The sequence below is a fragment of the Ranitomeya variabilis genome, chromosome 1 (genome assembly GCF_051348905.1).
Source record: "Ranitomeya variabilis isolate aRanVar5 chromosome 1, aRanVar5.hap1, whole genome shotgun sequence".
Taxonomy (NCBI): Eukaryota; Metazoa; Chordata; class Amphibia; order Anura; family Dendrobatidae; genus Ranitomeya; species Ranitomeya variabilis.
In genome coordinates, this window is record NC_135232.1 from 498818170 (window position 1) to 498890258 (window position 72089).

Here is a 72089-nt window from a genome sequence, read left to right on the forward strand (position 1 = left end):
ACCACTCATGATGTACATGGCATTCTTAACCAGGTCCAACCTAAACATATTTCAATGGCCAGACACCTCCGTCTCCAATGTTCCCTACTACTGCCGCCCAACATTTCCTTTGCCAGGGTTCAGACTCTTAATCTCGCGTCTTTGCTCCCTTTAGAGTCTGAGGGGGGTACCATACCTGAGGAAACTGCACTCTCCAACTCCTTTGACCCATCAGAGTCAATGCATGATTGTGTACAATTAATGGAACAAGAGACTCAGGGCTTACGTAATGTACGTGACAAGCCACTCTGTAATGCTACATTTGAACTTTTCATAGATGGCAGTAGATATGCAGATATGAATGGACAATTTCATACAGGTTATGCGGTAGTAACTCAGCATGAAGTGCTGAAAGCAGAACCTCTCCCTGCTAATCAGTCTGCACAAGAAGCAGAACTTACGGCATTAGTTGAAGCTCTAAAAATAGCCAAAGATCAGACAGCAAACATATACACTGATTCTAGATATGCACATGGCATTATTTTCGATTTTGGCGTAATATGGAGAGCCAGAGGTTATATGACTGCTTCAGGCCAACCTGTTAAACATGCCTCCCTCATTAGACAGATTCTGGAGGCAGCACAAGAAACTAAAGAAATAGCGGTGATAAAGGTAGCTGCACATGTGAGACTCGACACCGAGGAAGCCAGGGGTAACGATAAAGCCGACAAAGCAGCAAAACAGGCAGCACGTGAACCCTTACATCATGCCCACACACTAGATAGCTCTGAAGATGATGAGGAGAGATTGAAGGAAGCCCAGAAACAGGTAGACGACGAAGAACGAGGGCAGTGGCAGAAAAAAGGGGCAGAAGATCAGCAAGGATTATGGAAAAAAGGAACTTTGTTGTGTTTACCCAGAGCCTGGTACCCCGCAGTGGCGAGTGACCTCCACCTACCTACGCATGTATCGGCAAACGGTATGACGCTCAAGGTAAAAGAAAGGTGGTTGGCTCCAGGCTTTGGTAATTTCGCTCGGAACATGTGTGCTGCATGCGCTATATGCCTGGCACACAATCCAGGTCAGACCATTAAAACCCCAACCAAGCATCATGTAAGACCACTGTATCCCTTTCAAAGACTCCAGATCGACTACATCCAGCTTCCTAGGTACAATGGATACGAATATGTGCTTGTGTGTGTGGACATGTTCTCAGGGTGGCCAGAGGCTTATCCAGTTCGTAAAGCCTCAGCAAAAACTACTGCCATTAAAATAGCACATGAACTGATACCCCGTTACGGCATGCCTGAGGTGATCGAGTCAGATAGGGGTACCCATTTTACTGGAGAAATATTCCAGAATGTTATGAAAATGTTGGGAGTAGAAAACCAGTTTCACACTCCGTATCACCCACAGAGTTCAGGTAAAGTGGAAAGATTAAATGGAACAATAAAATTAAAAATCCAGAAGGCCATGGCAGAAACAGGAAAGCCTTGGACCGAGTGTCTACCACTTGCCCTGTATTCCATCCGAAACGCCCCAAGGGGGAAGGCTAAGCTGTCACCACATGAGATTCTTTTTGGTAGAGCAGCAAATTTGGGTTGTTATTTTCCACAACAACTGATGTTGAATACTGAGACTTTAACTGCTTATGTACAAGAATTACAAAAACGTTTAACTAAAGTGCATTCGCAAGTTTTTGCTTCCCTTCCAGATCCAGAAAATCTCGAAGGAGGCCACAAGTTGGAACCTGGTGATCAAATCTACGTGAAAAGACACACCAGAAAGACTCTGGAACCGAGATTTGACGGACCTTTCCAAGTCCTGTTAACAACTCCAACAGCAGTCAAGCTTGAAGGAAAGGCATCATGGATACATGCAAGCCATTGCAAAAAAGCAGTATAAGACTCATGATATTGATGTTAATAATGTTAACCTCAACGGAGGCATGGGAAAGATTGAATTCTCTAGCCCCTTTGAACAATAGATTCGTACAACATCATAGAAAATTAGTGCATGATTTGTTAAATAATACGCAACCCCTGGCAGATTGTTGGATCTGTACCCATTCACCAGTATCAGCCACAAGTATACCTTTTCTAGCAGTTCCCGTGTCAGCTGAAGAAATATTCGCTTGGCCTAATTGTACAGACAACCTGGCCAACAACCAACCTGGCAATACTAGACTATGGAATACTACAATCGCCATACCAGTTGTGGGATGGGTAGAATTTCCTTGGTGGCAGGTGTCATGATCTCAATGGCAAGAGAACATAGCATCAGCATATATAGAAACTAGCTCTTGGAAGATGGGAACTGAGCTGACCATGAACTAAACCTAACACACAACTAGCAGTGGCCGGGTAGCATGCCTACGTTGATTCTAGATGCCCAGCACCAGCCGGAGGACTAAATAATGCTAGCAGAGGAAAATATTAGTCCTAGCTCACCTCTAGAGAAATACCCCGAAAGGAGACAGAGGCCCCCCACATGTATTGGCGGTGAATTAAGATGAAATAACAAAACGTAGTATGAAAATAGGTTTAGCAAATTTGAGGTCCACTTACTACATAGCAGAAGACAGAAAGAACACTTTCATGGTCAGCTGAAAACCCTATCAAAATACCATCCAGAAATTACTTTAAAACTCTGGCATTAACTCATAACACCAGAGTGGCAATTCCTGTTCACAAGAGCTTTCCAGACACAGTAACGAAACTACAGCTGTGAACTGGAACAAAAATGCAAAAACAAACATGGACAAGAGTCCAACTTATCTAGTAGTTGTCTAGGAGCAGGAACAAGCACAGAGAGGCTTCTGATAACATTGTTGACCGGCAAGCAACTAACAAAGCAGCAAGGTTATATAGCGACTCCCACATCTTGATGGGAACAGGTGAACAGAGAAGATGAAGACACCAGTTCAATTCCACCAGTAGCCACCGGGGGAGCCCAGAATCCAAATTCACAACAGTACCCCCCCCTCAAGGAGGGGGCACCGAACCCTCACCAGAACCACCAGGGCGATCAGGATGGGCCCTATGAAAGGCACGAACCAGATCAGAGGCATGAACATCAGATGCATTCACCCAAGAATTATCCTCCTGGCCGTATCCCTTCCACTTGACCAGATACTGGAGTCTCCGTCTGGAAACACGAGAGTCTAAGATTTTCTCCACAACGTACTCCAACTCACCCTCAACCAACACCGGAGCAGGAGGCTCAACGGAAGGCACAACCGGTACCTCATACCTGCGCAATAATGACCGATGAAAAACGTTATGAATAGAAAAGGATGCAGGGAGGTCCAAACGGAAGGAAACAGGGTTAAGAATCTCCAATATCTTATACGGGCCGATGAACCGAGGCTTAAACTTAGGAGAAGAGACCCTCATAGGGACAAAACGAGAAGACAACCACACCAAATCCCCAACACAAAGCCGAGGACCAACACGACGGTGGCGGTTGGCAAAAAGCTGAGTCTTCTCCTGGGACAACCTCAAATTGTCCACCACCTGCCCCCAGATCTGATGCAATCTCTCCACCACAGCATCCACTCCAGGACAATCCGAAGATTCCACCTGACCAGAGGAAAATCGAGGATGAAACCCCGAATTACAGAAAAACGGGGACACCAAAGTGGCAGAGCTGGCCCGATTATTGAGAGCGAACTCCGCCAATGGCAAAAAAGCAACCCAATCATCCTGGTCAGCAGACACAAAACACCTCAGATATGTCTCCAGGGTCTGATTAATCCGCTCGGTCTGGCCATTCGTCTGAGGATGGAAAGCGGACGAAAAAGATAAATCTATGCCCATCCTAGCACAGAATGCCCGCCAAAATCTAGACACGAATTGAGTCCCTCTGTCAGAAACGATATTCTCAGGAATACCATGCAAACGAACAACATTTTGAAAAAACAGAGGAACCAACTCGGAAGAAGAAGGCAACTTGGGCAGAGGAACCAAATGGACCATCTTAGAGAAACGGTCACACACCACCCAGATGACAGACATCTTCTGAGAAACAGGCAGATCTGAAATAAAATCCATCGAGATGTGCGTCCAAGGCCTCTTAGGAATAGGCAAGGGCAACAATAATCCACTAGCCCGAGAACAACAAGGCTTGGCCCGAGCACAAACGTCACAAGACTGCACAAAGCCTCGCACATCTCGTGACAGGGAAGGCCACCAGAAGGACCTTGCCACCAAATCCCTGGTACCAAAAATGCCAGGATGACCTGCCAACGCAGAAGAATGAACCTCAGAGATTACTCTACTGGTCCAATCATCAGGAACAAACAGTTTATCAGGTGGGCAACGATCAGGTCTATCCGCCTGAAACTCCTGCAAGGCCCGCCGCAGGTCTGGAGAAACGGCTGACAATACCACTCCATCCTTAAGGATACCTGTGGGCTCAGAGTTACCAGGCGAGTCAGGCTCAAAACTCCTAGAAAGGGCATCCGCCTTAACATTCTTAGAACCCGGTAGGTATGACACCACAAAATTAAACCGAGAGAAAAATAATGACCAGCGCGCCTGTCTAGGATTCAGGCGCCTGGCGGTCTCAAGATAAATCAAATTTTTGTGGTCCGTCAATACCACCACCTGATGTCTGGCCCCCTCAAGCCAATGGCGCCACTCCTCAAAAGCCCACTTCATGGCCAAAAGCTCCCGATTCCCAACATCATAATTCCGCTCAGCGGGCGAAAATTTACGGGAAAAGAAGGCACAAGGCCTCATCACGGAGCAGTCAGAACTTTTCTGCGACAACACTGCCCCAGCTCCGATCTCAGAAGCGTCGACCTCAACCTGAAAAGGTAGAGCAACATCAGGCTGACGCAACACAGGGGCAGAGGAAAAACGGCGCTTAAGCTCCCGAAAGGCCTCCACAGCATCAGGGGACCAATCAGCAACATCAGCACCCTTCTTAGTCAAATCGGTCAATGGCTTAGCAATATCCGAAAAACCAGCAATAAATCGACGATAAAAGTTAGCAAAGCCCAAAAATTTCTGAAGACTCTTAAGAGAAGAGGGCTGCGTCCAATCACAAATAGCTTGAACCTTGACAGGATCCATTTCAATGGAAGAGGGGGAAAAAATATATCCCAAAAAGGAAATCCTCTGTACCCCAAAAACACACTTAGAACCCTTCACACACAAAGAATTAGACCGCAAAACCTGAAAAACCCTCCTGACTTGCTGGACATGAGAGTCCCAGTCATCCGAAAAAATCAGAATATCATCCAGATACACAATCATAAATTTATCCAAATAATCACGAAAAATATCATGCATAAAGGACTGGAAAACTGACGGAGCATTTGAAAGACCAAAAGGCATCACTAAATACTCAAAGTGGCCCTCGGGCGTATTAAATGCGGTTTTCCACTCATCCCCCTGCCTGATTCGCACCAAATTATACGCCCCACGAAGGTCAATCTTAGAGAACCACTTGGCCCCCTTTATGCGAGCAAACAAATCAGTCAGCAACGGCAATGGGTATTGATATTTAACAGTGATTTTATTCAAAAGCCGATAATCAATACATGGTCTCAAAGAGCCGTCTTTTTTTGACACAAAGAAAAAACCGGCTCCTAAGGGAGATGACGATGGACGAATATGTCCCTTTTCCAAGGACTCCTTTATATATTCTCGCATAGCAGCATGTTCAGGCACAGACAGATTAAATAAACGACCCTTTGGGTATTTACTACCCGGGATTAAATCTATGGCACAATCGCACTCTCGGTGCGGAGGTAACGAACCAAGCTTGGATTCTTCAAAGACATCACGATAGTCAGACAGGAACTCAGGAATTTCAGAGGGAATAGATGATGAAATGGAAACCACAGGTACATCCCCATGAGCCCCCTTACATCCCCAGCTCAACACAGACATAGCTCTCCAGTCGAGGACTGGGTTGTGAGATTGCAGCCAAGGCAATCCTAGCACCAAATCATCATGTAGATTATACAGCACCAGAAAGCGAATAATCTCCTGGTGATCCGGATTAATACGCATAGTTACTTGTGTCCAGTATTGTGGTTTATTATTAGCCAATGGGGTGGAGTCAATCCCCTTCAGAGGAATAGGAGTCTCCAAAGGCTCTAAATCATACCCACAGCGTTTGGCAAAGGACCAATCCATAAGACTCAAAGCGGCGCCAGAGTCGACATAGGCGTCCGTAGTAATAGATGACAAAGAGCAAATCAGGGTCACAGATAGAATAAACTTAGACGGTGAGGTGCAAATGGAAACAGATTTACCAAGCTTTTTAGTGCGTTTAGAGCATGCTGATATAACATGAGTAGAATCACCACAATAGAAACACAACCCATTTTTCCGTCTAAAATTCTGCCGCTCGCTTCGGGACAGAATTCTATCACACTGCATACTCTCTGGCGACTTCTCAGTGGACACCGCCAGATGGTGCACTGGTTTGCGCTCCCGCAAACGCCTATCGATCTGAATAGCCATTGTCATGGACTCATTCAGACCCGCAGGCACAGGGAACCCCACCATAACATCCTTAATGGCATCAGAGAGACCCTCTCTGAAAGTCGCCGCCAGGGCGCACTCATTCCACTGAGTAAGCACAGACCATTTACGGAATCTTTGGCAGTAAATTTCCGCTTCATCTTGCCCCTGAGATAGGGACATCAAAGTTTTTTCTGCCTGAAGCTCCAAATGAGGTTCGTCATAAAGCAACCCCAAGGCCAGAAAAAACGCATCCACATTGAGCAACGCAGGATCCCCTGGTGTCAATGAAAAAGACCAGTCTTGAGGGTCGCCCCGGAGCAAGGAAATCACAATCCTGACCTGCTGTGCAGGGTCTCCGGCAGAGCGAGATTTCAGGGACAAAAATAATTTGCAATTATTTCGAAAATTCTGAAACCCAGATCTATTCCCCGAGAAAAATTCCGGCAAAGGAATTCTCGGCTCAGATACAGGTGCATGACAAACAAAATCTTGCAAATTTTGTACCTTCGTGGCGAGATTATTCAAACCTGCAGTTACACTCTGAAGATCCATTACAAACAGGTGGACACAGAGCCATTCAAGGGTTAAGAGGAGGTAAGAAGCAGCTAGACAGCAATTAAGGGCTAGGCAGCAAAACTCTGAAGGGAAAAAAAAAAAAAATTTCCCTTAAACACTTCTCTATCTCCTGCTTCAGCCCAAACAATTAACACTTTGTGGTCCGGTCAAACTGTCATGATCTCAATGGCAAGAGAACATAGCATCAGCATATATAGAAACTAGCTCTTGGAAGATGGGAACTGAGCTGACCATGAACTAAACCTAACACACAACTAGCAGTGGCCGGGTAGCATGCCTACGTTGATTCTAGATGCCCAGCACCAGCCGGAGGACTAAATAATGCTAGCAGAGGAAAATATTAGTCCTAGCTCACCTCTAGAGAAATACCCCGAAAGGAGACAGAGGCCCCCCACATGTATTGGCGGTGAATTAAGATGAAATAACAAAACGTAGTATGAAAATAGGTTTAGCAAATTTGAGGTCCACTTACTACATAGCAGAAGACAGAAAGAACACTTTCATGGTCAGCTGAAAACCCTATCAAAATACCATCCAGAAATTACTTTAAAACTCTGGCATTAACTCATAACACCAGAGTGGCAATTCCTGTTCACAAGAGCTTTCCAGACACAGTAACGAAACTACAGCTGTGAACTGGAACAAAAATGCAAAAACAAACATGGACAAGAGTCCAACTTATCTAGTAGTTGTCTAGGAGCAGGAACAAGCACAGAGAGGCTTCTGATAACATTGTTGACCGGCAAGCAACTAACAAAGCAGCAAGGTTATATAGCGACTCCCACATCTTGATGGGAACAGGTGAACAGAGAAGATGAAGACACCAGTTCAATTCCACCAGTAGCCACCGGGGGAGCCCAGAATCCAAATTCACAACAGGCAGGGCAATCTTACAGGAAAAATAGGCAACTTACAATATTTAGCACTCAGAGGAGGAGCATGGGTACCTAAGAATAAGACTGGATTAACTGATTTAGGACAGGTCCCCACTGAAAATCTACAGCTCAGTTTCAGTACAACCACCCCTTCCTCTGATGCTTTCAAACCTACAGTATTGGAAAGGTACATACATAATAGAAAATGGGAACATTCCGAGTTGTTCCCCCAAGGTGATGCAAACAGTTGTACAAGTAAGCCGGGGAACCTGGTTTGTAATGAATCCGATGAGTATGTCAACGGAATGCATGTATGTGGGAATCCCGCAGCCGGGTACTGTAGCCCCTTGGGACAAAAACCCTCTTGGTGTATGCTTCAGAATGTATCTAGTTTTGTGGATTTGGCTCACAGATTGGTATTGCAGCACTCAGCTTTGTGGGATCTGCCTGAGGGTACATTTTTGATATGCGGAGAAGGAGCATATAAATGGCTTCCCGTAGGTATAAAGGGTACTTGTACATTAGGACGCCTAACCCCGGCTACTTTCATAATTTCGAACAAACAAGTGAATATGCAAGCCGTGCCCAAGCACACACTGTATAAAAGAGCTGCAGATAACTCACCACGTCCCTCGGGGAGGCCACATATAGTACAAATGGGAATTCCCAACAAAATTGCTAGTACCATTTTTATTTATCCTATGTTAACACAGATGTGGGATAAATTAGTTAGAGCCACGGATTATCTAGATGACCAGATTTGGGATATATTGGACATATTAAATACTAGTATAGCTGTACAGAATCAGCTTATAATAGTCACTAACCAACATACCCTGGTATTGGATTACCTAACTGCCTCACAAGGGGGTATGTGTCAAATCATCGGACCCACCTGCTGTCATTATATAGACCCGAATAGTACTATGAGTATGAGATTTAAATTAGAAGACGTACAACGACTCAGGGATCAGTATGACAAAGACAATGACCAAAATAAGGATAGCTGGTGGTCAGATACCTTTTCTTTTCTTAACCCGGCCAATTGGTTCAGGGGGATCGGTGGGTGGGTTACCGGGATTATGCAAAGCCTAATACATACAGTTATAGTTATTGTAATTATATATGTATTATTCAAGGTTGTACTCAAGGGTATCTCGGTATGCACAAATAAATTTTGTGTAATAGATGCGAGAATATAAAGGTTTTTTTTTGTAATATCACAAAAAGAATGACTAAAATAATCGTCTATATGACAAGGTTTTGAATGGAATATGTCAAAGGGGGGATTGTGAAGAGCGGAACAAAAATGGTTACCTCAATGAACCAAAAAGAATTTGTGATCAATATTGACCTGTCCATTCAAGGACATTTTAGCTATAGTGTGAAATCCTATTTTTTGTTTGTGAAACTGCCACTTAGGCGAAACTGTACTGTTTTGTTTGTTGTGAAACTATCACATAGCCGAAACTGTTTTTTTTTGTCTTCTCTTTTCTCTCTTTGTTTAAACAAGCAAAACTTGAATAACCACTGAAACTACCTGTACAACTATATAAAGAGGGGATAGCACCTTGAAGGCAGGCGTGCTTCAGAGGCTTCCCAGGGATATACTATACGAGACGTGTCTTGTGTATTATTTCTGGTGATTCCCCACTTCCAAAGGCTGCTCCGACTGAGTGTGGTCCCGACAGTGTAGCACCAGACCCTGACAAAGTCACCATGATCAGGGACTGGCCAAAACCCAGCACCATTCATGAAGTACGGCAGTTCCTCGAGTTGGTAGGATGCTACCGAAGATTCATCAAGGACTTCACCAAGATAGTCGCACCCCTGCAAGACCTGTTAGTGCACCAATCCAAGAAGGCCAAGAATAAGAGTCCTCCGTTCGAGTGAAACAACAGGGTAGAAGAATCCTTCACTCGGTTGAAGTTGGCTCTCATGGGAGATGAAGCACTGGCCTATCCTGACTTTGACAAACCATTTGTACTCTACACAGATGTCAGCAACATGGGATTGGGAGCAGTGCTGTCCCTGGTGCAGAAAGGCAGAGAAAGAGCGATTGCTTACGCCAGCAGGAAGCTTCGTCCCCCCGAAAGGAACCCCGAAAACTACAGTTCCTTTAAGCTGGAGTTCCTCGACATAGTCTGGACGGTAACAAAGCGATTCAAGCACTACCTGTTATGACCTGGTGGGTACGGAGCGGTGCTGAGATGACCTGGTGGGCAAAACCAATCATGGACTCACTACGGAGGAGCACTGAAATGACCTGGTGGGTAAAACAAAAATGGGACTAGCTCTGAGGAGGTGGTAACTTTACTGACCGCAATCCCTACTCCTAACACCAACACTAGAAATAGCCGTGGAGCGTACCTAACTCTGCCTAGACGCCTCTGCACAGCCTAAGAACTAGCTACCCCTAAAGATGGAAACGGAAAGCTATCTCGCCTCAGAGAAACCCCCAAAGGAAGATAGCCCCCCACAAATATTGACTGTGAGTGGAGAGGAAAATGACAAACTCAGAAATGAAACTAGATTTTTTTAGCAAAGGAGGCCACTACTATCTAAATAGACAGAGATAGGATAGGTTGCTGTGCGGTCAGTATAAAAACTAAAAGTCCACGCAGAGTTTACAAAAATAACCACCACACCGACTCATGGTGTGGAGGAGCAAATCTGCGACCCCAGAGCTTCCAACTAGCCAGAATATTTCATAATGACGAGCTGGACAAAAGAGACATAAATTGAACTGAACAGAAGGTCATAAGCAGGAAACACCCAAAAAGTAGCAGACTTATCTTAAGCTGAAAATGGACTGGCCAACAGAGAACTTCCAGGAAAGGACTGAATCCACAGGAAATACATTGACAGCTGGCATCCACTAAAGCCAAAAGCCCAGTTAAATAACAAGGCCAGGAAACCGATTAGTGAACGCAGCTGCTAAGTTCCACTTGAAACCACCAGAGGGAGCCCAAGAGCAGAACTCCCAAAAATATGATTCGCAACCACAGGATGGAGCCCAAGAACGGAATTCACAACAACTACCTGGCTTCCGCAAAGTTCACAGTTTTCACGGACATCAATCTGCTGACTCACCTGGAAACAGCACAGCTAGGTGCGTTGGAACAGCGATGGATGGCCCGGTTGTCCAGCTACGAGTTTACCATAAAGTACCGTGCGGGGCACAAGAACGTAAATGCCGATGTGCTGTCCAGGATGCCCAGTTTATCAGAAGAGGGAGAAGATTCTTAAGCACTTGAAGATATCGAGTTACCAGCCTTCCACCGCCCCGCGGTGACCCAGTACTCCCATTATGTGAAGAACAAGCGCAATGACAGGCAAGAAGCCATGCAGAACCCATTGCCCCACCATGGATGGGCAGGAACACAGGATAGTGATCCAGCGCTCCGTCTGGTAAAAGAGCTGCTGACACAGGCTGATTCTTACCCTGGTCCAGATGCTCAACCCAACAGTAGTGGAAGGAGAAAGGCAAACTTTGTCTACGAGGGTAAGCTGTGTCAGAGGAATATTGACCCATGCACTCACGAGCAGGTTTGGCAGGTGGTAGTCCTGAAGCGGGATGCACCAATGGTCTTGGAAGCGTACCACGATGGAGCAGGACATTTCGGATGGCAGAAATTAGAAGTTCTACTTCGTGAAAGACTGTACTGGTTTGGCATGAGAAAAGCCATTGAGACGTGGTGCCGAGAATGTGGCCCCTGCAACCTGCACCATAACAGCCAGAGAGCTCCCCTACAGCCCATAATCACCAAACAGCCACTTGAACTGGTAGCTCTGGATCATGTGAATGTAACACCAAACCGTTCAGTCTATGTCTACGCCCTGACCATAGTGGACCATTACTCAATGTTCCTGGTAGTCATGTGTTATGATCCGGTGACCTTGGAGCCGCGTGAGACTTTCTCAGGAGTAGGTGGAACCTGTACTGACCGCAAACCCTAAACTGTCACCGCAACTAGAAGTAGCCGTGGGGTGTACTGTTGTGAATTCTGCTCTTGGGCTTCCTCCGGTGGTTGTAAGTGGTAGTGCTGCTGTCTCTGAGTCACAGTATTTATCAGGTGTGTTCACTTTTTGCATTTCTGACTGGGCTATTTAGTCTTGCTTCACCCTTTAGTCAGTGCCAGTTGTCCATTGTTCCTGGAGGATTCACATCTCTGCCTGGTCTCTCCTGCTTTGCAGTTCATTTCAACAAAGATAAGTTCTGGCCTTGATTTTTTGCTGTCCACATGCTGTGGCCTTATTGTTCAGTTCTTTTCCATGTTGTTGTCTTGTCCAGCTTGGTCTGTATAAGGATTTGTTTAGCCAAGCTGGTATCTCTGGAGATGCAGATATACCCTCCATATCTTTAGTTAGCTGTGGAGATTTTGTATTTTCTGTGGTGGATATTTTCTAGTGTTTTAATACTGACCGCATAGTACTCTGTCCTATCCTTTCTATTTAGCTAGAAGTGGCCTCCTTTGCTAAATTCTGATTTCAGTCTGTGTATGTTTTTTCCCTCTCCTCTCACAGTCAATATTTGTGGGGGGGCTGTCTATCCTTTGGGGATTTTCTCTGAGGCAAGATAGTTTTCCCTTTTCTATCTCTAGGGGTAATTAGTCCTCCGGCTGTGTCGAGATGTCTAGGGAGCGCTAGGTACATTCCACGGCTACTTCTAGTTGCGGTGTTAAGTTCAGGGTCTGCGGTCAGTACAGGTACCACCTTCTCCAGAGTACGTCTCATGCTGCTCTTAGGCCACCAGATCATAACAGTACAACTGGCCCACAATGAGTTAACCGCATCTCAGAATAAGGGAAGGAAAGTGCTGAGCCATTTTTTTTTCTGTAGTCTGTTGTGTTTTTTTTTTCTTCCCTCTTTATCTCTGGGTGGCTCAGGAGTTCGGCGCTGGTATGGATGTTCAGGGATTGGCTTCTCGTGTGGATCAACTTGCTGCTAGAGTACAGGGTATTTCCGATTATATCGTTCAGACTCCAGTTTTAGAGCCTAGAATTCCAACTCCTGATTTGTTTTTTGGGGATAGGTCCAAATTTCTGAGCTTTAAAAATAACTGTAAACTGTTTTTTTGCTCTGAAACCCGTTCCTCTGGTGATCCCATCCAGCAGGTTAAAATTGTTATATCTCTGCTGCGTGGTGACCCCCCGGATTGGGCATTTGCCCTGAAACCTGGGAATCCGGCGTTGCTTAATGTAGACACCTTTTTTCAGGCGCTTGGGTTATTGTATGACGAACCTAATTCAGTGGATCATGCTGAGAAGACCTTGTTGGCCCTGTCTCAGGGTCAAGAAGCGGCAGAATCATATTGCCAGAAGTTTAGAAAATGGTCTATACTGACTAAATGGAATGAGGATGCCTTGGCGGCAATCTTCAGAAAGGGTCTTTCTGAATCCGTTAAAGATGTTATGGTGGGGTTCCCCACGCCTGCTGGTCTGAGTGATTCTATGTCTCTGGCCATTCAGATTGATCGGCGCTTGCGCGAGCGCAGAGTTGTGCACACTATGGCATTGTCTTCCGAGCGGAGTCCTGAGCCTATGCAGTGTGATAGGATTGTGTCTAGAGCTGAACGACAAGGATTCAGACGTCAGAATAGGTTGTGTTTTTACTGCGGCGATTCTGCTCATGTTATTTCTGATTGCCCTAAGCGTACCAAGAGAATCGCTAGTTCTGTTACCATCAGTACTGTACAACCTAAATTTCTGTTATCTGTGACCCTGATCTGCTCATTATCATCATTTTCTGTCATGGCATTTGTGGATCCAGGCGCCGCTCTAAACTTAATGGACTTAGAATTTGCCAGACGTTGTGGTTTCCCCTTGCAGCCTTTGCAGAGTCCTATTCCTTTGAGGGGCATTGATGCTACACCGTTGGCTAAAAATAAACCTCAGTTTTGGACACAGCTGACCATGTGCATGGCGCCAGCCCATCAGGAAGATTGTCGTTTTCTGGTGTTGCATAATTTGCATGATGCTATTGTGCTGGGTTTCCCATGGTTACAGGTGCATAATCCGGTATTAGATTGGAAATCTATGTCTGTGACTAGTTGGGGTTGTCAGAGGGTTCATGGTGACGTTCCTTTGATGTCAATTGCCTCCTCCCCCTCTTCTGAAATTCCTGAGTTTTTGTCAGATTTCCAGGATGTATTCAATGAGCCCAAGTCCAGTTCCCTTCCACCACATAGGGACTGTGATTGTGCTATTGACTTGATTCCAGGCTGTAAGTTCCCTAAGGGCCGACTTTTCAACCTGTCTGTGCCAGAACATACCGCCATGCGGAGCTATGTTAAGGAGTCCTTGGAGAAGGGGCATATTCGGCCATCTTCTTCACCATTGGGAGCAGGTTTTTTTTTTGTTGCCAAAAAAGATGGCTCCTTGAGACCCTGTATTGATTACCGCCTCTTGAATAAGATCACGGTCAAATTCCAATACCCTTTGCCTTTGCTTTCTGATCTGTTTGCTAGGATTAAGGGGGCTAGTTGGTTTACTAAGATTGACCTTCGAGGGGCATATAATCTTGTTTGTATTAAGCAGGGTGACGAATGGAAAACTGTGTTTAATATGCCCGAAGGCCATTTTGAATACCTTGTGATGCCATTCGGACTCTCTAATGCTCCATCTGTGTTTCAGTCCTTCATGCATGATATATTTCGGAATTATCTTGATAAATTCATGATTGTATATTTGGATGATATTTTGATTTTTTCAGATGATTGGGAGTCTCATGTGAAACAAGTCAGGATGGTATTTCAGATCCTTCGTGATAATGCCTTGTTTGTGAAGGGGTCTAAGTGCCTCTTTAGAGTACAAAAGATTTCTTTTTTGGGCTTCATTTTTTCTCCCTCATCTATAGAAATGGATACGGTTAAGGTTCAGGCCATTTATGATTGGATCCAGCCCACATCCGTGAAGAGCCTTCAGAAATTTTTGGGCTTTGCTAATTTTTATCGCCGTTTCATTGCCAACTTCTCCAGTGTGGTTAAACTCCTGACCGATTTGACGAAGAAAGGCGCTGATGTGACGAATTGGTCCTCTGCGGCTGTTTCTGCCTTTCAGGAGCTTAAACGCCGATTTACTTCTGCCCCTGTGTTGCGTCAGCCGGATGTTTCTCTTCCGTTTCAGGTTGAGGTTGACGCTTCTGAGATTGGGGCAGGGGCCGTTTTGTCTCAGATGAATTCCGATGGTTCCTTGATGAAACCGTGTGCCTTCTTTTCTCAAAAGTTTTCGCCTGTGGAACGCAATTATGATGTCGGCAATTGTGAGTTGTTGGCTATGAAGTGGGCATTTGAGAAGTGGCGACATTGGTTTGAGGGGGCCAAGCACCTTATTGTGGTCTTGACCGATCATAAGAATCTGATTTATCTCGAGTCTGCCAAACGGCTGAATCCTAGACAGGCCCGATGGTCCCTGTTTTCTCCCGTTTTGATTTTGTGGTCTCGTATCTTCCGGGTTCTAAGAATGTTAAGGCTGATGCCCTCTCTAGGAGCTTTTTTTCTGATTCTCCTGGGGTCCTTGAGCCGGTCGGTATTCTGAAGGAAGGGGTGATTCTTTCTGCCATCTCCCCTGATTTACGACGGATTCTTCAGGAATTTCAGGCTGATAAACCTGACCGCTGTCCAGTGGGAAAATTGTTTGTTCCTGACAGATGGACTAGTAAAGTGATTTCGGAGGTTCATTGTTCTGTGTTAGCTGGTCATCCTGGGATTTTTGGTACCAGAGATTTGGTTGGTAGGTCCTTTTGGTGGCCTTCTTTGTCACGGGATGTGCGTTCTTTTGTGCAGTCCTGTGGGACTTGTGCGCGGGCCAAGCCTTGCTGTTCCCACGCTAGTGGGTTGCTTTTGCCTTTGCAGGTCCCTGAGAGGCCTTGGACGCATATTTCTATGGATTTTATTTCGGATCTTCCGGTTTCCCAGAGGATGTCAGTTATCTGGGTGGTTTGTGACCGGTTTTCAAAGATGGTTCATTTGGTACCTTTGCCTAAGTTGCCTTCCTCTTCTGATTTGGTTCCGTTGTTTTTTCAGCATGTGGTTCGTTTGCATGGCATTCCGGAGAATGTTGTGTCCAATAGTGGTTCCCAGTTTGTTTCTAGGTTTTGGCGGGCCTTTTGTGCTAGCCTGGGCATGGATTTGTCTTTTTCTTCCGCATTTCATCCTCAGACAAATGGCCAAACCGAGCGAACTAATCAGACTTTGGAAACTTATTTGAGATGCTTTGTATCTGCTGATCAGGATGATTGGGTGGCTTTCTTGCTATTGGCCGAGTTTGCCCTTAATAATCGGGCTAGTTCTGCTACCTTGGTTTCACCCTTCTTTTGTAACTCTGGTTTTCATCCTCGTTTTTCTTCGGGGCAGGTTGAGCCTTCTGATTGTCCTGGGGTGGACTCTGTGGTTGACAGGTTGCAGCAAATTTGGGCTCATGTTGTTGACAATTTGGTGTTGTCTCAGGAGGGGGCTCAGCGTTTTGCTAACCGTCATCGGTGTGTTGGTTCCCGGCTTCGGGTTGGGGATTTGGTCTGGTTGTCTTCCCGTCATGTCCCTATGAAGGTTTCTTCCCCTAAGTTTAAGCCTCGGTTTATTGGCCCTTATAGGATTTCTGAGATTATCAATCCAGTGTCTTTTCGTTTGGCCCTTCCAGCCTCTTTTTCCATCCATAATGTTTTTCATAGATCTTTGTTGCGGAAATATGTGGTGCCCGTTGTTCCCTCTGTTGATCCTCCTGCCCCGGTGTTGATTGATGGGGAGTTGGAGTATGTGGTTGAGAAGATTTTGGATTCTCATTTTTCGAGGCGGAAGCTTCAGTATCTTGTCAAATGGAAGGGTTATGGCCAGGAGGATAATTCTTGGGTTGTTGCCTCCGATGTTCATGCTGATGATTTGGTTCGTGCCTTTCATTTGGCTCATCCGGATCAGCCTGGGGGCTCTGGTGAGGGTTCGGTGACCCCTCCTCAAGGGGGGGTACTGTTGTGAATTCTGCTCTTGGGCTCCCTCCGGTGGTTGTAAGTGGTAGCGCTGCTGTCTCTGAGTCGCAGTATTTATCAGGTGTGTTCACTTTTTGCAATTCTGACTGGGCTATTTAGTCTTGCTTCACCCTTTAGTCAGTGCCAGTTGTCCATTATTCCTGGAGGATTCACATCTCTGCCTGGTCTCTCCTGCTTTGCAGTTCATTTCAACAAAGATAAGTTCTGGCCTTGATTTTTTGCTGTCCACATGCTGTGGCCTTATTGTTCAGTTCTTTTCCATGTTTTTGTCTTGTCCAGCTTGGTCTGTATAAGGATTTGTTTAGCCAAGCTGGTATCTCTGGAGATGCAGATATACCCTCCATATCTTTAGTTAGCTGTGGAGATTTTGTATTTTCTGTGGTGGATATTTTCTAGTGTTTTAATACTGACCGCATAGTACTCTGTCCTATCCTTTCTATTTAGCTAGAAGTGGCCTCCTTTGCTAAATTCTGATCTCAGTCTGTGTATGTTTTTTCCCTCTTTTCTCACAGTCAATAATTGTGGGGGGGCTGTCTATCCTTTGAGGATTTTCTCTGAGGCAAGATAGTTTTCCCTTTTCTATCTCTAGGGGTAATTAATCCTCCGGCTGTGTCGAGATGTCTAGGGAGCGCTAGGTACATTCCACGGCTACTTCTAGTTGCGGTGTTAAGTTCAGGGTCTGCGGTCAGTACAGGTACCACCTTCTCCAGAGTACGTCTCATGCTGCTCTTAGGCCACCAGATCATAACAGTGTACCTAACACATCCTAGACACCTCGACACAGCCGGAGGACTAAATACCCCTATAGATGGAAATGGGAATTCTATCTTGCCTCAGAGCAGAACCCCAAAGGATAGGCAGCCCCCCACAAATATTGACTGTGAGTATTAGAGGAAAGACACACGCAGGCAGAAATCAGGATTTAGCAAAAGAGGCCACGCTAGCTAAGTAGAAAAGGACAGGACAGAATACTAAGCGGTCAGTATTAAAACCCTAAAAATATCCACAGCAGATAATACAAAAATTCCACCATCTAACTAAAGACATGGAATGTATATCTGCATCTCCTGAGAATCCAACTTGACTGAAATATCCAAACACAGTCTAAGCTGGACAAGAAAAAACATTGAATAGTACTGAATTGTAAAACACACAGCATGCGTGCTGCAGAAACAAAACCAGACACTTATCTTTGCTGATTTGGCAGCAGGGCAGGAGGAACCAGACAGAGATGCAAAACCTCCAAGAACAATGGACAACTGGCAAGGACTAAAGAATCCTGCACACCTAAATATCCCAGTCAGAGCTGCAATCAGCAGGGACACCTGCCCAGGATTGCAACCCAGGGACAACTGCATTACTACCAACAACCACCGGAGGGAACCCAAGAGCAGAATTCACAACAGGGGTACTGCCTTATACACTACAGGATCTGCCTATGGGGGTGCTGCCTTATACTACAGGATCTGCCTATGGGGGTTGCTATCTTATACTGCAAGATCTGCCTATGGGTGGTGCTGCCTTATACTACACGATCTGCCTATGGGGGTGCTGCCTTATACTACAGGATCTGCCTATGGGGGGTGCTGCCTTATACTACAGGATCTGCCTACAGGGGATGCTGCCTTATACTACAGAGTCTGCCTATGGGGGTGCTGCCTTATACTACAGAGTCTGCCTATAGGGGTACTGCCTTATACTACAGGGTATGCCTATAGGGGTACTGTCTTGTACTATATTGAGGACTATCTGGCATATTATACTATATGGAGGTTATCTATGGGGCCATCATACAGTGTGGGAATTACAGTGAAGGGGCCATCATACAGTGTTGGAGCCATCAAACAGTTTGGAGTCTACTAAGAGGTCAGTATACTGTGTGGGTGGTACTATACAGTGAGGGGGCATCATACTGTGTATAGAGGAGCTGTACAGGGGGAGACTCGGGACATTATTTAATGTAAAGTGGGCACTTATTGTTATAGGGGAACTCGGGTTACTGTAACTATCAAAGGGGCACACAAGGCAATATTACTTTCTAGGGGGCAAAATATGGGCACTGTTTTCTAGAGCACTTGCACCCGGCATTACTATGTTATAGAGGGGTGCTTTAGAATTTACACAGCAGGTGCAGTAATAGGGTCACTTACTGCAACAGAGGCTCAGTATCGGGATATCAGGTGCAGTAATAGGGACACATATGGCAGCAGAGGCTCAGTATTGGGGTATCAGGTGCAGTAATAGGGTCACATACGGCAGCAGAGGCTCAGTATCGGGGTATCAGCAGGATGAGGAGCTTGTGAAGGTTGGAAATAGATAGTGATGGGGCTGGAATGTGAGAAGTGAAGCCTGTCTTTGTTGTATTCTCTGCAGACGAGTCCTGTGTGGAAGAAGTTGTCATGTCGGTCTGGGCCAGATGGAAAAGACAGGAAAAGTGAATGATTCCATCAGAAAGAACGTCAGCAGTAAGACATTATCTGTAACTGTGCTGTGATCTCTTATATGTTCTGTAGGACTGGTATCTACCACTGACCATATGGCGGTAATCTCCATGTTGGTCGTTATATAGAGATTATCTTCATTAATAGCACGGTAATCTGCTGAGGTTCTCCTCCACTATTAGGGCGCGTCCCGAATTGTAATCAAGGTTACCTGGTTAGGGGCCCACTCAGAAGCTTCGCCCCACCGGACCAAAACCCTAGCTGTGCCTCTGGTACCAGAGTTACCTTAGGCGTTATCTTGCAGTACCCACACAGCAGCATCAGAACTTATAATAACACTTAGCATTAATAACAGTGCACGCTATACATTTTACTTTATAAAATAAAACCACAAGTGAATATTCACACTACAACTGTTGTCTTCAGGAGCTGGTTTTTGACATTCTCCGTCACAAACTTACATGTCCTCAAGGAGTGAACTTAAGTGCTGGGCAGCCTGCCTAATCTAATAATATGCGCTACACTAATAAGCTGGAAGCCAGAAGCTGTGCACTACCTGTGTGTGACCAGTGCACTAAACAAGCCTTTTTTGTGTGCAGGTTTAATATTAACACCTTTCCGACATCGGGCGTAATAGTACGCCGATGTCGGAATTCCCCTGTTTGGTGCGGGCTCTGGTGCTGAGCTCACTCCTTTCCGGGCACATGTCAGCTGATATATACAGCTGACATGTGCTCGCAACGCGGTCTACCCATGGCTGTCAACTAGTTAACTGCAGCTGTCAATCTCTGACAGCGGCATTTAACTTGCGCTTCAGGGAAGCTTGCCAGAAATCCCACCCATCTGTGACCCCCGTCACATGATCACAGGTCACCGATGGTTGTCATGACAACCAGAGGTCTCCATCAGGCCTCTATGGTTGTCATAGCCGGATTGCTAAGATAGCAAGTGAGCATTTCTGCTACATAAAGGTGATCTGATCATCGCCTGTATGTAGCAGAGCCGATCAAAGTACTGCAGCTTCTGGTCTCCCATGGAGACTACTGAAGCATGCAAAAAGTGAAAATAAAGTTTTAAAAAATATTGAAAATAAAAAAATATGAAAGTTCAAATCATACCCCTTTCGCCCCATTCAAAATAAAACAATAAAAAAAATGAAAAACGTCAGATAAGCACACAAAAAAAGCCCTCACACATCCCCAGATCGTGAAAAATAGAGACTCTACAGGGATCGGAAAATGGCGCAATGTTTTTGGATTTTTTTTTACCACTTAAATAAAAAAGAACCTAGACATGCTTGGTGTCTATGAACTCGTAATGACCTTGAGAATCATAATGGCCAGTCAGTTTTAGCATTTAGTGAACATGGTCAAAAACAAAAAACAATTGTGGGATTGCACTTTTTTTTCAATTTCACTGTACTTGGATTTTTTTCCAGCTTCCCTGTACATGATATATTCAAACCAATGGTGTAGTTCAAAAGTACAAGTCGTCCCGCAAAAAAACAAGCCCTCCTGTGGCCATTTTGATGAAAAAATAAAAAAGTTATGGCTCTGGGAATAAGGGGGCAAAAAACAAAAATGCAAAAAAAAAACCTCTCGTCAATAAGGGGTTAAGCAATTGCCCACTCCATGAATTGGTAGGTTGTAAGTGGTTGTCTTATCAGTATTTTGCACGTGTGTTGCAGCCATTTTTATTATATGGGTTTGCTGCATCTTGCTAGTGCATTAGTTCTGTAACCTGGCAAGTAAATACTATTGCCCTTTTTTGCTGTGTTAATTGTTGAATTTTGGGGGGGATTTTAACCCCTTTACCCCCAAGGGTGGTTTGCATGTTAATAATCAGGCCATTTTTTACAATTCTGACCACTGTCCATTTATGAGGTAATAACTCTGGAACGCTACAACGGATACCGGTGATTCTGAAACTGTTTTCTCGTGACATATTTTACTTCATGATATTGGTAAAATTTACTTGTGTTTATTTGTGAAAAAAACGGAAATTTGGCAAAAATCTAGAAAATTTAGCAATTTTCCAAATTTGAATTTTCATGCCCTTAAATCACACAGATATGTCACACAAAATACTTAATAAGTAACATTTCCCACATGTCTACTTTACATCAGCACAATTTTGGAACCCAAATTTGTTTTTTTGTTAGGAGTTTATAAGGGTTAAAATTTGACAAGCGATTTCTCATTTTTACAACACCATTTTTTTTAGGGACCACATCACATTTGAAGTCACTTTGAGGGGTCTATATGATAGAAAACACTCAAGTGTGACACCATTCTAAAAACTGAACCCTCCAAGGTGCTCAAAACCATTTTGAAGAAGTTTATTAACCCTTCAGGTGCTTCACAGGAAGTTTTGGAATGTTTTAAAAAAATGAACATTTAACTTTTTTTCACAGAAAATTTAATTCAGATCCAATTTGTTTTATTTTACCAAGGGTAACAGGAGAAATTTGCCCCCAAAAGTTGTTTCATAATTTGTCCTGAGTATGCCCATACCCCACATGTAGGGGTAAACCACTGTTTGGGCGCATGGCAGAGCTCGGAAGGGAAGGAGTGCCGTTTTACTTTTCAATGCAAAATTGGCTGGAATTGAGATCGGACACCATGTCGCGTTTGGAGAGCCCCTGATGTGCAATAACAGTGAAAACCCCCCACAAGTGACACCATCTTGGAAAGTAGACCCCTAAGGAACTTTTCTAGATGGGTAGTGAGCACTTTGAACCTCCAAGTGCTTCACAGAAGTTTATAATGTAGAGCCGTGAAAGTAAAAAATCATATTTTTTTCACAAAAATTATTTTTTGCCCCCAATTTTTTATTTTCCCAAGGGTAACAGGAAATATTGGACCAGAAAATTTTGTCCTGAGTACGCTGATACCCAATATATGGGGGTAAACCACTGTTTGAGTGCATGGCAGAGCTCGGAAGGGATGGAGCGCCGTTTGACTTTTGAATGCAAAATTGGCTGGAATTGAGATCGGACACCATGTCACGTTTGGAGAGCCCCTGATGTGCCTAAACAGTGGAAACCAACCCACAAGTGACACCATTTTGGAAAATGGACCCCCTAAGGAACTTATCTAGATTTGTGGTAAGCACTTTGAATCTCTAATTGTTTCACTAAAATTTATAATTTAGAAACGTGAAAATAAAAAATCCTTTTTTTCTATAAAAATGATTTTTAGCCCCCAATTTTGTGTTTTCCCAAGGGTAACAGGAAATATTGGACCCCAAAAGTTGTTGTTCCATTTGTCCTGAGTACGATGATGCCCCATATATGGGGGAACCACCATTATGGCACATGGCAGAGCTCGGAAGGGAAGGAGCTATGTTCTGGAATGCAGACTTTGATGGAATGGTCTGGGGGCGTCACGTTGTGTTTGCAGGGCCCCTGATGTACCTACACAGTAGAAACCCCCCACAAGTGACCCCACATTGGACACTAGAGCCCCAAGGAATATATCTGGATGTGTTGTGAGAACTTTGAACCCCCAAGTGTTTCACTAAATTTTATAACGCAGAGCCGTGAAAATTAAAAATCTTTTTTTTCCACAAAATTTTTTTAGCACCCAATTTTGTATTTTCCCAAGGGTAACAGGAGAAATTGGACCACAAATATTGTTCTCCAATTTGTCCTGAGTACAATAATACCCCATATGTGGGAGAAAACTACTGTTTGGGCACACGTCAGGGCTCGGAAGGGAAGTAGTGACGTTTTAGAATGCAGACTTTGATGGAATGGTCTGTGGGCGTCATGTTGCGTTTGCAGAGCCACTGATGTGCCTAAACAGTAGAAACCCCCCACAAGTGACCCCATTTTGGAAATTTTACCCCCCAAGGACCTTATCTAGATGTGTTGTGAGAACTTTGAACCCCCCCAAGTGTTTCACTAAAATTTTTTAAGGCTGATTCCTGAAATCGAAAAAAAAATTTTCCGCACAAATATGATTTTTAGCCCCCAAATTTTTATTTTCACAAGGATAACAGGAAAAATTGGACCGCAAAAGTTGTTGTCCAATTTGTTTTGAGTGGAGGTAAACCACTGTTTGGGTGCACGGCAGAGCTCGGAAGGGAAGGAGCACCGTTTTACTTTTTCAACGCAGAATTGGCTGGAATTAACATCGGACGCATGTCACGTTTGGAGAGCCCCTGATGTGCCTAAACAGTGGAAACCCCCAATTCTAACTCCAACCCTAACCCCAGCACACCCCTAACCCTAATCCCAATCCTAAACATAAGCCTAACCACACCCCTAACCCAAACACACCCCTAACCCTAATCCCAACCCTAACCACACTCCTAACCCCAATCCCAACCCTAACCCTAAACCTAACCATAAACGTAATCCAAACCCTAGCCCCAACCCTAACCCTAACTTTAGCCCCAACCCTAACTCTAACTTTAGCCCCAACCCTAACCTCAACTTTAGCCCTAACCCTAATTGGAAAATGGAAATAAATACATGTTTTTATTTTATTATTTTTCCCTAACTAAGGGGGTGATAAAGAGGGGTTTGATTTACTATTTATAACGGGTTTTTATGTTTGGCCTCTGTCACACACTAAAATATGCTTTTTATTGCAAAAAAATAGTTTTTACATCACCACATTTTGAGAGCTATAATTTTTCCATATTTTGGCCCACAGTCATGTGAGATCTTGTTTTTTGTGAGACGAGTTGACGTTTTTATTGGTACCATTTTTGGGCACATGACATTTTTTGATCGCTTTTTATTCTGATTTTTGTGAGGCAGAATGAACAAAAACCAGCAATTCACAAATTTCTTTTGGGGGACGTTTATACTGTTCTGCCTGTGGTAAAATTGATAAAGAAGCTTTATTCTTCGGGTCAGTACGATGACAGCGATACATCATTTATATAATTTTTTTTATGTTTTGGCGCTTTTATACAATAAAAACTATTTAATATAAAAAATAATTATTTTTGCATCGCTTTATTCTGAGAGCTATAACTTTTTATTTTTCCAGTAATGGAGCTGTATGGGGGCTTGTTTTTTGCTGGACAAGATGTCATTTTCAGCGGTACCACGTTTATTTATATACGTCTTTTTGATTACGTGGTATTCCTCTTTTTGTTCGGTGGTATGATAAAGCATTGTTTTTATGCCTAGTTTTTTTTTTAATGGTGTTCACTAAAGGGGTTAACTAGTGGGAAAATTTTATAGGTCAGGTCGTTACGGACGTGGCGATACTAAATATGTGTACTTTTATTGTTTAGATTTTTTTTCATTCAAATATTTATTTATTGATGGAATAAATATTGTTTTTTTAATTATTATATTTTATTATTTTTAAAAATATTTTTACAATTATTTTACTTTGCTTATAATTCATTCTTACTTTTACACTGTGTCCCGCTATGGGACACTAATTTTGTGCAGGCTGATCAGCACTGCAGCTTCTATTACACTGACCTGAGAGACTTCCTGGTCATCACTGCGCATGACAGGAAGTCTCTCAGGTCTGGAGACCCGAATATCGTCATGACAACATCGGGTTCCCATGGCTGCGGGGTCTCCGATCCAAAGGCAGAGGGGCTATCAGCCCCTCTGTCGGTTCCGAAACACGGCGATCCTGTTTGATCGCAGTGTTCCGGAGGTTAAAGTGTTGGGAACGGTCAGTGACTGCTCCTGGCAATTAGTGCATGGTGTCAGCTGTTAGAATCAGCTGACACCCGGGCCCTGATCAGCTGTGCTTTCCCCGGGAGCACGGCTGATTGCATTGGACATGCTATTCCATCCATGGGTATTAAGTCCCAGGTCACATGGACAGAATAGTACGTCCAATGCCAGAAAAGGGGTTAATTCCTCTTTTTGTGTCTTTGCTTTTATATTTAATTGTTACAACAGAGCCTGCACCCTTGCACATGTCTCCTTCCTCCCTCCTGCAGGGATGCCGGCTTGTTCACTTATCCATCCGCGATCCCCTGGCATCTCTCTCCTTCCAGAAGCTACGCATGGCACAATGGTATCCTGGCAGAGTACTTTGGGGGCATGTGTAAGAGGCTGGACCAGGGCTGTAGTCATGGCCAAACAATCTGGTACATCAGTGCCCTGGCCTCTCCTCACAGAAGCACATTTTCCATTTGTCAGCATACCTGTACCTTCAGGTCCAGCTCCTCCAGGCTCCCCTTCCTTCTGGGGGAGATTCTCTTCAGATGAGTTAAGAGAAACTGAGACACAGTCCAAGTAAACTTCTACAATAACATTTTTACTGACTCCGTTACACAGCACATCCATAGTCCATTCTTGGCAACGGGTTTCACAAAATAGCATTTCTTTCCTTTCCGTGCACTTCTCTCATGATCCCAAAGCGCGGGCCTGGGTCGGACCATCCCTGACGGTCCCTCAGCATTTTCTTTATGCAGCTCTGCAATGGGAATGTTTCCCTCTGTCTGTTTCGCCCCAGACACGAGATCATTAATCACGGGAGTATAATGTCACTGAAAGAGAGTACTGCCCTTCTGTTCTGCCTTCTGCCTTTGCACCACGTCTTTACTGTTTGCACTCACTGTTTCCATGGGGACACTTAACTGCTTCGCCCCGGTTCTAAGGATTTCTGCCCAGACCATGATTTGCCACATTCTATGTCTTCAACTGTTCTCCACACAGGAGTTTTAGTGAAGAACCAGGTGTTTGCTTACTTATGTCAATCCAGGATTTATTTGGACTTCAGCACAGTGGTTCCACAACCAAGTGCATAACATTAATGCTGTAGAATATAATGTGATTGTACAGTATGTGAGATGGGACATCCAGGAGACAGTGCAGACCTTTCGCCTGGTCCATACTACTACTGATCCGTATTGAAAGTTTTAGAAAAACTATTATTGTGCCATAATTCGGTAAATTTACGGCACCAAGTAGAAGAGGGTTGATGAGAGTTTATCACTGTAATACATACTTCAGTTACCGTGCAACCTTTACCAACACGGGCTGCTGCATCTCCAAAAAACAAAACACAGCTTGTATATTCTTGTTCCCTTCATGAAAAGGACTGCACCACTGCAGAGGCCAACCAAAATGTGCCAAGGAGAATGTGAAATCAGTTCATCCAGATGTAATTTTAATTGGTCTTTATGTAATATCAAAATTCTATTTTATCCACAATGTATGCTATAAAAAGTTTTGTATAAAATATCTTGGTATTAACTGTGGTGCAACTGTACATAGGGGTTAGAGATAGAGGCATGTAAAATCTCATTGCGTGTGCAATACAGTGACACTGAGCATTCTACTTATGTAACAGTATAGTTTGAGTGAAAATTCTGTTAAAAGTTGAAAAGTTCCTTGAACTATTCAGATAAAATTGTTGTCTTAGGTATTAATGAAAAGTAAAAAAATGTAGAAAAGAGACAAGCGAGCTGCATGCCAGAATGACTTGGTAGGTTTGTGATTTTGCAATTAACTCTATATATTTTTAGCATGTGAGCGGTTATTCTGCTGTCCTTCATACTTTATATTTCAATGCATTTCTGAAGAATGCATTAGAGTTAATTGGCTCACTTATATCTATTCTCTTCCATTACAGAAGAGGATCAATGTCATTTTTAAGCACTACAAAAAAGAAGAATTTCCTTAGAGATTCTATTAGTGACTTCATTAAATATGTATGTAATTGTGTGGGATCCTCTTTATCTCAAGTCATCGGGAATCACTATGTAACTATGAATATATACAGTATGTATGTATAAATATATATATGTATATATATATATATACATATACACACACATTCATTAACATAATGCAAAGTGAATAAACAAAAGAGAAATCTCAATCAAATGAATATTTGGTATGACCACCCATGAATGTAATGTCGTGTCAGATTCCAGAGACAGGAATTAAGGGATAATCTGATGTGACATTCATCACAGGAAATCAGAGGATTTTCGTTGAGAGATAATGTGCCAAGGAAAGCAGCAAGAGAGCAAATTACAGAAAGATTTGGCAAAGTATTTACAAAATATCTAAGGCTTTTAATTCACATGAATGAGACTCGTGAAGTAGTTGCCAACTCCTTCAGTGGTTGTCAGGAATGTTCTGCCACGTTGAATGAACTTGGGCACACAAATTATCAAGATCCACTGCTGGCAGATCCCTTTGTAATTGCTGACCAATGATGTCCCATAAGGGAGACAAGTCTGGAGATGCTGCAGACCATAGCAGCACATTTAGGCCATGCAGGTTGCTCAAAGTAGCACAAGCAACATATGACCTAGTGTTAACATTGTAAGCAGAAGGACTGGAATGGGGGTACCGTTCTTGCTCTGGGTCCGGAACCGTCGGGGCTGTCTCCTCTGTTGTCCAGTGGAAAGCATATAGAACCGGACCAACCTTGCACTCAGCACCAGGGGGTGAGTCTCAGGTTAAGATGGGAACGCGCAAGCAGAAACACTCAGACTTGGTGGGAGCTTACAGCACGCAGCATGGGGAGGTGAGTGCTCCTTCCCTAGAGCACCATAGCAGCGCAGGCCCGTGCTCCAGGATACCCACTGCCACCCGTAGAGACTGTGAACAGAGGCGCACCGTGAGCCCGCCAGCCTCTGCTAAGCAAGATGCTTAACACTCCAGGCTTGTAAGTACAGCGCGCGTGCCGCTTAAGAAGGATCAGGTGTCTGACTGGGAACTGAACTCTGACCTCCCAGTGCACATATGCTGAGCCACGTTGGGCTCGTACAGTACTGTGGTCCACTCCTTGTCAGCCGCTGCAGCATATGGACTAGGGGCTCAGCGGAGGGTACCGGAGACCAACCGCTGCCGCAGGCAGACGGATCATCATTGCTACAGGACCTCACCATAAAAATCTCATGCCAGTCATTGTTGGCATCAGCGCCTGCTCTGTAATTGCCACAGCCTGGAAGACGACAGACAGGCTAAGTTGATCTGACAAAATGTGTACAAAGGAACTGCCGTTATTGAATCTACTGTTTTTCAATCCTGCATATTCGATTGCCAATTAACTGTTTATTTCCCCATTCAAACTGTTTGCCTCCCTGCCTGGAGTATTCACCTGTTTCAGTAAAATTGTTAACCCTTGCTCTGCCTCCTGTCTGTCACTGCATCCCGCAACCTGCTCACACTTGGCGTAATCAGCAGGATGCAGTCTACAGGCACAGAGGGGGCAGACCAAGTGGTTAAGGGTGCCCCGAGGACCAGCATATCCCTGGGGCGATGTTGAACAACCTCCCCAAATTTACAGGGAACAACACCCTGCTATGGGACTGGACTGAATGAGTCAGGGGAATGTTGAAGATGCACCCCATGACTCCTGCAATGGAAGGTGAGGTAGCCCTGATGGCACTGGATGGGGAGGCGAAGAGTTCTGTTATGCTCTGGCCCTCCTGTGAACAGGACACTTTCGACAAAGTGCTGCAAATTCTGGAAGAGATGCATGGGGACCCCACGGCCTCGGGGAATTGCGCATGCGGTTGTTTGGCCGTGTTCAAAGGGAGGGGGTGACTGTGATCCACTACATGAACGTGCTGCAGGAGATCCACGCTGCGATTGCAAAGGAAGATGGCGTAGGTGTAGACCCTCCTGATATAGTGCTGCGGGACCAGGTAGTGGCAGGCCTTAGAGATGCGCTACTGAAGCAGGCCTTGCACGAGCGCTTGTGGGTAAATCCGTGCATGACTTTTCTAGAAGGTGGAGGCGAAGCGCGTGCACGCAAGCAAGAGCAGGGTTGACAGTCCCAACGGGGATGGTCCAGAGTGGGGTTGGATCTATGCCACTGAACAATAAACTGAGTTGGGTGAGAGTGAGCGGAAAGAGCTCCAGGATATGCGAGAGGAATAGTCTGACTTGAGGATGAAACCTTCGGCCCCACCGAACTCGTCTGGGGGCAGAAATGGTCCAGAACCCTGTGGGGAGATGAGAACGCCTTGCATGGAAGAACAGCCCAACTTTTACAACTGTGGGGTGATTGGACATTTTGCTAGGGGGATGTGCACGGTGAGGAAGATCCCTCCAACGCTGTCCATTAAACTAGGAGGATCTGTGGCTGGGGGACGCAGCCCAGACCAGAGCAGTCGAGAAGGAGAGCAAGGAGTCCCAAAAGGTTTAGCTTCTCTGAGTCCTCTTGTTTGGGCTGAAATGTATGGTCGGGCCATTTGCTGTTTGGTTGACACCGGCTCTCAAGTAACCATGATGCATGAGACTTACTTCAGGCGTCACTTATGAGATGAAACAGCCCGAATGGGGTCTGATGATCAGGTTGACTGCTGCTAATCAGTTACCTATCCCGGTCACAGGGGTGGTCTGGATGCAAATCACTGTATGTGGCAAAAATGTGGGCTGCAAGGGAGAGGTGCTGACCATTGGAGACCCTGGCAGAGGCCCTGCTGTAACACTGGTGATGAACGTACTAAAGGAACTCAGAAGTCTCCTGATCAACGAGTAGACAGATATGTTCCTGAACCGGTGGAGCCCTCTCACTCCTCAAATGAAAATGTTCCAAAAGTTGATCCGGGTGGCTCAGGCCCAAGAGACCTCAAGTGAAGGAAAAACATTGGGAAAAGTGATTGGCCCAGCGGCAGCCAGACTTATTTTACCACCAGGACAAACCATTCTTACTCTGCCCATCCGAGCCTGTACTCTGCTGGAAGGAGTAGAAGTTCAGGTAGAACCAGCCTTTCTGGAGCTCCTACCTCCAGGGCTTACTCGTAACGCGAACGTTAGCTACTGTTCATGACGGTAATGTGCCAGTGCGATGTGTCAATCTCGGGGAGGGCAATCTCATGCTGCCACCCAAGAGTGAAGTGGAGCAAATTCTGGGTATGCCGGAGGAGCTGATACCACTGAAGGCTGTCCAGCTGACAGTGAAACAGGGAGATCCTTGGACAGTGTCCGTAAATGTGTCCTCTGAACCAGAGCTTCATCACCTGCAGGAGGGATGCCGAATCCTGGAACAAATGCAGGCTGAACTAACTCTCACCACAGCAGGTAAAACAGGTGGAAGCCCTGCTCGGGCGGTACCAAGATGCCTTTGCCCCCCATGATGATGATTTTGGGTGTACCACAGCAACCACCCACGAGATTCCAACAGGAAATGCCGCACCCATTAGAGAAGGTTATCCTCAGATTCCTCCACAACTATACCAGGAGGTGACTGGAATGCTGACACACATGCTGCAGAATGGAGTTATCCGGTATAGTCAGAGCACGTGGGCTGCCCCAATTGTACTCGTACAAAAGAAGGACGGGACTCTGCATTTCTGCGTAGATTATATCAGAAGATGAACGCCTGCACCATGCGAGATTCGTATCCATTGCCAAGGATTGAAGAATCATGGTCTGCTCTGGGAAACATGAAATATTTCTTGTCATTGGATGTGGCTAGTGGTTACTGGCAAGTGCCCATGTCTGAACACGACCGGGTGAAGACAGCATTCATACTGCCTATGGGGCTGTTCAAATTCAACCGGATGCCATTCGGGCTTGCTAATGCCCCCGTGACCTTTCAGCGGCTAATGGAGAGGTGTTTTGGAGACCTAAACTTTGAAGCCACCCTCACTCATCTACTTGGACGATATCATCATCTATGTAGCCACTTTTGAGGAACATTTGCATAGGCTGGAACAAGTGTTGAGTAGCTTACAGAGGCACGGCCTGAAAGTAAAGCCTCAAAAGTGTCACCTTTTTCTCGCATAGATCAAGTACCTGGGACAAGTCATCTCCACTAGCCTACCCGAAGACTGTGAAAGATGTCCGGCTTTCCTGGGACTCACTGGGTACTACCGACTGTTTGTAAAAAACTTTACCCGCTTTGTCAACCCATTGCTTGAACTACTGAAAGGAGTACCATCGGGCGCAAAGAATCAAATTATCGAGTGGGGGACAGTCAGGAAGAAACATTTCGCGCTTTGAAAATGGCTCTAACCGAAACTCCCATACTGACTTACGCAGACTTCTCCCAACCATTTATCCTTCAAACCGACGGAAGTCTACATGGACCAGGAGTGGTGCTGTCACAGATACAGGGCAGAAAAGAGCGGGTGATCACTTATGCTAGTCGGTCTCTCCATGACTCTGAGCGAAATCCGGACAACTATAGTTCTTACAAGTTGGTGTTGGTATGGGCCATGACTGAGACTTTCCTGAATCCGAGGTCTTGGTGCCCAGTGACAACAATCCTTTAGCCCACCTAGAGAATGCGAAACTAGGAGCCCAGGAGCAGTGGTGGGTGGCCCGGATGGCAAAGTACCGTTATAAGATCGCATATAGGAGAGTAGCTGAGAACACGCACGTGACACCCTATCCCGAGTGATATACAAGCGACCTGGACCTGACTGGGATGAAGTGTGGAGGCTGAAGAGATCCCTGAATTCCATAACTCCACCAGGACAGTGGCATCCATGCTGGAACAGGTACAAGCAGCACCCAAAGATCACACCCTAGGGCGATCCAGTGACGAGTGGGTACGACTCCAATAGGAGGATGGAGAGCTTGCTCAGATGAGGCAGTGGGTGGCTCTAAAACAACTTCCCAATTAAAGGGAGAGAGACGCCCTGTCCCCCAGAACTCTGCAGATCCTTCGACAGTGGGAAAGGCTCCAGCTCCAAGAAGGCCTCCTGTACTGGAAGATCCAGCTGAATCGAGAACTGGGGGTCACTTGGCAACTGATACTCCCAGAGACACTGCTTCTCAAGGTGGCTATGGAGGCTCATGAAAGAGGGGCCCACTTTGGTCCGGAAAAGACGTTCCAGTGGTTACAGAAGCTGGTCTACCACCCTCGATTAAGGATGGCGGTCGAGGAGGCCTGTTGGCAGTGCAGAATGTTATGATCCCAATGGCAGGGGACCTCAAAGATTACAGCAAAGTCTGCAAAACATAAATACCAGCTCATAGGGAAGTGGTAACTAGGCTGACCATATACCTGATCCTAGCGCAACCACTAACAGCAGCCGGGGAACGTGCCTACGTTGATCCTAGACGTCACGCGCCAGCCGGAGAACTAACTACCCCTATCAGGGAAAATAAGACCTCTCTTGCCTCCAGAGAAAAGACCCCAAAGTAATACAAGCCCCCAACAAATAATAACGGTGAGGTAAGAAGAAAAGACAAACGTAAGAATGAACTAGATTTAGCAAAGAGAGGCCCACTGACTAATAGCAGAATATAGTAAGAAGACTTATATGGTCAGCAAAAAACCCTGCAAAATATCCACGCTGAATATCCAAGAACCCCCAAACCGACTGACGGTGTGGGGGGAGAATATCAGCCCGCCTAGAGCTTCCAGCAATAACAGGAATCACATATTCTACAAGCTGGACAAAAAATATGAACAATGCAAATGATCAAGAGTACGAAAGCAGGACTTAGCTTATCTTGCAAAGAACCAGGACCTGAAGACAGGAGCAAACAGAAGTGAACTGATTACAACGATGCCAGGCACTGGACTGAGAATCCAGGAAGTTTAAATAGCAACACCCCAGGCCTAACGAAGCAGGTGAGCACCAACCTGGTAAAAGACAATCCAAGTGCCAAATCACTAGTGACCACAAGAGGGAGCCAAAAAGTATAGTTCACAACAGTACCCCCCCTTTAAGGAGGGGTCACCGAACCCTCACCAAGACCACCAGGGCGACCAGGATGAGCAGCGTGGAAGGCACGAACCAAATCGGCCGCATGAACATCAGAGGCGGCCACCCAGGAATTATCCTCCTGACCATAGCCCTTCCATTTGACCAAATACTGGAGCCTCCGTCTAGAGAGACGAGAATCCAAGATCTTCTCCACCACGTGCTCCAACTCGCCCTCAACCAACACCAGAGCAGGAGGCTCAACAGCAGGAACCACAGGCACAACGTACCGCCGTAACAAAGACCTATGGAACACGTTGTGAATGGCAAACGACACCGGAAGATCCAAACGAAAAGAAACCGGGTTAAAAACTTCCAAAATTTTATAAGGACCAATAAAGCGAGGCTTAAACTTAGGAGAGGAAACTTTCAGAGGGACATACCGAGAAGACAACCAAACCAAATCCCCAACACGAAGTCAGGGGCCCACACCGCGGCGGCGGTTGGCAAAACGCTGAGCATTCTCCTGTGACAACTTCAAGTTGTCCATCACATGATTCCAAATCCGCTGCAACCTATCCACCACGGAATCCACCCCAGGACAGTCAGAAGACTCAACATGACCCGAGGAGAAACGAGGATGAAAACCAGAGTTGCAGAAGAATGGCGAAACCAAAGTAGCGGAACTAGCCCGATTATTAAGGGCAAACTCCGCCAATGGCAAGAAGGTCACCCAATCATCCTGGTCCGCAGAAACAAAACATCTCAAATAAGCCTCCAGTGTCTGATTAGTTCGCTCCGTTTGACCATTAGTCTGAGGATGGAAGGCAGATGAAAACGACAAATCAATGCCCATCTTAGCACAAAAAGATCGCCAGAATCTGGACACAAACTGGGATCCTCTGTCGGACACGATATTCTCCGGAATGCCGTGTAAACGAACCACATTCTGAAAAAACAAAGGAACCAGATCGGAAGAGGAAGGCAAGGGCACCAAATGGACCATCTTGGAAAAACGATCACACACCACCCAGATGACAGACATTCCCCGAGACACCGGAAGATCAGAAATGAAATCCATGGAAATGTGAGTCCAAGGCCTCTTCAGGACGGGCAAGGGCAAAAGCAACCCGCTAGCACGAGAACAACAAGGCTTACATATAGTTACATAGTTATTAAGGTTGAAGGAAGACTGTAAGTCCATCTAGTTCAACCCATAGCCTAACCTAACATGCCCTAACATGTTGATCCAGGGGAAGGCAAAAAAAACCCATGTGGCAAAGAGTAACTCCACCATGGGGAAAAAAATTCCTTCCCAACTCCACATACGGCAATCAGACTACTTCCCTGGATCAACGCCTTCTCAAGGAATCTAGTGTATATACCCTGTAACATTATACTTTTCCAGAAAGGCATCCAGTCCCCTCTTAAATTTAATTAATGAATCACTCATTACAACATCATACGGCAGAGAGTTCCATAGTCTCACTGCTCTTACAGTAAAGAATCCGCGTCTGTTATTATGCTTAAACCTTCTTTCCTCCAGACGTAGAGGATGCCCCCTTGTCCCTGTCTCAGGTCTATGATTAAAAAGATCATCAGAAAGGTCTTTGTACTGTCCCCTCATATATTTATACATTAAAATAAGATCACCCCTTAGTCTTCGTTTTTCCAAACTAAATAGCCCCAAGTGTAATAACCTATCTTGGTATTGCAGACCCCCCAGTCCTCTAATAACCTTGGTCGCTCTTCTCTGCACCCGCTCCAGTTCAGCTATGTCTTTCTTATACACCGGAGACCAGAACTGTGCACAGTATTCTAAGTGTGGTCGAACTAGTGACTTGTATAGAGGTAAAATTATGTTCTCCTCATGAGCATCTATGCCTCTTTTAATACATCCCATTATTTTATTTGCCTTTGTAGCAGCTGCCTGACACTGGCCACTGAATATGAGTTTGTCATCCACCCATACACCCAGGTCTTTTTCATTGACGGTTTTGCCCAGAGTTTTAGAATTAAGCATATAGTTATACATCTTATTACTTCTACCCAAGTGCATGACCTTACATTTATCCCCATTAAAGCTCATTTGCCATTTATCAGCCCAAGCTTCTAGTTTACATAAATCATCCTGTAATATAAAATTGTCCTCCCCTGTATTGATTACCCTGCAGAGTTTAGTGTCATCTGCAAATATTGAAATTCTACTCTGAATGCCCCCTACAAGGTCATTAATAAATATGTTAAAAAGAAGAGGGCCCAATACTGACCCCTGTGGTACCCCACTGCTAACCGCAACCCAGTCCGAGTGTGCTCCATTAATAACCACCCTTTGTTTCCTATCCCTGAGCCAGCTCTCAACCCACTTACACATATTTTCCCCTATCCCCATTACTCTCATTTTATGTAACAACCTTTTGTGTGGCACCGTATCAAAAGCTTTGGAAAAGTCCATATACACTACGTCCACTGGGTTCCCTTGGTCCAGTCCGGAACTTACCTCTTCATAGAAGCTGATCAAATTAGTCTGACATGAATGGTCCCTAGTAAACCCGTGCTGATACTGGGTCATAAGGTTATTCCTCTTCAGATACTCCAGCTTAGCCCGAGCACAAGTCCCACAGGACTGCACAAATGACCACACATCCCGTGACAAGGAAGGCCACCAAAAGGAGCTAGCCACCAAATCTCGGGTACCAAAAATTCCCGGATGCCCTGCCAACACCGAGGAATGAACCTCGGAAATGACTCTGCTGGTCCATTTATCAGGAACAAACAGTCTGTCGAGTGGACACAAGTCAGGTCTACCAGCCTGAAATCTCTGCAACACACGTCGCAAATCCGGAGATATGGCCGACACGATCACTCCCTCTTTAAGAATACCAGCTGGCTCCGAGACTCCAGGAGAGTCAGGCACAAAGCTCCTAGAGAGAGCATCAGCCTTAACATTCTTCGAACCAGGCAGGTATGAGACCACAAAGTCAAAACGAGAGAAAAACAATGACCAACAAGCCTGTCTAGGATTCAGGCGCTTAGCAGACTCGAGATACATCAGATTTTTGTGATCAGTCAAGACCACCACACGATGCTTAGCACCCTCGAGCCAATGACGCCACTCCTCAAATGCCCACTTCATGGCCAACAACTCCCGATTACCAACATCATAGTTCCGCTCAGCAGGCGAAAACTTCCTAGAGAAAAAGGCACATGGTCTCATCACAGAACAACCAGAGCCTCTCTGCGACAAAACAGCCCCAGCACCGATCTCAGAAGCATCCACTTCAACCTGAAAGGGAAGTGAGACATCAGGCTGGCACAAAACAGGCGCCGAAGTAAACCGGCGCTTCAGCTCCTGGAAGGCCTCCACGGCTGCAGGAGCCCAATTAGCCACATCAGAACCTTTCTTGGTCATATCCGTCAAAGGTTTAACAACGCTAGAAAAATTAGCGATAAAGCGACGGTAGAAATTAGCGAACCCCAAGAACTTCTGAAGACTCTTAACAGACGTGGGCTGAGTCCAATCATGAATAGCTCGGACCTTGACTGGGTCCATCTCCACGGCAGAAGGGGAGAAAATAAAACCCAAAAAGGAAACCTTCTGCACTCCAAAGAGACACTTTGAGCCCTTCACAAACAAAGCGTTATCACGCAAAACCTGAAACACCATCCTGACCTGCTTCACATGAGAATCCCAATCATCCGAGAAAACCAGAATATCATCAAGATACACAATCAAAAATTTATCCAGATACTTCCGGAAGATATCATGCATAAAGGACTGAAACACTGAAGGGGCATTAGAGAGCCCAAAGGGCATCACCAAGTATTCAAAATGACCTTCGGGCGTATTGAATGCAGTTTTCCATTCATCCCCCTGCCTAATGCGCACAAGGTTGTACGCACCACGAAGATCTATCTTGGTGAACCACTTGGCGCCCTTAATCCGAGCAAACAAGTCTGACAATAGCGGCAACGGATACTGAAACTTAACAGTGATTTTATTCAGAAGCCGATAGTCTATACAAGGTCTCAAAGACCCGTCTTTCTTGGCCACAAAAAAGAATCCCGCACCGAGAGGGGAAGAGGATGGACGAATATGCCCCTTCTCCAAAGACTCCTTGACATAAGAACGCATCGCGGCATGCTCGGGTACAGACAAATTAAATAATCGTCCCTTAGGAAATTTACTGCCAGGAATCAAATCTATAGCGCAGTCACAGTCCCTATGAGGAGGAAGAGCACTGGACCTGGACTCACTGAATACATCCTGATAGTCACACAAATACTCAGGAACTTCTGAAGGAGTAGAAGTAGCAATAGACACCGGCGGAGAATCGCAATGAATTCCCTGACAACCCCAACTTGAGACAGACATAGCCTTCCAATCCAAAACAGGATTATGGGTCTGTAACCATGGCAGACCTAAAACGACCAAATCATTCATTTTATGCAGAACAAGAAAACGAATCACCTCCCGATGTTCAGGAGTCATGCACATGGTCACTTGTGTCCAATACTGCGGTTTATTTTCCACCAGTGGCGTAGCATCAATTCCTCTGAGAGGAATCGGAACCTTTAAAGGCTCCAGGACAAAACCGCAGCGCTTGGCAAACGACAAGTCCATAAGACTCAGGGCAGCACCTGAATCCACAAATGCCATAACGGGGTAGGAAGACAATGAACAAATTAAAGTCACAGACAAAATAAATTTAGGCTGCAAATTACCAATGGTGACAGGACTGACAACCTTGGTTAGGCGTTTAGAGCATGCTGATATAACATGTGTAGAATCACCACAGTAAAAACACAGCCCATTCTGACGTCTATGATTTTGTCGTTCGGTTCTAGTCAGGATTCTATCGCATTGCATTGAGACAGGTGTCTGTTCAGACAACACCGCCAGAGGTTTAGCGGATTTGCGCTCCCGCAAACGCCGATCAATCTGAATAGCCAGCGCCATAGAATCATTCAGACTTGTAGGAATTGTAAAACCCACCATTACATTCTTAATGGCTTCAGAAAGGCCATTTCTGAAATTTGCGGCCAGAGCACATTCATTCCATCGAGTAAGCACGGACCATTTCCGAAATTTTTGGCAGTACACCTCAGCTTCATCCTGGCCCTGAGAGATGGCCAGAAGAGCTTTTTCTGCCTGAATTTCAAGATTAGGCTCCTCATAAAGCAATCCGAGCGCCAGAAAAAACGCATCAACATCCGCCAATGCAGGATCTCCTGGCGCTAACGAGAAAGCCCAATCCTGAGGGTCGCCACGCAAGAAGGAGATAATAATTTTAACTTGCTGAGCTGAATCTCCAGATGAACGAGGTTTCAAAGATAGAAACAATTTACAATTATTCCTAAAATTCCTAAATTTTAATCGATCTCCAGAGAACAGCTCAGGAATAGGTATCTTAGGCTCTGACATAGGACTGCTAACAACAAAATCCTGAATGCCCTGCACACGTGCAGCAAGCTGATCCACACTAGTAATCAAGGTCTGAACATTCATGTCTGCAGCAAAGCTTCAAGCCACTCAGAGATAAAGGGGAGGAAGAAAAAAAAAAAAAACTCAGAACTTCTTTTCTTTTAATCCCACTTCAGCAATGCATTAACTATTTATGGCCTGGCATACTGTTATGATCCCAATGGCAGGGGACCTCAAAGATTACAGCAAAGTCTGCAAAACATAAATACCAGCTCATAGGGAAGTGGTAACTAGGCTGACCATATACCGGATCCTAGCGCAACCACTAACAGCAGCCGGGGAACGTGCCTACGTTGATCCTAGACGTCACGCGCCAGCCGGAGAACTAACTACCCCTATCAGGGAAAATAAGACCTCTCTTGCCTCCAAGACCCCAAAGTAATACAAGCCCCCAACAAATAATAACGGTGAGGTAAGAAGAAAAGACAAACGTAAGAATGAACTAGATTTAGCAAAGAGAGGCCCACTGACTAATAGCAGAATATAGTAAGAAGACTTATATGGTCAGCAAAAAACCCTGCAAAATATCCACGCTGAATATCCAAGAACCCCCAAACCGACTGACGGTGTGGGGGGAGAATATCAGCCCCCCTAGAGCTTCCAGCAATAACAGGAATCACATATTGTACAAGCTGGACAAAAAATATGAACAATGCAAATGATCAAGAGTACGAAAGCAGGACTTAGCTTATCTTGCAAAGAACCAGGACCTGAAGACAGGAGCAAACAGAAGTGAACTGATTACAACGATGCCAGGCACTGGACTGAGAATCCAGGAAGTTTAAATAGCAACACCCCAGGCCTAACGAAGCAGGTGAGCACCAACCTGGTAAAAGACAATCCAAGTGCCAAATCACTAGTGACCACAAGAGGGAGCCAAAAAGTATAGTTCACAACAGCAGAAGCTGCAAGTTAGCTAAACCCCCAGAGCACAGAGCTCCCACACAAACCATTATAAGTTTGGCTCCCCTAGAGGTGTTGATGATAGACTACCTGACTATACGCCTGGCCCACCTGGGGTATGAACACTGTCTACTGATGACTGACCAATTCACCAAGTACGCTGTAGTGACACCGACCCGATATCAGACTGCTGAGTCGGTGGTCCAGGCCATTTGTAGAGACTTCATCCAAGTGTATGGCTGTCTGAAGAGAATTCACTCTTATCAAGGCTCCTGTTTCCAGGGATGAGTGATGGAGGAACTGTACCTCATGTATTATATTGAGAGATTTCGAATGACACTGTCACAATCCATGTTTGGCAGATCTGGCCTCTCAGATTAAAACATTTTTCCTTTCTGGCTATCGGGGGTTAATGCAGTTTTTCCCCCAGTTCTTGCTGGTGTAATTGCATTGCTGCTAGTTCTGCTTATTTGGGTGGTGACCACTCCCACCTTCTTTTAAAAGGTTACCTAATGCATCAGCTGACTGTTGGTTATACAGGTCCTTCTGGAGACCAACCTAGCTGGAGATGGATCTCACTGAGTGCTGTTGTTCTTCAGCTGAATACTGATACCTGGGGCCTTACTCTCCTGTGCATTGCAGCAGAGAAAGCTAAGTGTTGTGTTTACTGTGGGTTTTTCCCTTTGTCTGTAATGTTCCCCTGTGTTGTATTAGTGCAGTGGTGGGACCAGTGCTCTAACCTGCCAGTTCCCTACTTAGGGATAAGAGCAGGGCAAGAGAGGGACTAGGCATCCTGCTCGGCGATGGGTTGAAAGAACCCTTATACGGATGCTAGTAAGATCAGGGCACATCCTCAGGTGAGTGCAGGAATTGTCCATTCACCGTTCCCTACCGACAGGGCCCACCATTGTTAAAGTGTCCCCGGTGTACCCTTGTGTGTGTTAGGGTTGGCGGAATGCACCGAATATATATATATATATGAGACAGTTGGTGCATTCGCAACCCGGGGTCCACCATGCAGGAGCGAAACCTGCTGCTAGTAATAGGCGGTACTATATGTTGGTATTATCGAACTCTGTTACTTCACAGATTCGCTATAATAACAAGATGCTGTGCCCTGTTAACCTCACAGAGGAACACAGCTACCAAACAGGGCAAACCTGTGGTCATACAGTTAGCATAGCAGACAAACAACCCCTCACCGGAGGTGCCGGTATTCTAGGGGCTTATTTCAGCCAAACCCTGACCACATACAAGCATGACCACACTGGCGCTGAGCTCTTTAACATTGGTTTGATACTAACGCATGGCTGTGCGGCCATGCGACCCTTGTATAGTTTTAGCAGTCAAGGACCTTCCTAGTGGTCCAACAGGAACCGCTTCAGGACCTGCGCATGTGTCCCCGACCTCCAATGGAAGATCGTCCCATGGGCATGCCAAGTATGGGAAAAGCACAACAAAGAAAAAAGGCCAATGCATATGAATGTGCACACCTGCTACGTAATACCAAAAGTATAAATTTTATTATAACAGCAAAGACATGAACATCAATACAAAACCAATTAAAAACATAACAAAGATCACACCCTTCCCCATAAGCACATTTCAAAACATGATGCACATCTGTATAGTGCTGTGTATCTTACCCGACAAACTATGACAAAAAACTATATTTGGAATGTCATATAATATGCATAGAAAAACACCACACACATAGCAAAAGGAGATAAATAACGTTGGACCATATGAATATAATGAGACAAAGAATGGGCGTCCCCAAATTTGTCATAAACAAATGCCCAACAAGTGTGTAGTGTAAAACAATAGACGGGTACGATGAGGCCCTGTAGAAGTTAAGGAGACCTGCAGCTGAACGACCAAGTACTATCCAAGTATAGGGTAATGGCTGGAAGATCTGCCAGATAAAGTAGCTAAGCCCAGCACAAAAGATAATGAGCCTACCCCAAGCATGGTACAAATAGCCGAACCTGAAGAGCAGTAGAGTCTGCACAAATGCACAAGAAAGATGCATGTAGAATTAAACTCCAAAAATAACAGGGCAGCGCTGAACAAGGGGAAAGGTGTGGGAAGATCCCACGTGTATCGCTGCCGCTAGGCAGCTTCGTCAGGGAGAGTGACTTCCCAACAGTAAGTGTCCACTCTATATAGCTGCAAAAAGGACATAGAGTCAGTTACCGGTGTGCAGCGTTCTCGGGAGCAGACCGGAAGCCAATGTGGAGGCAGGCGGCGCAAGCGCAAGAGCAAGGGGAGGGTGAGTTACAGTGCGCATGCGCAAGAAGTAATGGAACTTCAAGGCGGGAGATAAGGAATAAAGGCAAGCGCAGTGTGCGGCCACACATCTATAGGTAAAGCGCATGCGTAAAGAGGCAAGCTGCAAGAAGGGGGAGAGAAAAAAGGGACCGAATTTATAATAACACAATCGAATAAGGAAAATGAAAAGCATAAGAGTACTACCCAAATGAAGATGATAAAGCTACCCAGGAAAGAACTTGTATAAATAGTGCGGATTTAAACCAAAAACATGCAGCATGACATCCATAATTACCAAAAGATATCCACAAATATATAAATAAGTAGATATATATACATATGAGTAGCTATACAATTATACAAATAGACCCACTACATATGATTAATCTAAATACAAAAAGCTATGCACTCAAAGATATGAATACCTAAATATAATAGAATATCCCCATACAGATACAATTGCCATATGCAAATGTCCATTCCCAGTACCATATTTATACTAAAGGACAACCCTGAAGATAAGAGCCTCGAGAAAGGTCCTTCCCTCATAAGTCCAAATGTTCCATCTAGCCACTAGAATAGTCCAAAAGATCACAGCATCGCTGGGGTCCATCAGATAGGGTTGCCAACGTGAATCCATCAGAAAGGTAAACCTTGGATAAAGCAGATGGAATAGGTCCACAGAACTCCAAAAGGGGGGAAGAAAAAGCCGGAGGTGCATGTGAAGTGACCGAGGGCAAGTTCGCCCATGTATATCCATGATCTGGCCCAGCAAAACTTCCACACTCAGATTCCATCTTAACAAACGTATCTTTACTGTTAAACATTTTCTTAACACAGCGGAACACAATTGTAGACAATACAAAAAATGCCTATTCACAGAATTAACGTGTAATAACAAACTTTCCCTCACTGTCCCTATCCACACGTTACCAGTCTCTTTGCTCCAGAAGGTTATCTTCCCACGTCACAGGCCTGTCTGTCTCTGCAGGGATTAAACAAAGCTCCGTCTCTCAGGTCCAGACTGTAGTCCTTGGGGTACGGCAGGTAGGGGTGGAATATTCGGCCTCTCAACAGAGGACCCGCTTACAGTTCATGGGTTCAGGATCTGTGGAGATGTCACCGCTGAGTGAATATTCGGCCTCTCAACAGAGGACCCGCTTACAGTTCGTGGGTTCAGGATCTGGAAGTCAGCTTTCAAGGGAGAGGGATCATCCAGACAATCTGTTATATCGCATTCACAGGAGGGCACCAGCATACACAGACTTCTCTCTGCACAGAGAAATTTCCCGGGCTCTCCTTCTCTCTCTCCTTCCTGGTCACATGACATAACAGGGGGGAGCTTAGCCAATACAGTTTGTTTCTCTGTAATCACATTCGGCATAGGTATAACTTCTGGCCACACGGGGGCAGTGTCTGTCACAGATTCTTCTATGTCAATGATAACAGAACAGTCAGAGCCGGCCAGCTCATTACACATGCACAATAGAAATGTAGTAAAAAATTAGACTTCAAGTTTGACCAAAGAGGTCTGTATGAAGGAACTCCTTGTCCTAAAAAGACCTTAGTCACCACCTCATTCATATCCTGAGGTTTTCTTACTTAAAGGCAGCAGCCTCGCCAAGGACCGTGACCCATGGTCCCCTGAGGGAGGTGAGGCAACCCCTCATCATCCCGGGTGGAGAGAAGAGAAGCAATGGTGCATCCACAATGATGATGCGGTAAGAGAACGGACTTCAATGCTAGCCCAGGAAGCCTGTATATAGAAGCTCTTCATTTAGCCCGGATGGTGCCATGGATTTTAGACGAAAGATCCAGCGAGCTTCATGTTGTAATAAAAGTCTATGTCAGTCACCACCCCTTTCATTACAAAAGATTTTCTGTGGACCAAAAAAACAGGTATTAACAGATTTGCCATCATGCCACTTGAGATAGTGTGCTGCTATAGGGGTTAAGGCCTTACCCGTCTTGAGGTCTGATAGAGCCAGATTGATCGTTGAAAGATGTTTCTGTGCACGTCTCCTTAATTCCTGCGAGGTTTGACCTACGTAGACCTTATGACAGGGGCAAATGATCGCATAAATTACAAAACTTGACTTACAGTTGACGTATTGATGAACTCCATGATGAATCTTACTGTAGAGTCCTGCGGGCGAGGATGTGATACAAGAAGAGTCGCTTGATCAGATGTTTTGGCACGCTGGAAGGCTTTCGAGATTGTCTTCCAAGGGTACCCTCTATGCCGAAACCTCATGGTGAGATCCCTGGATTGTTCCCTGAAACATGCATCCATTGTACAGTTACGGCGAGCCCGAAGAAATTGTCCCATAGGAATCCCCACTCAAGTATGTAAGGGATGAAAACTCTGATATTGTAAAAGACAAGGTTTCCTGCTTGGTCCCAGCGCTGCCCCAGACTTTCTGTGACGTCACACAGCTAGTGCTCCTGTTGGCCATTTTTTCTTTTCCGTTCTCCGTCTCCAGGGACGCCACCGGCCGGGGCGTTCCTGGTTTCTACGCCGACACACCGCTTTCCTTACTGGCTGCTGCCACTTCCTGTCGGCCTCCCCGCCCAGCACCTGGTCTCTGAGATCAGCATCCCACAAGCCGGACTGATCATCCACGCACCTCTGATTCATGGCACCTCCGGCACTACGTTCATCAGGGGACCTCGGTGAGTCAGACTCGCATTGTTATTATCTGGGGCATGACGTTGTGCATAGCTAATTGTCACGCTTAACGCATTCTTTCCAGCACATGCAGCAGGCACCCTACCTGGACATTTATGATCAGTGGCACTTTGCTTGCATACCCCACTAATTCACACATAGGACCATTAGTACAAATACATCCTTTTAGCGCGGTATCAATTTGTTTTATTATTTTTGTTTACATGCATTGACAGCCTCGGCATCTGTCTGTTTTGATACCAGCAGCAAAAGTGGTCCCTTTAACTGGTAGCGCTGGTGTTTCCCTGTTACACTTTATTGTAAAAGACTATTTGTCGCTGTGGGTTTACGATACAGCTCTGTCACCAATCTATCCCCATCTGTAGATATTTGAAGGTCCAGAAAGATTGCTGAGTCCGGGGAACAAGAGTGTGTTAGAAAGATATTAAGCGTATTATCATTCAGTTCCCTCAGAAATTGTGCACATGCGACTTCAGTATGGGAAAAGCAGGACTTAGTCCCAAAAAGATCTGCTCGCTGCTGATCAGCGCTGGCTACAAAGGCAGAGCCTGAAAAAACAGTAGTAACCTATCGTCCAGTATCAACCTGAGTCAGATGCTGGGCCCGATGTCTCTGCTGAGCAGGCTCCACTGTGGCTGGAGAAGAATGGGAGACCGCAGCAGAGATGGTTTGAGATTCCCCCTGTGCAGGGGTGGGAACTTGACACCTAACATGGCCCCCCCCTTGGACCTCGCTACACTCGAAGGCAGCAATGAGCTGCGGAGCTCGAATGTGCTCAGCAGGCTCCCAGGACCTGTCCTCTGGACCATAACCCTTCCAGTCCACCAAATAAATTTTTTTGCCATGTACCACCTTTCACCCCAAAATAGCATTCACCTCATAATCATCCGTAGAGGAACCTGATGTCCCGGCAGATGACTCGGAAAACCGAGACATGTTTACGGGCTTTAAGAGGGACACATGAAAGGTGTCGGTGATACCTAGGTGTGGAGGAAGTGCCAGACGGTAGACCACAGGGTTAACCTGTTCGAGGACCTTTCAGGGACCCAAGTAGCAAGATGCAAACTTAGTGGACTCAACTCGCAGCCTGATGTTACGGGCAGAGAGCAACAATAAGTCGCCAGGAGCAAAGGTCGGAGCAGGGCACCGATGTGCATTGGCGGAGGACCTCATTCTCTCCTTGGAGGCCCAGATGGCATCCTGAGTGTGGTCCCAAATGTCCCGTGCCTCCACAGCCCCGTCTGCCACCCTGGAGTCGGCATAGGCACAGGAACCCGCGGATGCTGGACATAATTAAGGAGGAAAGGAGTCTGACCGGTGGAGTCGGCTACAGCGTTGATAAGCGCCAACTCCACCCACAGTAGCAGGAATGCCCAGTCATCTTTCCTGGCAGAAGCAAAATGTCATTGATATGTGACCAGGGTCTGGTTGGCCCTCTCTACCAACCCATTTGTCTCGGGATGATATGCTGAGTAGAGATTCAACTCAATGCTGAGTAGACGAAAAAGCTCTCTACAGAATTGAGACGCAAACTGGGGACCCCGGTCACTGACAATTTTGTCCGGCATACCGTGTAGGCGAAAGATATGTTTGATAAACAACGCCGCCAGAGCCAGTGCAGAAGGTAGCCGAGGAAGAGGTACCAAGTGCACCATTTTGGAAAAATGGTTGGTGATCAACCAAATAATGGTGCAGCTACGAGACTTGGGTAAGCCCACCACAAAAGCCATCCCGACCATCTCCCAGGGCCTGTCCACCACCGGCAGGGGATGAAGCAACCCAGCTGGCCATTGACAAGGAGACTTGTTCTTGGCGCAGGAGACACATGCCTGAACATAGTCTGCGACATCATGGGCCATATGCGGCCACCAGTATGTCCTCGCCAGTAGCTCAGATGTCCTTTTGGTCCCAAAATGTCCTCCCACCCTGGATGAGTGAGCCCATGAGAGAACCTCTGGACAAAAACTTGATGGTACAAAAGTATTGCCCGCAGGCACAGACTCTAGCGAAACCGGGGCCACAGTTCTCAGGCTCTCGGAAGGGACAATAAGACGAGGCTCCGCTTCTTCCTCCTCAGATGATACAACAGAGCGAGAGAGAACGTCGGCACAAATGTTCTTCTCCCCAGAAAGAAACTGGAGGGTGAAATGGAACCAGGAGAAGAACAAGGACCATCTGACCTGGCGAGAATTTAACTGCTGGGCTGTCTGTAAATAGACCAAATTCTTGTGGTCTGTGAATACTTGGAAGGAAAAGCCCCTTCAAAAGATGTCTCCACTCAGAGAAGGCCAACTCCATTGCTAGACCTCCCTGTCCCCGATGGAATAATTCCTCTCCGCTGGTGTGAAGGTCTTGGAAAAGAAGAAGCAAGGATATTTCCGTCCTTGAGCATCCTTTTGGAAGAGGACTGCTCCAGCACCAACGGATGAGGCATCCACCTCCATTATAAATGGCTTATCTACCTTGGGGCGATGTAGGATGGGAGCACTAGCAAAATAAGATTTAATAGAAGTGAAGGCCTTGGAGACCTCCTCAGACCACAATTTGGGATTTGCTCCCTTCTTGGTAAGGGCTGCCAAGGGAGCTACCAAAGTTGAGAAATGAGGGATGAACTGGCGATAATAGTTAATGAACCCCATAAAGCGCTGCACCGCTTTAAGAGAATGGGGTTCTTGCCAGTCCATCACAGCCTGTAGTTTGGCAGGATCCATAGCCAATCCCTTGGCGGAGATGATATAGCCCAGGAAGGGTAAGGACTCCTGCTTAAACACACATTTCTCCAACCTGGCGTAGAGGGAGTTTGTTTGTAAGAGGTCGAAGACTTTGCAAACATCTCTCCGGTGGGAGTCAATATCTGGAGAGTAGATGAGAATATCATCCAGATAGACTACAACCGAGGAGGAGAGCATATCCCGGAAGATATCATTTACAAAGTCTTGGAAAATGGCTGGGGCATTACAGAGCCCAAAGAGCATCACTAGATATTCATAGTGCACATCCCTGGTGTTAAAAGCCGTCTTCCATTCGTCCCCCTCACGGATGCGAATCAGGTTGTAAGCACCCCGCAGATCAAGTTTAGTAAATACCCTTGCTCCCCGAAGCCTATCTAAAAGCTCAGATATCAGGGGCATGGGATACTTACTCTTAACGATGGCGTTAAGAACCCTGTAGTCTATGCATGGACGTAGTTCCCTGTTCTTCTTCTGCACGAAGAAGAACCCAGCCCCTGCAGGTGACACTGACTTTCTAATGAATCCTCTTGCCATATTTTCCTAGATGTACTGTGACATTGCCTCCGTCTCCGGGAGAGATAATGGATAGACTCGTCCCCGGGGAGGCTCAGCACCAGGAAAGAGGTCAATAGGACAGTCATAGGGGCGGTGAGGCGGAAGGGTCTCTGCAGCCCTTTTGGAGAACACATCCGCATAGGGCCAATATTGCTTGGGGAGAGAGGAGAGACCTGCGGGTACCTCAGTAGTAGCAACCTGAACTCTTTCCCTCTGACATCTACCCTCACAAGATTCACCCCACCCCAAAATTTTGCCTATGGACCACTCGATTTGAGGAGAGTGGTACCGTAGCCAAGGTATCCCTAACAGGACCTCATCAATTCCCTCAGGAATGACGAGCAGAGATATAATCTCCTGATGAGATGGCGACATTGACAGAGTGAAAGGGATGGTCTGGAGTGTTATCTGTGAGGTCAGTGTCGACCCATTCATCACTCGTATGGTTACTGGTTGAGCTAGCATTACCAGGGGTATTGCGTGACTTTGGGTGAAGGCAGAAGACATAAAATTGCCTTCCGCCCCAGAATCCATGCAGAGCCCTACTGAGTGAGTGAGTGAGCCTATTGTAATTGTCCCCTTAAAGGGACACGTCGCTGTGTCTGTGTCTAGTGTACCTACTACCACTAGACGCTGATGTTTCCTCGACCGCTGGGAACATGTGGTGGCAAGATGTCCTGACTGCTGGCAAACATGGCAGACCTTGAGTGCACGAGGGGTCCGGGACTTAGATCCCACTCGTGACACTTCCATGGCCTCATGTGACTCAGGGTCCAGGACCGGAGATTCCAAAGGGTTGGCGAAGGTGGAAGCCAGCCAAAACCTCTGCCTACACTGGACCCGCTCTAACCTCCGCTCGTGAAAATGGAGGTCAATACGAGTAGACACAGCTATTAACTCCTCCAGGGTGGCGGGAATCTCCCTAGAGACCAGAGCGTCCTTCACGTGGTCAGCCAGCCCCCTCCAAAATATAGGGATAAGGGCTTTATCTGACCACTCCAGGTCAGATGCCAGGATGCGGAAGTGGACGGCAAAATGGCTGACCAAGGACGAGCCCTGAGTCAATGCCAGCAGATGGAGCGCCGTATCATGGGTGACTCGAAGTCCCAAAAAGACCTGTTTCAGAGTGCTCAGGAACAGTGGAGCACTCTGCACCACATGATCACCACGCTCCCACAGCGGCATAGCCCATTCCAATGCCCTGTCTGACAGGAGAGACACAATAAATCCCACATTTGCCCACTCTGTGGGGAAACTTGTGGCCAGGAGCTTGAGCACTGGTTCACAAAACCCTTACAAGATTTACTATCACCAGAAAATTTTTCTGGCAGCGGGAGGCGAGATAGAGTCGGAACAGGGGTGGCAGTGGATAAGGTTGCTGCAGCCACGCTAGCAGCCTGAACAGCAACTGTGGTAACATCCACAGCTGAGGTTGTGTGCTCGAGAGCCGCCAACCTACCCTCCAGCTGCTGGATGTACCGCAAGGATTGCTGTTTGTCCGCCATTTACTAGCCAGACCCTGGCGCTAGTATTCTGTTAGGGTTGGTGGAACGCACCGAATATATATATGAGAAAGTTGGTGCGTTTGCAACCCGGCGGTACTATATGGCGGTATTAGCGAACTCTGTTACTTCACAGATTCGCTAGAATAACAAGATGCTGTGCCCTGTTAACCTCACAGAGGAACACAGCTACCAAACAGAGCAAAACTGTGGTCATGCAGTTAGCATAGCAGACAAACAACTCCTCACTGGAGGTGCCGGTATTCTAGGGGCTTATTTCAGCCAAGGCCCTGAATCCAAACATACAAACTCCTCACCGGAGGTGCTGGTATTCTAGGGGCTTATTTCAGCCAAACCCTGACCACATTCAAGCGTGAACACACTGGCGCTGAGCTCTTTAACATTGTTTTGATACTAGCGCATGGCCGTGCGGCCATGCAACCCTTTTATAGTTTTAGCACTCAAGGACCTTCCTATTGGTCCAAAAGGAACTGCTTCAGGACCTGCACATGTGACCCCTGACCTCCAATGGGAGATCGTCCTGTGGGCATGCCCAGTATGGGAAAAGCAAGACTTAGTCCCAGAAAGATCTGCTCGCTGCTGATCAGTGCTGGCTACAAAGGCAGAGCCTGGAAGAACAGTAGTAACCAGTCGCCCAGTATCAGCCTGAGTCAGGTGCTGGGACCGATGTCTCCGCTGAGCAGGCTCCACTGCGGCAGGAGAAGAATGGGAGACCGCAGCGGAGATGTTTCGAGATTCCCCCTGTGCAGAGGCAGGAACTCAACACCTAACAGTGTGTTTTGTGACCACCCCCTCGTTGGGTCGTGTCACACTAGGACAGTCACTTCCTGACAGACGCCTTATCATCCCCAAGGGAATAGGGCCTGCGAACGGTTCAATCGAACCTTGATACGGATGTGAATGCTGGAGGACAACAGAAAAGTCTGCTGGCCTGAGTTTGTGGCTGAACTAGTCTGGGTGTACAATAACCGAGTACATCATACCATTGGATACTCACCATACACTCTGCTGTTTGGCCGACCGGGGCGAGAGATCACTGAGCTAGAGATTTATTTGAAGGAGGACTACCCGCGGATGGTAGTGTCCACCAGGTTTCGAGAATATCGTCATGGTTTGCAGACTCTGCATTGGCTCATGCAGATCAAGTTTCGGGAACTGGAACATCCTGAAGTGAGTCCCCTACAGGGGACAGCTCTTAAAGTCGGAGACCGTGTTTTGGTCCGAGACAAACCAGAAAAAAAGAAGAAAAAGCAAGACTGCAATGAGTCGCACACCTACAAACAATAAACGACAATATGCATAAAATACAAGCTGATTTTATTAACGGATCAAAAGTGAACACACCACAAACAATAAAAACATAATTAAAAACATATAAGCACCATCAAAAACACACAGGAAAAACAGACCATAGCACAGTGTAGTGAAGTGACCCAAAATAAACCTGATGGCTCATGGGGTGTAGCGCAAACCTATATATCATATAGGGACAGTGCCCAAATAGTTCACAAGAATGCACACACGGTGCCTGAGCAAACAAAAAAGTAATAGGCACAGTGGATGTGTTTTCATCAGGGGAGCAGACGGCTCCAGACTCTGACTTTAATAAACTTGCCTCGGAGTTAACAGCCACACATCGGGCGGGTATCAGACTTTGGTGGAACATCCGCAGCCTTGAGGAGTATATCAAACTTGGTATTGCTCCCCGTGGCCTAAGGGTGTCCATATATCCAGCATGGGAGCCCTCTCCTGGATTTCGGGATACATGGGAACAAGGTCTTTTAAAATGTTCCAGTATTATCATGAACATGCTTTTGGAGCATGATCGAGAGTTACTTGCCATAACAAAGGGTAACATCAAGGAATTGGAGGATAAATTGGTGAATTTTGACGATGCCAAACAGGTACAGCCCTTTAGGGCGAAATTGAAGGAGGGTTTGGACAAATATGACCGTGAAGTAATGTTAAAGAAGAAATCCAAATTTTCCAGAGATCGGTTTAATTTCGACTCTAAGAAGGCATTTAAATGGAGGTATCAGGGGAATAGAAGACAGGGTCCTCAGCCCCCAAAAATTGTCGATACTAAACAAATTGCTGTGGCAAGGACGACCGGTACTTTGGAGAGCGATTTTTTATTGTCAGTAGAGAGCGATCCCGACACCGGACACGAAGGGGGCGGAGGCGCCGCATTCCTACCACCACGGACAACGAGATACGGGGGTCGCCGCCCGACGTTTCAGTGGCCCTACAAGGCCCAACGCAACTAATGACTTCGGACCCTTCAATGGATTCCTCTGCTTCTGCTCAGGTACCTTCTGACACATTACAGGTTGTTAACTTGTCGGACCATGTTCTCTCTCCTACTGAGTTATCTGTATTACAACGTGGTCTAACTTTCTCTCCAGTTCATGAGCTTGATAAGTTTACTGTAGTTAAGGACCTTTATTTATTTTGTAGATGTCTCTTACTACAGGTACTGCATAATAGACCATACATGGCGGAGGGACTTGAACAAACCGACCAGCAAGTATTTCGTGACTTACTACAACTCCTGCAAGAAAACAGCTCTGATGACGGTAAGGATTCTCGTCCATTTAGGAACAAGTCTACGGTAGCTCCACCGTTCTCCCTAGTTCCTGCCATTAGGGTGTTCTTTGAGCTCACTAAAAGGGATATCGTGGCATTACGTCCATGTACATCTACCCTGGGCAATCTTAGTGGTAAAGAAAGACATGCCCTTAGAGACCTCAGGTCTAATAAAACCTTCTTAATTAAAGAGGCAGACAAAGGGGGAAACGTTGTCCTTTGGCCACACTCGCTTTATCTAGAGGAAGTGCATCGTCAGCTTGGGAATGGTCGGTTTTACAGAAAACTTCCATCTGATCCCACAGCCGTATTTGCGGGCAAGTTTAGACTTCTTTTGGAGAAGGCGAGGGATCTTAGAATTATTAGTCAACATGAGTTTGAATTTATGTGGGTAGAGGTTCCTATTACGGCAACTTTCTACATGCTGCCGAAAATTCACAAAAACTCACAGAGACCTCCGGGCCGACCCATTGTGGCCGGCATCGGCAGCCTCTGTGAGAAAGCATGCATGTGCCAGAAACCTACCTTCATTTGTCCAAGATTCCTCGCACTTCATTCGTCTATGTCGAGAGGTTTCTCTACCTCCCGACTTTTTGTTGGTTACTTGCGATGTGGAGTCGCTTTACTCCAACATTAGCCATGACGATGGAATCATTGCCACCTTGTATTTCCTTGACCAACTAGGGCACTCAGACAGGATGCATGACTCCCTAGTGGTCGATTTGTTGGAGTTCATTATGAAGCACAATTTTTTCCTCTTTGACAGGGCTTACTACCTCCAGACTTCTGGGGTGGCCATGGGGGCGCGTTGCGCCCCGGCCGTCGCCAATCTGTTTTTAGGTTGGTGGGAGGCAACCATGGTCTACCCCTTGGAGGAGTTCAAGCGTCATGTCTGTCACTGGAGTCGATATATCGATGATTTATTTTTTATCTGGTCTGGCAGTAGTGACGAGTGTCAGGATTTCATCGACTCTCTCAATAGGAACTCTCACAACATTGTGCTGACTTATTCTTTTTCTCCCACGACAGTGACCTTCTTGGATTTGCAGGTTATGGCTAGGGATGGTTTCCTCCATACCAAATTATTTCGGAAGCCAACTGCAACTAATAGTCTCGTAGACTATAGGAGCTTCCATCCGGTGCATACCAGGAATGGGGTCCCTATGGGGCAGTTTCTGAGAATCAGAAGAAATTGCACTTCGCATGAAGATTTCCGTCAAGAAGCTCTTCAATTGACAAATCGCTTTCAACAAAGGCATTACCCACAGAGATGCATCTCTACAGCCTTTCAGCAGGCCAATGCTCATACGCAGGAGTCGTTGCTGGTGTCTCACAATAAGGTACGGGACAATAAGCCGAGATGCATCACCGGCTTCAACATCAATTGGTCACAAAATAGAGCTATCCTTCAAAGGCACTAGGGCATTCTGACCACTGACCTTTCTACCTCTAGGATAGTGGGTGACCAACCACAACTTACAGCCAGGAGGGCACCTAACTTTAGGGATCTCTTGACAAGCAGCCACTACAAACGACAGACCATTAGGCTGAATCGGGGCATTGACCTTCATGGGTCATTCGCATGTGGCGGTTGTAGCATCTGTCCATATACACTCACTGGCCACTTTATTAGGTACACCTGTCCAACTTCTTGTTAACACTTAATTTCTAATCAGCCAATCACATGGCGGCAACTCAGTGCATTTAGGCATGTAGACATGGTCAAGACAATCTCCTGCAGTTCAAACCGAGCATCAGTATGGGGAAGAAAGGTGATTTGAGTGCCTTTGAACGTGGCATGGTTGTTGGTGCCAGAAGGGCTGGTCTGAGTATTTCAGAAACTGCTGATCTACTGGGATTTTCACGCACAACCATCTCTAGGGTTTACAGAGAATGGTCCGAAAAAGAAAAAAAATCCAGTGAGCGGCAGTTCTGTGGGCGGAAATGCCTTGTTGATGCCAGAGGTCAGAGGAGAATGGGCAGACTGGTTCGAGCTGATAGAAAGGCAACAGTGACTCAAATCGCCACCCGTTACAACCAAGGTAGGCCTAAGAGCATCTCTGAACGCACAGTGCGTCGAACTTTGAGGCAGATGGGCTACAGCAGCAGAAGACCACACCGGGTACCACTCCTTTCAGCTAAGAACAGGAAACTGAGGCTACAATTTGTACAAGCTCATCGAAATTGGACAGTAGAAGATTGGAAAAACGTTGCTTGGTCTGATGAGTCTCGATTTCTGCTGCGACATTCGGATGGTAGGGTCAGAATTTGGCGTAAACAACATGAAAGCATGGATCCATCCTGCCTTGTATGGAGCATCTTTGGGATGTGCAGCCGACAAATCTGCAGCAACTGTGTGATGCCATCATGTCAATATGGACCAAAATCTCTGAGGAATGCTTCCAGCACCTTGTTGAATCTATGCCACGAAGAATTGAGGCAGTTCTGAAGGCAAAAGGGGGTCCAACCCGTTACTAGCATGGTGTACCTAATAAAGTGGCCGGTGAGTGTATGTGCCCTACTAGAGATTTTTTTGTGAACCCTACCAACCAGAGCAGACATAGGTTATGTTCTTACATTAATTGTAGGACGACCTTTGTCATATATGCCCTTATCTGCCCATGCCAGCGTGTTTACGTTGGCCAGACATCTCAGGAGTTACGGCGTAGGATACAGAAACATTTTTCTACTATTAATCTGGCACGCAATGACTCCTTGAAGGGCAGATTGCTCACTCCAGTTGCATCCCATTTTTTGGCACATCATGACGGCCAGATCTTGAGTACAAAAGTTATTGGGTTGGACAGAGTACGTACATCTAATAGGAGTGGTATTTATAAACAATTTCTTTTGCGCATGGAGGCGAGATGGATTTTTAATCTTGGTTCCATTGCTCCCGTAGGTCTTAATGAAGAATTGCTCTTCACTGGATTTCTTGGATAACTAAATGTGCCCATTATACCTCGGGGGACTACGAGAATTTGCCATCTCCTGCCCTCCTTTACGAACTCTGTGTGCACTTCACTATCCTGTTACATCTGCTATGGACTTCATTTGCGTATTGCTCTCAGCATTAGTGGCAGGTTTATTTTGTACAACTGCCCCATTTGATCTTTCCGGACTAAGATTCTACCTACAGCATCCTTTGGTCTGACTAGAGTTATGTTGCCACCCCTCCTAGGATGGGTACCTTTCTCCTTTTTCCAGTTTTGGCTAACTGTGGTGAGGTATTCCCATGCGGCTATTTTACTTGGGGGTTTATGTACTTTTACTCTATACTCATAATTTATTGGCTTAAGGGGTTCTGCAATAAAACATAATAAAATGGTTCTTGGCTCATGGGGGGTGCTACTTATCAGCACTGCGCATATTTATATATAATAATAATGCCCTCCTGTTGTGCTGTCCACTTTTTTATAATTGCCATGTATAAAGAGTTATATGGCTCCTAGAATTTTTGGATGAGTTCTTAACCATATTAAACCATTTATATGTCATGTTGTGTATTCATGATGTTTACATCTTTTTTCTAATAAAACTATGCTTAGTTATCATGCAGATTCTCTCATTATCTGACTTATAATTTTGTATAAGAGTTATTGTGTGCATAAATAAGTGCCCCCGGGGATGATTGGCATTGAGTGATTGGCTGCATGGGTGTGTGGTTTATTTAGATACCACGTCCTAAAGTATTGGTCTGAGGGGTTAGGCATATTGCCATTACTTTCGTCAAGCTCCATTAGGTACATGGGGGTCCATATGCACGCACCAACATATTTTCCCATATGACTGTTTTGCTTTAGTAAGGAGTGTTTCCCCACTCTTCATTGTTCATATCCTTTCATGGTCATTATGATCATGCTTATGCTTTAATAATCTGCAACCCATATTGGTTTGCAGATTATTGATAGTGTTACACTGGGAGTCATCAATTGTCATGGCCAGATTATGGTTATTTATGCTGGGATTTTCCCTTCATACACCATTTAGGCTTTTTATCCAGCTATGTGGGCCTTTTCATCCCCGCTTCAATAGCTGGGTACATTGTCTCCTATGCATGTGCCCTGCTCATTCCCTCTGGCTGTATCAGCGCATGCGCCATGTGCCCACTCTGCCGGCTTCCCTCTGCGCTTGCGTGCGCTACATGGTTGGGACTCCCCAGACTTTTTTGGCTGTGGGCGTTATCCCTTCCGGTCCGCCGTTGTGTGCTATGTTTGTGCGCTGCCGTCTACTCTCTTCTGCGCATGCGTGCGCCTTATTGGTGCGGCACCTTTTGCATGTTGGTAATGGACGCTTGTACCTTCTGGCCTGCCGTTGCCCACTCTTGCTGCGCATGTCTGTGTTTTACAGCTGCGGCTTGCGGAACTATTATTACATTGTACCGCCTTCCGGTCTATTGCTGGCTGCCCACACCGGTATTAAATCAGCTATTTGGCTTGCTCTATTTAAGGCTGTGTAACGGCTCAAGCACACATCTTCCCTGACGAAGCCTGGTTCGCCGGGCGATACGCGTGGGGCATCACTTCACCAGGTTGTATTTATATGGGGGTCTGTCTCCTGTTTATCCTCTGTGACCTAGTGGTATTATTATATATTGGTGACCCATTAGCCTTCTTTTTGGCTCGCCTTTAGGTACCATCTCTTGGGACAATTTACTGTGCCTATTACTTTTTTGTTTGCTCAGGCACCGTGTGTGCATTCTTGTGAACTATTTGGGCACTGTCCCTATATGATATATAGGTTTGCGCTACACCCCATGAGCCATCAGGTTTATTTTGGGTCACTTCACTACACTGTGCTATGGTCCGTTTTTCCTGTGTGTTTTTGATGGTGCTTATATGTTTTTAATTATGTTTTTATTGTTTGCGGTGTGTTCTCTTTTGATCCGTTAATAAAATCAGCTTGTATTTTATGCATATTGTCGTTTATTGTTTGTAGGTGTGCGACTCATTGCAGTTTTGCTTTTTCTTCTTTTTTTCTGGTATAGTCTTCATTACTGCCACCGCACCCTCAGACATTCCTTTATATAATACATGGTAGTGCGCCCAATCCTTTTTTGTTTTGGTCCGAGACAAACATCCCCGAGGCAAGTTAGAGTACCAGTTCGAGAAGACCCCTTATTGAGTAAAACGAAGAATCAGCTCTGAAGGTCCCATCTATGAAGTCCAGCTGGAGGGAGATAAAGACGCTCCCACTCAAGACGTTCACTGGAATATGCTATGTCCTTGTCTGTCAAGGGATCCTGACTGTCATGCCGTTCTGTCTGTATCTGGTTTTCGGCGTGACAATGCATGTCTTTGCTTTAACCCTTTGCTCCTTTTCCTCTAATTGAGCTGGGATAATGTTGGCTGTTACCTGTATGGACCCTGCTTAGCTCCTTGCTCTGCTGCGTAGCCATGTTTGGGTGGTTAGGTCTTGGCTCTGCTGCACGACCATCCACATGTGCGGTCCCTGGTTGCCACTGTGGAAGCTGTCCGTGGGTTGCGAGGTCATTTGCAGCTGTTGCAAGACTTTCCACATGTGTCTGGGCATGCAGCTGCTGCCAGTTGCCCTGAGCCTCAGTTCCTGTACTGATTGTGCTGTAATGGTTTCTGTTTGTGCGTGGTTGTGCATGGCCATACCTTTCCTGCTTTTATCAGGGTTAGTGTGTGTACATGAAATGCTGTCCCTAGCCAATTGCTGAGGGGCAGCACCTATATATAGTTCCCCAGCCCTATGGGTGGGGCCTGAGCTACTCAAAAAGCACCTGAACTTTGCTATGTGTGTTTTGTGTTCCTGCACCTTTCCTGTCTATGTTTTGCTACCTACCAAAGTCCTTGCCTTGATTCCTGTTATGTCCTGTTCTGGCGCCTGCCTGGTTTTTCCAGGCCCAAATCTTTGATCTTGTACGTGACCCTGTCTGAACTGTGTCTGCTGTGTTATGTTCCTGGAATCCCTCTGCGTCTGGAGCCTCACACCCAGTGACTTTGAGTCTCTTGTAACCGGTGTTTCTGCTGAGCATCTACTACTCTGTGCTCTGACTACCATGCGGAGCTAACCCCGTCTGACCCAGGCCCAGTCCGGTGGTGCTTGCACCATCACACTTGAGTTCCTTTCTAGGTCCAATGCCCGAAGCCTGATGACCGTAGCTAGGAACCTGATTACTGCTGCTGCCTGGTCCTGTGCCATCCGTGCTCTAGCCAGTCACCTGATGTTCCACCGGTTCCCTGGGATCCACCCTGTGATGACGTCTATCCTGGATCGGTGTCTGATGTTCTCCTGCTGAGCCTGTGCTACGCCTGAGGCCTGAGAGAGAGGCCATCCTAGTATGCCCGTGCCAGATGACCCTGGACTGCATCAACCCATGATGACTCCTGCCATCGTCTGACATCTTTCCAAGGTGTCCAGTCTGTGTCCTGATGTCCAGCCTGTGTCCTGATGTCCTGATGTGCTGTCTGTGTCCTGATGTCCTGAATGTGTCCTGATGTCCCGCCTATGTGTGCTTCGGTGATCCATTGGTGCCTTGGGGTCCACTGGGTGTTACCCTTCTGGGAGGTGTGGAATCGGGAGCTTGGCATAGTCATGTTTGGTTTATGTACTCTGTGACTTTACTTTAGTAAACTTTACTTTTTCTATACCTCAAGTTGTGAGGTATAATCAAGTCCATGTTTCTTTTCTTGTCCACATCCTCTGCTGCCACAGAACCCCGGTCTCTGCCCACCCCTAGTAGGCCCGGGTTCCCCTCTGAGGTATAAAGGGTCTGTATTGGGGCCGTCGTGGTCGGTCGTTGTGGGGGTGTATATGGGCTGGGCCGCATCAGCGGCTGCAGCTTACCGTGACACTGACCACATAGAAGAGACACAGAGTGCACCTGGAGCATCTCCTCTGGCAGCAGTTGATTATGATGAAGAAGATTTTCTCGCCTCGCCAACTGTAGACTCAGAAGAGGAACAGGCTCCTGATAGTGCTGCTCCATTAGACTTGTGTTGTGAATTCGAATTCTGCTCTTGGGTTCCCTCCGGTGGTTGTTGATAGTAATGCAGTTGTCCCTGGGTTGCAATCCTGGGCAGGTGTCCCTGCTGATTGCAGCTCTGACTGGGATATTAAGGTGTGCAGAATTCATTAGCCCTTGCCAGTTGTCCATTGTTCTTGGAGGTTTTGCATCTCTGTCTGGTTCCTCCTGCCCTGCTGCCAAATCTGCAAAGATAAGTGTCTGGTTTTTGTTTCTACAGCACACATGCTGTGTGCTTACAATTCAGTGCTATTCATGGTTTTTTCTTGTCCAGCTTAGACTGTGTTTGGATATTTTCAGTCAAGTTGGATTCTCAGGAGAAGCAGATATACATTCCATGTCTTTAGTTAGATGTGGAATTTTTGTATTATCTGCTGTGGATATTTTTAGGGTTTTAATACTGACCGCTTAGTATTCTGTCCTATCCTTTCCTATTTAGCTAGCGTGGCCTCTTTTGCTAAATCCTGATTTCTGCCTGAGTGTGTCTTTTCCTCTAATACTCACAGTCAATATTTGTGGGGGGCTGCCTATCCTTTGGGGTTCTGCTCTGAGGCAAGATAGAATTCCCATTTCCATCTATAGGGGTATTTAGTCCTCCGGCTGTGACGAGGTGTCTAAGATGTGTTAGGTACACCCCACGGCTACTTCTAGTTGCGGTGTCAGTTTAGGGTTTGCGGTCAGTACAGGTTCCACCTACTCCTGAGAAAGTCCCATGCGGCTCCAAGGTCACCAGATCATAACAGACTTGGGTGTGTCCCCATCCTCACCCACTCAACCCAACTCCACTACCCAGCCCGATTCTACTACTCAATCTGACTTACGCTGCACTGAAAGATCACCATATGGAATACCCCCAATAGATACAATCAAGATCAATTTATTTGGCAGCGAATCATCCAGGGAATAGAATTTTGTCAACGCACACTGCAAGAACTCTCGAATGGTGAGCAAAAGGAGAGGGGGAGTGTAAGTAGACTGACCAGGCTGGTGGTATTGTTCTTGCGCTGGGTCCGTTACTGTCGGGGCATACAGAACTGGATCAACCTTTGCACTCAGCTGCAGGGGGCGTGTCTTAGGTTAAGAAGGAAAAGTGCACACGAAAACACTCAGACTTGGTGGAAGCTGGCAGTGCGCAGCAGGGGGAGGTGAGTGATCCGTCCCTAGAGCACCATAGCAGCGCAGGTCCACACTCCAGGATCCCCACTGCCACCCGTAGAGACTGAGAAGAGAGGTGCACTGTGAGCCTGCCGGCCTCCGCTAAGCAAGCTGCCAAACACTCCGGGCTCATGAATACCATGCATGCCGCCTAAGAAGGATCAGGTGTGTGACTGTGAACTGAACTCTGACCTCCCGATGTACATTTGCTGAGCCACATTGGGCTCGTACAGTGCTGTAGCCCGGACCTTGTCAGCCATTTCAGCATATGGATTAGGGGCTCAGCGGAAGGTACCGGAGACCAACCGCTGCCACCAGAAGACAGACTATCATTGCTACAGGACCTCACAGAACAATCTCACACCAGTCATTGCTGGCGTCACATTATTGCCATGGCCTGGAAGACGACAGACAAGCTAAGTTGATCTGACACGATAAGTTTACAGAAGAACTACCATTACTGAATCTACTGTTTTTTCTACCCTGCATATTTGATTGTCATTTAACTGTTTATTTCCCCGTTCAAACTGTTTGCCTCCCTGCGTGGAGTATTCCCATTTCAATAAAATTGTTAACCCTTGCTCTGCCTCCTGTCTGTCACTGCATCCTGCAGTTGTCATTGTGGTATTTTCCTGATAAAGGGGTCAGATAGACCTTGAAACGCATTGAATAAACCACCAGAGTTTTTTTTTAATTATATTCGAATCTGTATCATTGTAGCAGCGTGGACTTAATCCACAAACTGTCCTGTACAACGTCTCTGAGAAGGTTGCATAGGCAGCCCGTGGATCTGCAGCAACCTATACGCACATGCTTTTGCTTTATATCATCAGGTGAGCAGCTCCCTGTTAAAAAAACGCACTTAATCTGATGATAAGACCCTATATGCGCGTTTTGTCTCCCTAATTTACTAACGTTATACAGTAGGAGACCTGAGTTTGCAGCATCTATTGTGTTATAGAGGCCTGATCCAGAAGCCACCAAAAATTATTGTGTTCCTAAAGTCATACAGTAGGGGACATCTGAATTTCAAATTGTTTGTAGCATATCTTCTTTGTCATACAGGCTTCATCCACACTCAAACAATTCTTTCGTCTGTGACTAACACGATACAGCACGCCATATTTCACCTTGGAATTTACTCTCGCTGAAATTTAGCTGTTTGCAGAGGTGGTGTACAGTTCAAAATCTATTCTTTGTTGCTAATACTGTGCTTCCACCACACTATCTGAGCAACATGACTGGGAAAAAGCGAGGCTGTGGTGGAAGAGGAATTAGGCTTTGTGAACGTGGGGAAGGTGGTAATGTTTGTGAAAGCACTAGTGAATCAATGTCATGTCCTATGCAAAGACAACTCACGACTTCTGTTACTGGACGGGCTACTCTACTACCTTTCTTTGGCAGATGCACAGCGGTACGCCTTGTTGATGAGGCCCAAAAAGAGCATGTGATCGATTGGATGGCCTCTTCTCCTCTTCCTACACTTCAATATCACACCCAGTACAGTCCACAGAGGTGGCACCCAAATTCCTCTTGCTTCCCCCCCGAGTCCCAACTCCCCAATCGCACAACTAACTGTACGGAACCATAGATGGGTGAGTCTGAAGAGCTGTTCACACATTCTATGAATGGTCATCAGAAGTGAATTCAAAAGCTTCACAGAGTTAAGAGGTGGAAATCTGCACTGATGGACAAAACTTTTTTTTGGCTTAGATCCGGGGCAAGACAAAGTAGGGTCCGAACAGCATCCTGACCCTCGTCATCAGATGTTAACCCCTGGGGGGAGGTGATCCTGAAGAGATTCAGATATCTGAGGCTCACGCTGACTGAACTGTGCTGTCAGGGCAGAGGAGGAAGGTGTGACGCTAGTCAAGTCTCGCGGCTAAGCCGTGAGTCAGAGTGGTTAGGGAATCCAAGGTCAGAAGCCAGGAGGGTACATCATAAACAGAAGGAAGAGACAAAAGTGTAGTCAGGTAACATTCCAAAGTCAGAGTACCGGGAGGATAACGGATCAGAGCTGAAGGGGTTAAACAGTCGGATGGTCACAGCGAAGTCCAAGGTCAGCCAACACATCAAGCATATAAAACTCAAGGCACAGGGAGCACAAAGCACAAACCTCCCAAGATGAATGTACATTTTTCAGTGGTCTGGGAGAAGCTGCTCAGCTGAATAGGCATGGCCATTACCCTGGATAGTGAACACCTGAGACAGCCGATGCCTCCCAGTCACAGATTGGCTAGTTCAGCTGTCAATCAACACACCAACTGCTGAGCACGCCCCTGAACCAGACTGGATGGTCATGCTGTCAAAGTACTGAAAACTTTAGCATGGCCCTGTACTAGATTGGACATCCGAGCTGTCAGTAACTGCTTCCCAGACACCCTGAGGGGTGGAACCATGACAGTACCCCCTCTTCTAGGGGGGTAACCGGACCCCCAGGCTTCCCAGGAAGTTTTAGATATAAGGTCTTGACTAACTGATTGGCCTTCACATCTCGAGCAGGGACCCAGGATCTCTCCTCTGGTCTGTATCCCCTTCAGTGGATGAGGTACTGGAGAGAATTACAGACCCTCCAAAAATCTACAACCCTCTGGACCTCATACTCCAGGCCACCATCAACTGAAATCGGAGAAGGCAAGGATGAGGGAGACAATGCAGAAGGGACATACTCCTTTAATAGGGATTTACGGAATAAATTAGGGATGCAAAGGTATGGAGGAAGCTTTAAGCTAAATGCCACAGGATTGACCATCTCTAGGATCTCATATGGACCAATAAACTTTGGACCCAACTTCGCCGACGGCACTTTAAGTTTAATGTTCCTAGATGACAACCAAACCTTATCCCCAATCTTAAAAACAGGACCCACCAAATTTCTTCTATCAGCCTTACGTTTTTGGCGAAACTGGGCAATCCCAATATTCATTTGAACCACCCTCCAGACATCCCCAAGTCTCTGCACGGTGACCTCCACCCCTGGGCATTCAAAACTAATCCTAGAAAATTTGACAAAATGGGGATGAAAACCGTAATTACAGAAGAATGGTGAGGTTCCGGTAGATTGATTTACTCATCTGTTGAAAACAAACTCAGCGAGAAGTAAAAATGAAGACAAGTCCTCCTGTTGCGCTGCTACAAAGCACCTTAAATTTTGTTCCAAAGATTGATTTGTCCTCTCAGTCTGACCATTGGTTTCAGGGTGATAAGCAGACGAAAATAGCAAGTCAATCCCTAGTTTAATTTAAGAAGCTCTCTAAAATTTAGAGACAAATTGTACTCCCCTATCAGACACAATGTTCAGAGGGATCCCATGTAACTTTACAATATGAGAAATAAACAACCTGGAGAGTGTCTCTGCATTAAGTAACCCTGACAAAGGAACAAAATGAGCTTGTTTGCTGAATCGATCAGCTACCACCCAGATAGCAATCTTCCCATCTGACAGGCAAATCTGTAGTGAAATCCATGGATACAAGATACAAATAATATCCTTATGCATGGATGGCCACCAAAAATGTCTAGTGATGGCTTTCTTTATGGCAGTAACCCCAAGATGGCCACTTAAAATAGAATCATGATATTCCTGTAACACCCGCAACCTTAGATACACAGACATAAATAATTTGGACCGTAGGGAAGTAGAAGGAACCAATGACTGGGCTTTACGAATCTCCTCTTCCAGCTCTGAGGTTACCATAGACACCACAACACCCTGAGGAATAATGGAGGATGGAGGTTCCTCTACGAAAAATGGAATCTAGACTACGAGATAAAGCATCAGCTTTCTCATTCTTAGACCCTGGCCTGAATGTAATAGAAAAATTAAATCAAGAGAAAAACAAGGAACATCTGACCTGTCTAGGAGTTATCCTTTTAGCCGATTCGATGTAAGCTAAAGTCTAGGAGTTATCCTTTTAGCCGATTCGATGTAAGCTAAAGTCTTGTGATCCATGATCACCGTAACTGTATGAACTGCCCCCTCCAAAAAATGCCTCCATTCGTCAAAGCCATTTTGATGGCAAGTAACTCCCGATTCCCAACATCATAATTTCTCACTGCCGGTGAAATTTTTTTAGAAAGAAAAGCACATGGACACAGGTTAGTCAGAGTTTTAGGCCCCTGCGATAAGACTGCCCCCACTCCGATCTCCGAAGCATCCACCTCCACAATGAACGATTCTTGGAGATCAGGTTGGATCAGAATGGGTGCAGATATAAAACACTCTTTTAATCTTTCAAAAGCCCTGATAACCCCTGGCGTCCAAACCTTGAGATTCGCTACCTTACGTGTAAGGTCAGTAAATGGTTTAGCAATTTGTGAAAACTCCTTGACAAATTTTCCATAATATTTGGCGAATCCCAGAAAATGCTGCAAAGCCTTAAGATCACAAGGTTGAACCCAATCATTGATGACCTGCACCTTCCTGGTGTTCATCTTAAACACTTCTGCTGACAAGATAAACCTCAAGAAAGATATTTCCTTAACAGAAAAAACACATTTCTCTAATTTAGCAAACAGAGCATTCTCCCTCAGTCTCTGTAACACCACCAGAAATGTTTCTGGTGAGTGTCCAAATCTGGCAAGAAAATTAGAATGTCATCGAGGTATAGTACAACAAATCTTCCAGTGCAATCAGAGAAAATATCATTCATAAAATTCTGAAACACAGCAGGTGCATTAGATAATCCAAAAGGCATGACAAGGTTTTCAAACAGACCCTCAGACGTTAAAAACACAGTTTTCCACACATCACCCTGCCGGATGCATATCTGTCATGAATCCCCAATGGCTAGGGATAGCACAGGACAAGCAAAGTATAACAAATATCGGACGAGCTCTAGGGTGATGGAACCTGGGCTGACCGCTGCCCTACGCCTGACAAACGCAACTAGAGATAGCCAGGGAGCTGTTGTGAATTTGGATTCTGGGCTCCCCCGGTGGCCGCTTGTGGAATTGGACTTGTCATCCTCTTTCCTGTTTCACCTGGTTCCATCAGTAGTGGGTGTCGCTATTTAAGCTCATTTCTCTGGTGGTTTCTTGCCGGTCAACAATGTTATCTGATGCCTCTCAGTGCTTGTTCCTGCTTCTAGACTACTACTAGATAAGTTGGACTTTTGTCCTTGTTTTGTTTTGCCTATTTGTTCCAGTTCACAGCTGAAGTTTTGTTACTGTGTCTGGAAAGCTCTCGTTGATCAGGGATTGCTACTCTGGCGTTATGAGTTAATGCCAGAGTTTAAGGTAATCTCTGGATGGTGTTTTGTTAGTGTTTTTCTGCTGACCATGAAAGTATACTATCTGTCTTCTGCTATCTAGTAAGCGGACCTCAAATTTGCTAAGACTATTTTCCTGCTGCGTTTGTTGTTTCATCTGAACTCACCGTCATTATATGTGGGGGGCTACTGTCTTCTTTGGAAATATTTCTCTAGAGGTGAGCCAGGTCTTATATTTCCCTCTGCTAGCTATTTAGGTCTTAGGCCAGAGCTGGGCATCTAGCGATAAATAGGAAATGCTACCTGGCTATTTCTAGTTGCGCGGCAGGCTTAGTTCATGGTCAGTATAGTTCCATCTTCCGAGAGCTTGTCCCTCTATAGGCTTGCTATGATCTCTGCCTGCAGAGATCATGATAGTTTGACCGGCCATAAAGTGTTAAAGACCCAGGTTTAGAAAGGAGAGTTATAAGAAGTCTGCTGGAATTTTTTTTTTTTTTTTTTTTTTTTTTTTTCCTCCAGTCTGCCTTGCTGCAGTCTTTTTTCTCTCTCTCCTCCTAATCTCTGTATGCTCTGTGTGCACCTGACAATAATGGATCTCCAGAGTGTAACTGCGGGTTTGAATAATCTCATCACGAAAGTACAAAATTTACAAGATTTTGTGGTTCATGCTCCGGTATCTGAGCCGAGAATTCCTTTGCCGGAGTTCTTCACAGGGAATAGAGCTAGCTTCCAGAATTTCCGAAATAATTGTAAGCTTTATTTGTCCCTGAAGTCTCGTTCAGCTGGAGACCCTGCTCAGCAGGTTAGGATTGTGATTTCCTTGCTCAGGGGTGACCCTCAAGATTGGGCCTTCTCATTGCCAGCAGGGGATCCTGCGTTACGCGATGTGGATGCGTTTTTTCTGGCCTTGGGCTTGCTTTATGAGGAACCTCATTTGGAACTTCAGGCAGAAAAAACTTTGATGGCACTATCTCAGGGGCAAGACGAAGCTGAAGTTTTCTGCCAAAAATTCCGTAAATGGTCTGTGCTTACTCAGTGGAATGAGTGCGCCTTGGCGGCAACTTTCAGAGAAGGTCTCTCTGATGCCATTAAGGATGTTATGGTGGGGTTCCCTTTGCCTGCAGGTCTGAATGAGTCCATGACAATGGCTATTCAGATTGATAGGCGTCTGCGGGAGCGCAAACCGGTGCACCATCTGGCGGTGTCTATGGAAAAGACGCCAGAAAGTATGCAGTGTGATAGAATTCTGTCCAGGAGCGAGCGACAGAATTTTAGACGGAAGAATGGATTGTGTTTCTATTGTGGGGATTCTACTCATGTTATATCGGCATGCTCTAGGCGTACAAAGAAGCTTGATAAGTCTGTTTCCATTGGCACCATTCAGTCTAAGTTTATTTTGTCTGTAACCCTGATTTGCTCTTTGTCATCCATTGCCACGGACGCCTATGTTGACTCTGGCGCCGCTCTGAGTCTTATGGATTGGTCCTTTGCCAATCGTTGTGGTTTTGATTTAGAGCCTTTGGAGACTCTTATTCCTCTGAAGGGGATTGACTCCACCCCATTGGCTAATAATAAACCACAATACTGGACACAAGTAACCATGCGTATCAATCCGGATCACCAGGAGATTATTCGTTTCCTGGTGCTGTATAATTTACATGACGATTTGGTACTGGGATTGCCATGGTTGCAGTCTCACAACCCAGTCTTGGACTGGAGAGCAATGTCTGTGTTGAGCTGGGGATGTAAGGGTATTCATGGGGACGTACCTTTGGTTTCTATTTCGTCGTCCATTCCCTCTGAAGTCCCTGAGTTCCTCTCTGATTATCAAGACGTCTTTGACGAACCCAAGCTTGGGTCGTTACCTCCGCACCGTGAGTGCGATTGTGCCATAGATTTGATACCGGGTTGTAAATATCCAAAGGGTCGTTTGTTTAATTTGTCTGTGCCGGAACATGCTGCTATGCGGGAATATATAAAGGAGTCTTTGGAAAAGGGACATATTCGTCCATCTTCTTCTCCCTTGGGAGCTGGGTTTTTCTTTGTCTCAAAAAAAGACGGCTCTTTGAGACCATGTATTGATTATCGGCTTCTGAATAAGATCACTGTTAAGTATCAATACCCATTGCCATTGCTTACTGATTTGTTTGCTCGTATAGAGGGTGCTAAGTGGTTCTCTAAAATTGATCTTCGTGGGGCGTATAATTTGGTGCGGATCAGGCAGGGGGATGAGTGGAAGACCGCATTTAATACGCCCGAGGGCCACTTTGAGTATTTGGTCATGCCTTTTGGTCTTTCTAATGCCCCTTCAGTTTTCCAGTCTTTTATGCATGATATCTTCCGCGATTTTCTGGATAAATTTATTATAATATATCTGGATGATATTCTGATTTTTTCTGATGACTGGGACTCTCATGTCCAGCAGGTCAGGAGAGTTTTTCAGGTTCTGCGGTCTAATTCTTTATGTGTGAAGGGGTCTAAGTGCGTTTTTGGGGTCCAGAAAATTTCCTTTTTGGGGTATATTTTTTCTCCCTCTTCCATTGAGATGGATCCCGTCAAGGTGCAAGCTATTTGTGACTGGACTCAGCCCTCCTCTCTTAAGGGTCTTCAGAGATTTTTGGGCTTTGCCAACTTTTACCGCCGATTTATTGCTGGTTTTTCGGATGTCGTTAAACCACTGACTGATTTGACCAGACAAGGCGCTGATGTTGCTAATTGGTCCCCTCATGCTGTAGAGGCCTTTCAGGAGCTTAAGCGCCGTTTTGCCTCTGCCCCTGTGTTGCGTCAGCCTGATGTGAATCTGCCTTTTCAGGTTGAGGTTGACGCTTCGGAGATCGGAGCTGGGGCAGTGTTGTCGCAGAAAGGTTCCGACTGCTCCGTCATTAGGCCTTGTGCCTTCTTTTCTCGCAAATTTTCGCCCGCAGAGCGGAATTATGATGTTGGGAATCGGGAGCTTTTGGCCATGAAGTGGGCGTTTGAGGAGTGGCGCCATTGGCTCGAGGGGGCTAGACATCAGGTGGTGGTATTGACTGACCACAAAAATTTGATTTATCTTGAGACTGCCAGACGCCTGAATCCTAGACAGGCGCGCTGGTCTTTATTTTTTTCTCGCTTTAATTTTGTGGTGTCATACCTACCGGGTTCTAAGAATGTTAAGGCAGATGCCCTTTCTAGGAGTTTTGACCCGGACTCTCCTGGTAATTCTGAACCCACAGGTATCCTTAGGGAGGGAGTAATTTTGTCGGCCGTTTCTCCTGATCTGCGGCGGTCCTTGCAAGAGTTTCAGGCGGATAGACCGGATCGTTGTCCGCCTGATAGACTGTTTGTTCCGGATGATTGGACCAGCAGAGTCATCTCTGAGGTACATTCTTCTGCATTGGCAGGTCATCCCGGAATTTTTGGTACCAGGGATTTGGTGGCAAGATCCTTCTGGTGGCCTTCCCTGTCACGAGATGTGCGAGTCTTTGTGCAGTCATGTGACGTTTGTGCTCGGGCCAAGTCTTGTAGTTCTCGGGCTAGCGGACTGCTGTTGCCCTTGCCTATTCCTAAGAGGCCTTGGACACACATCTCGATGGATTTTATTTCAGATCTGCCTGTTTCCCAGAAGATGTCTGTCATCTGGGTGGTCTGTGACCGTTTCTCTAAAATGGTCCATTTGGTTCCTCTGCCCAAGTTGCCTTCTTCTTCTGAGTTGGTTCCTCTGTTTTTTCAGAATGTTGTCCGATTGCACGGTATTCCTGAGAATATTGTTTCTGACAGAGGTACCCAATTTGTGTCTAGATTTTGGCGGGCATTCTGTGCTAGGATGGGCATAGATTTGTCTTTTTCATCTGCTTTTCACCCTCAGACTAATGGCCAGACCGAGCGGACTAATCAGACCCTTGAGACATATCTGAGGTGTTTTGTCTCTGCTGACCAGGATGATTGGGTTGCTTTTTTGCCATTGGCAGAGTTCGCCCTCAATAATCGGGCCAGTTCTTCCACCTTGGTGTCCCCGTTTTTCTGTAATTCGGGGTTTCACCCTCGATTTTCCTCCGGTCAGGTGGAATCCTCGGATTGTCCTGGAGTGGATGCGGTGGTGGAGAGATTGCATCACATCTGGGGGCAGGTTATGGACAATTTGAAGTTGTCCCAGGAGAAGACTCAGCGTTTTGCCAACCGTCATCGTCGTGTTGGTTCTCGGCTTTGTGTTGGAGATTTAGTGTGGTTGTCTTCTCGTTTTGTCCCTATGAGGGTCTCTTCTCCTAAGTTTAAACCTCGGTTCATCGGCCCTTATAGAATATTGGAGATTCTTAATCCTGTTTCTTTCCGTTTGGACCTCCCTGCGTCCTTTTCCATTCATAACGTTTTTCATCGGTCGTTATTGCGCAGGTATGAGGTACCTGTTGTACCTTCAGTTGAGCCTCCTGCTCCGGTGTTGGTTGAGGGTGAGTTGGAGTACGTTGTGGAGAAAATTTTGGACTCTCGTGTTTCCAGACGGAAACTCCAGTATCTGGTTAACTGGAAGGGTTACGGCCAGGAGGATAATTCTTGGGTCAATGCATCTGATGTTCATGCTTCTGATCTTGTTCGTGCCTTCCATAGGGCTCATCCTGGTCGCCCTGGTGGATCTGGTGAGGGTTCGGTGCCCCCTCCTTGAGGGGGGGGTACTGTTGTGAATTTGGATTCTGGGCTCCCCCGGTGGCCGCTTGTGGAATTGGACTTGTCATCCTCTTTCCTGTTTCACCTGGTTCCATCAGTAGTGGGTGTCGCTATTTAAGCTCATTTCTCTGGTGGTTTCTTGCCGGTCAACAATGTTATCTGATGCCTCTCAGTGCTTGTTCCTGCTTCTAGACTACTACTAGATAAGTTGGACTTTTGTCCTTGTTTTGTTTTGCCTATTTGTTCCAGTTCACAGCTGAAGTTTTGTTACTGTGTCTGGAAAGCTCTCGTTGATCAGGGATTGCTACTCTGGCGTTATGAGTTAATGCCAGAGTTTAAGGTAATCTCTGGATGGTGTTTTGTTAGTGTTTTTCTGCTGACCATGAAAGTATACTATCTGTCTTCTGCTATCTAGTAAGCGGACCTCAAATTTGCTAAGACTATTTTCCTGCTGCGTTTGTTGTTTCATCTGAACTCACCGTCATTATATGTGGGGGGCTACTGTCTTCTTTGGAAATATTTCTCTAGAGGTGAGCCAGGTCTTATATTTCCCTCTGCTAGCTATTTAGGTCTTAGGCCAGAGCTGGGCATCTAGCGATAAATAGGAAATGCTACCTGGCTATTTCTAGTTGCGCGGCAGGCTTAGTTCATGGTCAGTATAGTTCCATCTTCCGAGAGCTTGTCCCTCTATAGGCTTGCTATGATCTCTGCCTGCAGAGATCATGACAGGGAGCGTTCCTACGTTGGTTCTAGACGCCACGCACCAGCCTAAGAGCTAACTAGTACTGCAGAGAAAACAAGACCTCACTTGCCTCCAGAGGAATTAACCCCAAAGGTATAGTTGCCCCCCACATGTATTGACGGTGAAATGAGAGGAAGGCACACACATAGAGATGATGTATATAGCTTTAGCAAATAGAGGCCCGCTGAAAACTAGAAAGCAGAATGATACAAAAGGGGACTGAGCGGTCAGCAAAAAACCCTAATCAAAAAAACCATCCTGAGATTACAAGAACCCATGTGCCAACTCATGGCACATGGGGAGAACCTCAGTCCACTAGAGCAACCAGCTAGCATAGAGACATTCTAAGCAAGCTGGACCAAAAACCAAACAACTGAAAATCAGCACTTAGCTTATCCTGAAAGATCTGGGAGCAGGTAGGCAGGAACCAAACAGAGCACATCTGAACACATTGATAGCCGGCAAGGGAAATGACAGAAAGGCCAGGTAAAATAGGAAACACCCAGCCTCTGATGGACAGGTGGAAACCAAAGGCCGCAACCCACCAAAGTCACCCAGTACCAGCAGTAACCACCAGAGGGAGCCCACCAACAGAATCCACAACAGTACCCCCCCCTTGAGGAGGGGTCACCGAACCCTCACGAGAACCCCCAGGGCGATCAGGGTGAGCTCTATGGAAGGCGCGGACCAAATCAGTCGCGTGAACATCGGAGGCGACCACCCAGGAATTATCCTCCTGACCATAACCCTTCCACTTAACCAAATACTGGAGTTTGCGTCTGGAAACACGAGAATCCAAGATCTTTTCAACAACATACTCCAATTCTCCCTCCACCAGCACCGGAGCAGGAGGCTCGACCGAAGGAACAACGGGCACCTCATACCTCCGCAACAACGACCGATGGAACACATTATGAATAGCAAACGATGCTGGGAGATCCAAACGAAAAGATACAGGGTTAAGAATCTCCGAGATCCTATAAGGACCGATGAACCGAGGCTTGAACTTAGGAGAAGAGACCTTCATAGGGACAAAACGAGAAGACAACCACACCAAGTCCCCAACAAGAAGTCGGGGACCCACGTGGCGACGGCGATTAGCAAACTGCTGAGTCTTCTCCTGAGATAACTTCAAATTGTCCACCACCTGATTCCAAATCTGATGTAGCCTGTCCACCACCACGTCCACTCCAGGACAATCCGAAGATTCCCCCTGACCAGAGGAAAAACGAGGATGAAACCCTGAATTACAAAAAAAAGGAGAGACCAACGTGGCAGAACTAGCCCGATTATTAAGAGCAAATTCGGCCAGTGGCAAAAAAGCAACCCAGTCATCCTGATCAGCAGAAACAAAACACCTCAAATAAGTTTCCAAGGTCTGATTAGTTCGCTCCGTCTGGCCATTCGTCTGAGGATGGAATGCAGACGAGAAAGACAAATCAATGCCCATCTTGGCACAAAACGTCCGCCAAAATCTAGACACAAACTGGGATCCCCTGTCAGAAACGATATTCTCCGGAATCCCATGCAAACGAACCACGTTCTGAAAAAACAAAGGAACCAACTCAGAGGAGGAGGGTAACTTAGGCAAGGGCACCAAATGAACCATCTTAGAAAAGCGGTCACACACAACCCAGATAACGGACATTTTCTGTGAAACCGGGAGATCAGAAATAAAATCCATGGAAATGTGCGTCCAAGGCCTCTTCGGGAT